Genomic DNA, 72,089 nt, shown 5'->3' with positions numbered 1-72,089 from the left:
TGCTCTACTCTGCTCTGGTTAGGCCTCAGCTGGAGTATTGTGTCCAGTTTTGGGCACCGCATTTCAAGAAAGATGTGGAGAAATTGGAAAGGGTCCAGAGAAGAGCAACAAGAATGATTAAAGGTCTTGAGAACATGACCTATGAAGGAAGACTGAAAGAATTGGGTTTGTTTAGTTTGGAAAAGAGAAGACTGAGAGGGGACATGATAGCAGTTTTCAGGTATCTAAAAGGGTGTCATAAGGAGGAGGGAGAAAACTTGTTCACCTTAGCCTCTAAGGATAGAACAAGAAGCAATGGGCTTAAACTGCAGCAAGGGAGGTCTAGGTTGGACATTACGAAAAAGTTCCTAACTGTCAGGGTGGTTAAACACTGGAATAAATTGCCTAGGGAGGTTGTGGAATCTCCATCTCTGGAGATATTTAAGAGTAGGTTAGATAAATGTCTATCAGGGATGGTCTAGACAGTATTTGGTCCTGCCATGCGGGCAGGGGACTGGACTCGATGACCTCTCGAGGTCCCTTCCAGTCCTAGAATCTATAACCAATGTCACAGGCACGGTGGAAAAACTGATTGTTCACAACTCTCTAAATTCAAACAGCTTCATGAACTGTCACTTACAATGGTATGATGATCTGCCAGGGCCTTTAACTTCACACCCCTTAGGTTCCATCATCTGCTAATTATTTCCAAAAAGTCAGCATATGTTTTGTTCCCTGTATTTTTAACAGGAAGAATAAAATGTTTTGGGAAGATTAATCCCTTACCCAGAAGGAGAGAATCTGTTCTATCAGTCAAATACTGCTGGGCATGAGACACTAATTTCAGCTGCAGATTCAGCCTCCACAAAATTCTTGGTAAGCAGTGATGGAAGGTGATGGAAACCATTTCCATAGGGGTGAAGTTTAACCAGCTTCTGAGTTTCTCTATAATAAGGAAGAACATGAACAAAACAGAACTAAGGTAACAAGAAGATGAGGGGTATATTTACTACCCCACAGCCCACTGACAACAAACCCTGTGCTTTGCATGATCCATTTCTTTTTCACACCTCTGCACTTCATCAACACTTGTCTGAATTTCAGCTATTAACAAATTCCAGTTCTACTCCCTCTAAAGTCCCAATATTTGATAAGCCAACATGGCTGCACAAGGAGCTTTTTAGGTGTATTCAAGGGATTTCACCTTTTGGGGCATGGGGAACACCTGTAACTTAAACATAAAGGGATGCTGCAGGGCTGAGCTAGGTTAAGATCACAGACATTTCTATTGTGACTTTCCTCAAACTCTCTTGTGACAAACCACCAGCTCTAGGTGGGCTTTGATTCAGGAAGCCCAGCAACGCAATAGAAGAAAATCACTGGGGTTGAGGGATTAATCCTCTTTTCAAAGGATCAGGCATGGTCCTCTGGAATTGAGTTTCCCTGTTCTAAGTTTCTCCAGTCACCTCTACTTGACTTGGGAAAAGCTCAGACATCTCTAAGGATCTGACTCAAAGCTTTTAGCCATTAACTTCAGGAGACTTTGGATCAGACCCAAAGACGTGGAAATCCTCTCTTCTTTTGAACTCCTTCCTCCTTCAAGAATCATATTTAAAACAATTCCCCATTAATAACTTTCAAACCCCAACTTCCCTCTTCTTAGCTTAACATGACTTTAGAAAAGAGGTTTTCCTCCTGGATTTCTGCCCCATCTCCTCTTGCAAAACAAATGCTTCTTGTTTGGAGTGGGAAAAACATGATTTCTTCTCTCACACACAATTCTCACCTCCCCCACTTCCCAACATTTCCATCAGGGTTGGAGCAATACTGAATTTGCCCAAGAGGAGTGGGCTGTAGGATTTTCTTCATGGCAATGTTGCTTCCAGGTTCCTCAGGAACCCTGTCTACCTGATCCACTCCCCACATAGAATCATAGAATATCAGGGTTGGAAGGGACCTCAGGAGGTCATCTAGTCCAACCCCCTGCTCAAAGCAGGACCAATCCCCAACTAAATCATCCCTTCTGGGGCTTTGTCAAGCCTGACCTTAAAAACCTCTAAGGAAGGAGATTCCACCACCTCCCTAGGTAACCCATGACAGTGTGTCACCACCCTCCTAGTGAAAAAGTTTTTCCTAATATCCAACCTAAACCTCCCCCACCGCAACTTGAGGCCATTACTTCTTGTTCTGTCATCAGGTATCATTGAGAACAGTCTAGATCCATCCTCTTTGGAACCCCCTTTCAGGTAGTTGAAAGCAGCTATCAAATTCCCCCCTTATTCTTCTCTTTTGCAGACTAAACAATCCCAGTTCCCTCAGCCTCTCCTCATAAGTCATGTGCTCCAGCCCCCTAATCATTTTTGTTGCCCTCCGCTGGACTCTTTCCATTTTTTCCACATCCTTCTTGTAGTGTGGGGCCCAAAACTGGACACAGTACTCCAGATGAGGCCTCACTAATGCCAAATAGAGGGGAATGATCACGTCCCTCGATCTGCTGCACCAACCATCCTTTCAAATGCCATAAAACCTCCCCAGCTTCAGCTGTCCTATGACTGCTCAGCTGATTCATTCACCTGATAATATAAGAGTCTTACAGTTCCAATAGAAACACACCACTGTTTTGTCTAGGAATAAACTACATTCAGCTGGAGTTAAGGTTGATACCACATCTCGGTAATTTAGGTTAAAAACTTTACAAGAATGTTGTAATTGATCCCCCAAAACAAGCATCAAATGTGATATAGCCTAAGGTTAGTAAGGCTTTTCACAGTCCCATGTGACATTTTCATAAGCAAACTAAGGAAATGTAGTCTAGACTAAATTACTATAAATTGGGTGCACAACTGGTTGAAAAAACATGCTCAAATAATAACAAGGAGTCTGGTGGCACCTTAAAGACTAACAGATTTATTTGGGCATAAGCTTTCGTGGGTAAAAACCTCACTTCTTCAGATGCATAGAGTGAAAGTTACAGATGCAGGCATTATATACTGACACATGGAGAGAAGGGAGTTACTTCGCAAGTGGAGAACCAGTGTTGACAGGGCCAATTCAATCAGGGTGGATGTAGTCCACTCCCAATAATAGATGAGGAGGTGTCAATTCCAGGAGAGGAAAAGCTGCTTCTGTAATGAGCCAGCCACTCCCAGTCCCTATTCAAGCCCAGATTAATGGTGTTAAATTTGCAAATGAATTTTAGTTCTGCTGTTTCTCTTTGAAGTCTGTTTCTGAAGTTTTTTTGTTCAATGATAGTGACTTTTAAATCTGTAATAGAATGACCAGGGAGATTGAAGTGTTCACTTACTGGCTTATGTATGTTACCATTCCTGATGTCCGATTTGTGTCCATTTATTCTTTTGTGGAGGGACTGTCCGGTTTGGCCAATGTACATGGCAGAGGGGCATTGCTGGCACATGATGGCATATATAACATTAGTGGATGTGCAGGTGAATGAGCCCTTGATGGTGTGGCTGATGTGGTTGGGTCCTCTGATGGTGTCGCCAGAGTAGATATGGGGACAGAGTAGGCAACGAGGTTTGCTACAGGGATTGGTTCCTGGGTTGGTGTTTCTGTGGTATGGTGTGTAGTTGCTGGTGAGTATTTGCTTCAGGTTGGGGGGTTGATACAGACTAACACGGCTACCCCCTGATACTTGATACTCAAATAATAATTAGCAATGGTTCACTGTCAAACTGGGAAAATGTATCTAGGAGGGTGCCACAGGGCCAGTACTTTTTAAAATTTTCATTGATGATTTGGATAATGGAGAGGAGAGTAATGCTTTTAAAGTTTGCAGATGACACCAAGCTGGATGGGATGCAAGCACTTTGGAGGACAAGATCAGAATTCAAAATACACTTGATAAATTGGAAAATTGGTTTGAAATCAACAAGATGAAATTCAATAAAGGCAAGTGCAAATTCCAAATGTGATACAGTTGCAAAAAAGGCCATGTTAACTGTGTATTAACATGAATGTCATATGTAAAACACGGGAGATAATTGCTCCACTCTATTTGGCATTGGTGAGGCCTCAGCTGGAGTATTGTGTCCAGTTTAAAAAAGATGTGGACAAATTGGAGAGAATCCAGAGGATGGCAACAAAAACTAAAATAGGTCTAAAAAACTGGGCATGTTTAGTCTTGAGAAAAGAAGACCAAGGGTGAACCTGATAAAGTCTTCAACTATGTTAAGTGCTGTTATAAAGAGGATGATGATCAATTATTTTTCACGGAAGGTATGACAGGTAACTGGCTAAATCTGTAGCAAGGGAGATTTAGGTTAGAGATTAGGAAAAACTTTCAAATGATAAGGATAGTTAAATACTAGAACAGGTTACTAAGGGAGGCTATGGAGCCCCCATCATTTGAGGGTTTTTTGAACAGGTTAGACAAACACCTGTCAGGGATGGTCTAGGTTTATTTGGTCCTGCCTCAGTGCAGGGGGATGGATTACATGACCTTTCAAGAACCCTTCCAGCCCTACATTTTTATGATTATATGACAGTGCCCCAGATTGAGTCCTAGTACTTAAATGTGGCTTGACAAATACATATAATCTTTCATTTCAATTTGTACATCTAAAGTTTACAATGCAAATAAGTCTTTTTATGTTGTACCATTTGTCTTTACATATTCCAAGTCTGTCTAGGCTGAAACCTTTTCCTCTGGGCTATCCTCTGGCTCTCTGTTTGCTCTCATAAACTTAGATATCATGGCAGTAATATAATAGGTGAAATCCCCAGGTGACGTAAATTAGCATACTCTCATTGACTTCACTGAAGCCTAGGGTTACCAGATGTCCCAATTTTATAGGGACAGTCCTGACATTCTGGGCTTTGTCTTGTATAGGCGCCTATTACCTCCCACCCCCGTCTCGATTTTTCACACTTGCTATCTGGTAACCATACTGAAGCCACACCAGTTCACACTAGCAGACGATCTGGCCTGTATCTTTTCCCAGATGAGTTATTATGTACTGCTTCATTAAGAATTGGAAGACTTCAGTGGAATCTGAGGAATTCAAGACCTTAGCAGGTAGGATATTTTTGGTATGAATGCAATGAACACTGTCAATGTTGTCTCCATACCCGCCCATAGCACTCATCATGTTATTCCTTTTGAATGACCCTTTCTGTGCATAATTAATTGCTAGTTTGTTCTGCATATACAGGTGCCACACTGCCGAGCAAGGCAGTTATAGTCCTTCTCTATAGACCTTGGTTTGACCACACGTGGAATACCGTATTCTGTTCTGGGCACCAGAAAGATATTGACAAAATGGAGGGACTTCAGAGATAAGCAAGAGATATCAGGAGGGAGCTGGAGGGATTGATATACACCTCTACCCTGATATAATGCTGTCCTCGGGAGCCAAAAAATCTTACCGTGTTATAGCAAACTTGCTTTGATCCGCCGGAGTGCACAGCCCGGCTCCCCCGGAGCACTGCTTTACCACGTTATATCCAAATTTGTGTTATATCGGGTTGCGTTATATCGGGGTAGAGGTGTATAAAGAAATATTAAATGAATGTGGGCATCTTCTGACTGGGACTATCACCCTGTAAGGGCTGCTGCTGGAATACTCTAAAGGGTGAGAAGTAAACAGAATTTTTTAATTACTAGGAAAATGGCAAAATAGGTCTTACATTAAAACCAAAATTTCAGGTAATATATTATAGAACAAGGCACAATTATCTCATTACTGTACAACCTGGCTAATTAATGGGTAGCAGAGCCATGGGAGTCTTCTACATTTATTAAAGGGCATTGGATACTTGCTATTTAGAATACAGTAATGGTATACTTGTGCCTTATTTTTAATGTGGTTAATGGCAATTTTGGGTTTACAGTGAGTACTATTTGTCACTTTCCTGTAAATTAAAAGATTAAAAAAAAACAAAAAACCTTTGCCCCTTTGAAGTGTTCCAGGAATGATGGGTATTAGCAGCCCTTGTGGAGTAATGGGCATTTCTGCCATCTGTATAGACTTGAAAGACTTTGAAATACCCTTACATCTTCTTAAGATCAGTAATGCTTCAAAGGAAGAGAACTTAATATTTTCTGTACTGTAACACATTATCAACCTTGGTAATGATCCTGGACCATTTAAGTTATTGGAAGTTTTTCCGATGACTTCAGAGGGCTTGTCTACATGGGGAGTTATTCCAGAATAGCTGTTCCTGATTAACTATTCCTGATTAACCCCATGTGTGGACATTCTTATTCTGAAATGAGTGTCATTCTATGAATTAATATAATCCATGTAGGAGTAGTTAATCCACTTTAAATGCACACTCTACTTTATTCCGGATTAATTTTCATGTGTAGACAAGTTTTTAGACAATAATGGCAAATTTAATCTTAATGAGTAGATAACCAGAGTTAATTTTTACAAAGCACTAACATTTTCTAATTATGAACAAGCACCAGCTTCTCCTACACAACCCCCAGAATTTCTTTGGAAGTGGAACATCAATTGAAGTTTTCAGTCCATGAAGAACTAAGTACTGTACTGCCAATTCTCACTGGGGTAGTTCAGAATCAGTGATTGACTGCATAGCTATAATTTAAAAAAGATTAATTCACTAGTGACCTAAATACTTACAGAGTGGCAAATTGAAAACTGTTCCTAGGCAACAAGAACCTATTGACACAATGAACATTCCTTCTTCAGAAACTGTTATCAGAAGCAAAGAGGGAAAGAATATATATCAGACTCCTGATTGGGATGAGTGAGGAACATCACTAACTTGACTAAATTCATCATGTATGGTAAGGTATTGCTATATTTCTTGCATGAGAGACCTCCAGGGAAACCCCAGGGTAAGTGCTGCTGGATGTGGTGTGAGAGAAGAGTGCTATCTACAAGTCAATACTGAACCAATACCCAGCATGGCAATAGGAGTAGTGTGCTGCTAGAGGTACTATCTTTCAGATGAGTTCTAGCAGCTAGATTTCAAACGCTTGTGATTACTAAAGATCCCGCTGCATTTTTCATAGGAGTAGGGATATGGACCTTCACTGTCCTGGTGAAATTCATTATATTTAGCGTATGTTTAAATACGCCCCTACATGCACTTCACTAGTAGGTACAACAATTGCTATACATACAATATTATGAGGGCACCACTCCTGGCTCCATAGTTAAGACTGAATTGAGTTTTGCATTTAAGGTAGGGATTCAACCTCTGATACATATAAAGAAAACACTTCCTTCTCCACAGACTTATAGCACTTACTGTTTGGGCATTCAAAACGTTTCTATGAGACATTACAAATAAACCCATTAGTTTGTGGATCCATTTTTTTTAGAAGAGTCCTTTAAGAAATTTACCAACCTGTGCCAGACTTCTTTTATTCCAAATGATCTCAGCTCAGGCATTGCCCATCGCATAACAATTGGTAGGGAGAGGTAGTTTTTTGTGTGTTTGTTTTTTTAAATATTTTTCAGGATTAATGGTAATTATTTCTGTTCTTCATAATGAAAGTTTTGTGCTTCAGTAGAGATTGAAAAACTGTGTTCTCCTTCAGAGAGACTTACAGAGAACTGGAGTACTTGTGGCACCTTAGAGACTAACAAATTTATTTGAGCATAAGCTTTCATGGGCTACAGCCCACTTCATCAGCTGCAAAGAGTGGAACATATAGTAAGAAGATATATATACATACAGAGAACATGAAAAGGTGGAAGTTGCCACACCAACTCTAAGAGGCTAATTAATTAAGATGAGCTATTATCAGCAGGAGAAAAAAAAACTTTTGTAGTGATAATCAAGATGTCCTATTCCATACAGTTGACAAGAAGGATACTTAACATGAGGAAATAGATTCAATTTGTGTAATGACCCAGCCACTCCCAGTCTCTATTCAAGCCCAAGTTAATGGTATCTAGTTTGCAAATTAATTCTAGTTCAGCAGTTTCTCGTTGGAGTGTTTTTGAAGCGTTTCTGTTGCAAAATTGCCACCTTTAAGTCTGTTACTGAGTGACCAGAGAGGTTGAAGTGTTCTCCTACTGTTTTTTGAATGTTATGATTCCTGATGTCAGATTTGTGTCCATTTATTCTTTTGCATAGAGACTGTCCGGTTTGGCCAATGTACATGGCAGAGGGGAATTGCTGGCACATGATGGCATATATCACATTTGTAGATGTGCAGGTGAACAAGCCCCTGATGGCTTGGCTGATGTGATTAGGTCCTATGATGGTGTCACTTGAATAGATATGTGGACAGAGTTGGCATCGGGCTTTGTTGCAAAGATAGGTTCCTGGGTTAGTGTTTTTGTTGTGTGGTGTGTGGTTGCTGGTGAGTATTTGCATCAGGTTGGGGGGGCTGTCTGTAAGCGAGGACTGGTCTGTCTCCCAAGATCTGTGAGAGTGAGGGATCATCTTTCAGGATAGGTTGAAGATCTTTGATGGTGCACAGAGAATTGCCCTCTTTTAAGCTGGGAGGGACCACAAACATTAAAATGCCTTAGTTATAATTGTATGGAAGTTGTTCGGTGTCATTGCAGGGCAGCCATGAATTTGCTTCAGTGCCTTCAGTTGTGCATTTCCACATCTCAGCATTACAGCTGACCAAAATGTTTCATGTGAAACTTTAAAAAAAAAAAAATCTGGTCCTTTTAAAAATAAACAAAAACCTTGAAACTGTACTTTCAAAGTTGTATGATTTTTTTAAATGAAAAGACAAGAAAATTATTTAAGAAAAATGAAAAAACCTTCTCTCTTTTCCCTCACCCTAGTTTTTCAGTTTTTTCATGGTAAAATTTTGATTTTTTTTGCCAAATATACATAAAAAAAACTCCAGCTCTAACCAACATATTTGGACTTCTTTTAGGTTTAACTTTAAGTCTGAATTTCCTGGGTTTATAATAATAGAATGATAGAAATGTTGGGCTGGAAGGGACCTCAAGAGTTCATCTAGTCCATCTCCGGTGCTGAGGCAGGACCAAGTAGAACTAGACCATCTTTGACAGCTGTTTGTCAACCTATTCTTAAAAATTTCCAATGATGAGGATTCTACAGCCTCCCTTAGTAGCCTATTCCAGTACTTAAGCACAGTATTTCCTTCCTAAATAAAGTTGTTTGCACTTGTCTTTATTGAATTTCATGTTCTTGAATTCAGTCCAATTCTCCAATTTGTCAAGGTCATGTTGAATTCTAATCCTGTCCTTCAAAGTGCTTGCAACCCTTCCCAGCTTGGTGTCATCTGCAATTTTAAAAAAACATACTCTCCACTCCATTATTGAAGTCAATAATGAATATTTAATAGTACCAGACCCAAGTGTGACCCCTGTGGGATGCCACTGAATATGCCCTCCCAGTTTGTCAGTGAACCATTGATAACAAGTACTCTTTGAGTATGGTCTTTCAAGTAGTTGTGCACCCACCTAATAATAATTTCATCTAGACCACTTTTCCCTAGTTTGCTTATGAGAATGTCAAAAGCCTTACTAGCTGTAATTTTTTTGTAATATTTGATCAAGTAATATTTGTAAATACCAATTTACAAATAAGGAATTTGCAAACCTTAAAATATAACCAAGTACTTCCACCCCTCCCTTTCCTTTATATATTTAAACTAAAATTAGGAGGTTTTTTTGTAATTGTGATTTTTATGAACAAATGTCCAATCCTAGGTGGAACTGATTCAAAAAAGAGAGAGATTATGTTGTGATAACTGGACCTACAAATTTATCCAAATTGTGAGTTCACCTGTGAAAAGCGTGCAAATATTCATAAGATATTATAATAACAAATGTTGATGGGAAAAGTTATGAAAGGGAGACAGAATAACTAAATTAGTGTAATCAAAAAGGCCAAGTTAATATGATTTTGTTGAAATTATGCTTGTTAAAAACAGGAGATGTGAAGCCAGATGTTAATTAGCCAGAATTTGTATGTTGGATGTTGGATCTAATTGGTAGACAAAATAATGAGGTAATGGGCTATTCCAGCCATTACGCCCTTTTTGGGTCCTTAAAAGAAAGAGATTTTGTGCGGGAAGTATGAGAAAACAAAAAAAAGAACCCTCGACAGAACAGATTGAGACTCCTGAAGCAAGCTTCACCATCATGACTGCCACCCCTTCTGTTTCCGGGGATCCCGGGGCCTTCATCATCCTGATCTTGAGAAATGTCCAGATCAGACCGGGACAGAAAGAGAGAGTCAGATGACATCATCGCCCTACTGGCTCCAGCTGAGACCTAAACACCACCTGTAATGAAAGGACTTTAACAGCTGCAGCAATAACAACAGCTTTGATACCATCTAAGAGACTGTCAAACAAGGGGGTTTCTCCTTTTAAAACTCTCTCCAGCTAAAGGGGAAGGGAACAAGAAATGTTAAAATGAAAGCCTTATTTACATTTCAAATGTTTGAACTGTTTGTCCTTCTTTTCTGTATCTTTAATAAAATGTTAATAGGAATTTTAATGGTGTGTGCGCCATGGTACTAAGCAAGCTGAGGTCTCTGTATACCAACCCCTGGACCTTGTTTAATGTTGGACCGTGAGTGGGTTATGTTAACACCTTTTGGCCCATTTATTCCATCTAACTAAATACAACAGTGCTATAATAGTGATTGCATTCTGACTACTTGTTACCCAGTGTTTCTTCCAGAACCCAAAGCAGTGATAACTTAACTGTTTCACTCCAGGCGGTGTCAGGAATAAATCAAGGGGAACCCAGCACTTCCGGCTGATGAAAGATTAATACTAGTAAGTGTGCTCTTATCTAAAACTACTATTTATTAGATTTAAGGACACAGGGACATAAGCAATAGGTTTAGAACATCCGAAATAGTTACCTAGAAGCTGAGATGGTTTCGAGTAATTAGCAGCAGGTCAGAGATGGCTGGTCACTTCCCCACCAGGGGGTACGGTGTCTGGAAAAAGTCTCTCAGGATAGTTTCAGAGAACTGCTCCAAATTACACTTTATTATCTAGTCTTTTTATAACTAATTTTTACAAAACGCATAGCTCATAGTGACCCCAACTAGATCATCACTTCTCCAAACTTCAATAAACTACTTATCAACAAAACATTTCTAATAATGTTAGTCATAATAAGCTTCTATATCAAAGGCGCCCAAACTCAAGGTCTCCATCCACTTATTTTCTTCCAGTCTCAAGTTGTTGACGCTTTTCTCCCCTCCTCCCATTCTGAAATTGCAAGCCTGCAGCTAGCATTTGACCTTGCCTCCAGAAGCCCCGCTTGTTCAAATTAACTCTTAACATGTGGTCTTCTGGTTTATTAATTCATGGTGGCTGAATGCACACAATATTGTTGCAATTAGCTGGATCAAATTCTGGAGTAACATTTCCCTGAATCCGGGGCAAAATACTGACATTTTATTTTTAACTTTTCCTCCAAAAGAATAATCTTTTTGTAAAGAACAGATGTCACAGAAGTTATCTCTACACTGCAATTGGGGGTAGGATTGCTGCTCATGTAGGCTTACCCACACTAGCTTTAATCTAGTTAATGTGGCTAAGACTAGCAGTGATGATGCAGCTGTGTGGCACCGGCTGTACAAAGCAGCCTGCAACCCAGGGCATGTACTTGCATTGCTAGCGTGTGCCAGGTTCTGCCTTCATTTTATTTTTAGCCATGCTAGCTAAATTAAAGCTAGCGTGGGTATGTCTTCCTGAGCTGCAATCAAACGTTCGATTGTAGTGTAAATGTATCCAGATTGATTGCTGAGTTCCATCCCAAAGGCAGCTGCATTTTAGTAGTCATTAAAAACAGTTAGCCATTTTAGCTGCTGAGCAGCAGAGATCTCTTTATAAACTATGTTTTAACTTGCATTCCTTTGGGACTATACTAAATTGATCATAAAATACATTGGAATGCTGCAGGTTCACAGTTCCTCAACACTTGTAAGTCCTGTCTGCAGACATTATGGAGGAAGATTTCCATAGCAACAGGATCACAGGAATGAAAATATGAAAAGACAATGTTATATAACAATGTGAGGAATGTGAGTGGAGGGGGAAAATATTTGATCTTGTATGTGCTTAAGTCAAAGCAACTCAACACTGCTCTGTTTTAAAAAACAAAACAAAACAAAACCAACAACAACAAAACAACCAACAACCTCCTGCTGTCTATGTAATCTGATTTATGTATAAGACCCAATTCATTATCCTACTGTGATTAGAGTTCTTAGTTTTAAACATGAAATTGGGAACAATTGTGAAGCTGTGACTTGTGTTCAAAAAATCTGTGGCAGGAAGATACTTATCATAAATTACTTAAATACAAAGCAAAACTGAAGATTATAAGCATTTATTAATAAAAATATGAATTTTCTTGACATGTTGTTTTTAGTAACTATAGACCATCTGTGTGTTTGTGCAGTGACACACAAAACTATACAATCTTTTTAATTGTCACAGATCTCAGTGGAAACAGAAATGTGCCTATTCCAACTTCCCACTTATCGAAGAAAAACACTGTGCTGGGAGATGCTCTTATTTCATTAATTTATTAAAAAGTAACGATTGCACAAAGCATTTTAAATATAGTTAGGATAATAGTGTGAGAGTTATAGTAGTGTGTGTGTGTGTGTGTGTGTGTGCGTGTGTGTGTAAACAGACGTAACCTCCATGGCCAGAAGATCTAGAGGCTGGAGCTCTTTGCTGCCTTTTTTTTTGGAAAGAAGTCAGCTCTGGACAGCTTCATTTACATCTTATTTACCCATAATTCCATCTACTGTGTTTTGTTTTAGTTGGTATTTAAGTTTTGATGTGCAAAGGTGATAATATAATTATAATTACGGTTTAAGGAAAGGGCATAAGAACTGTGCAGGATATGCCTTGCATGAAGGGTCACCATGACATTACTAGAAATGGATGTTGGTTGTGTAACAAAGCTTGGGCCTTACAACAAGAGAGGTGAGAATTTTTTCTCCTAGAGGTCAGGAGCTTTAACTCTGGAAGCAACTGTCCTATTTTATATTAGGTTCCCTCATCTAAAGATCTTGTGTCCTATATGGGAATGAGGCCTGAGTGGACTGGTGGAGAAGCATACTCAGGGCTGACTGGAATGGCAGAAACCTGCCTTCACTGCACTCTGGCCAACTGAGATGGTGGAAATGAACTGAAATCATTGAATAGCATCAAGTGACTGCCCCTTTGATTTTGACCTGGCTGAGCAGTTCTTTCAGACTGGAACAGCCCATCAGAGGAAAGCCACCCCCAGATAACTTTGGCTACCACTGAGGAGACTGAGAGTAGGATTTGTGGTGAGGCAGACTTCTCGACACCCAGCAGGTGGACACTTATGTGAGTATCTCCTCCTTATATGACTATTCATTTACATGTTTTGGTGGGGGTTTTTTCATGTTTCTTCGGACTGTGTTCTCTTCTTCCCTGATTTCTCTGTTCCCTGTTCCCAAAAGAAGGGAGTGCCTATAGATGAGTGGGAAACACACCTGCAAAGGTGATCAGGGAAATTTTATTTTATTTCCCAGAGCCAGAAATAAGAGTATGACCCTGGGTGGGAGATCAAGCCATTCTTTTATTTATTTTTTGCCCTTAGTCATTGAACCAAGCCCTTGTTGTTGCCATTGGCACTTGGCGGAAGGATTAGGAAAGATTTGGAAGGAATATAAACTCTCATACTTCAGGGCATAAACCCCATTGGTGAGAGATTGGGTTAGAAGTAAACATTCCCTGAGGGCAGGTTTTCATAAGAACATAAGAACATAAGAATGGCCATACTGGGTCAGACCAAAGGTCCATCTAGCCCAGTATCCTGTCTACCGACAGTGGCCAATGCCAGGTGCCCCAGAGGGAGTGGACCAACAGGCAATGATCAAGTGATCTCTCTCCTGCCATCCATCTCCATCCTCTGCCAAACAGAGGCTAGGGACACCATTCCTTACCCATCCTGGCTAATAGCCATTAATGGACTTCACCACCATGAATTTATCCAGTTCTCTTTTAAACGCTGTTATAGTCCTAGCCTTCACAACCTCCTCAGGGAAGGAGTTCCACAAGTTGACTGTGCGCTGCGTGAAGAAGAACTTCCTTGTATTTGTTTTAAACCTGCTGCCTATTAATTTCATTTGATGACCCCTAGTTCTTGTATTATGGGAATAAGTAAATAACTTTTCCTTATCCACTTTCTCCACATCACTCATGATTTTATATACCTCTATCATATCCCCCCTTAGTCTCCTCTTTTCCAAGCTGAAGAGTCCTAGCCTCTTTAATCTCTCCTCGTATGGGACCTGTTCCAAACCCCTAATCATTTTAGTTGCCCTTTTCTGAACCTTTTCTAGTGCCAGTATATCTTTTTTTAGATGAGGAGACCACATCTGTACGCAGAATTCGAGATGTGGGCGTACCATCGATTTATATAAGGGCAATAATATATTCTCAGTCTTATTCTCTATCCCCTTTTTAATGATCCCTAACATCCTGTTTGCTTTTTTGACCGCCTCTGCACACTGCGCGGACATCTTCAGAGAACTATCCACGATGACTCCAAGATCTTTTTCCTGACTTGTTTTAGCTAAATTAGCCCCCATCATATTGTATGTATAGTTGGGGTTATTTTTTCCAATGTGCATTACTTTACATTTATCCACATTACATTTCATTTGCCATTTTGTTGCCCAATCACTTAGTTTTGTGAGATCTTTTTGAAGTTCATCACAGTCTGCTTTGGTCTTAACTATCTTGAGCAGTTTAGTATCATCTGCAAACTTTGCCACCTCACTGTTTACCCCTTTCTCCAGATCATTTATAAATAAGTTGAATAGGATTGGTCCGAGGACTGACCCTTGGGGAACACCACTAGTTACCCCTCTCCATTCTGAGAATTTACCATTAATTCCTACCCTTTGTTCCCAGTCTTTTAACCAGTTCTCAATCCATGAAAGGACCTTCCCTTTTATCCCATGACAACTTACTTTACTTAAGAGCCTTTGGTGAGGGACCTTGTCAAAGGCTTTCTGGAAATCTAAGTACACTATGTCCACTGGATCCCCCTTGTCCACATGTTTGTTGACCCCTTCAAAGAACTCTAATAGATTAGTAAGACACAATTTCCCTTTACAGAAACCATGTTGACTATTGCTCAACAGTTTATGTTTTTCTATGTGTCTGACAATTTTATTCTTAACTATTGTTTCGACTAATTTGCCCGGTACCGACGTTAGACTTACCGGTCTATAATTGCCGGGATCACCTCTAGAGCCCTTTTTAAATATTGGCATTACATTAGCTAACTTCCAGTCATTGGAAGTGTTTCAGAGTTTATTTCACCTTCCTCTGAAGCAGCTGTTACTCCCCACTATTGGAGATTGGATACTGAACTAGATGAATCAGCAGATCTGATCCATTATAGCAACTGTATGTTCTTATATAGTAGTATGAGTGACTCAGCAAGGAGCCGCAATAGAAGAGACAGTGTAGTCTGTTGTCTTGGGCACTAGACCTGGACTCAAGAGAACACAAGGCTGTTCTCAGCTCTTCTGCTGATTTGCTTTGTGACCTATGGCAAGTTAACCTCTTTGCATCTCGGTTTTCCCATCCACAAACCGGGGATATTGTTACCTGCCACAGTGCCATATCAGATCAATTCCAAAACTTCAGGGAATATTCTAGGCATCGATGGGAAAAACTCTGTTGATTCTCATGAAAATTGGAAAACTGAAAGGGGGGAGTTGGATATTGAGATAGGGTGCTCAGAGGACCAGCTGGCCTAGTGGTTAGTGCACCTGACTTCAATCCCTTGTCTCTGTGTCCTGGGGGTGGTCGTGGGGTGAATGGGAATGGTGCCCCGTGCGGTAGCTTTGCCAGGAATTTTTTGGCCTCCCCCACTCTGTCTGGGCCTATGCCCTTAAGTAGAGTATGGTAAAAGGACCTGGACCCTCCCTCTTCAGCATGGTCCAGTCCAGGGCCCTGTGGGAAATAACACTGGCAGGTTTCCTCCCCCCCACAGAGAGACTAAGTCTGCCACACCAGGCTACTTCCTACCTATGTGCTCCTTTAGTTTGGGACATGGTCCCTGTAGTCCAAACAGTTAATAGCGTGACAAAAAAGGTCCAGATGAGCCAGTTTCCGCAGGACCTAGCAGCCAGCATGAATTTACTAAGAACAAACCATGCCAAGCCAGCTTGATTCCCTTCTTTGGTAAGGTACCTGGTTTGGTTGATGGGGGAAATAGCAGTGAACATAATATACCTGGACTTCAGCAAGGCTTTTGACAGTCCCACATTACATTCTCATAAGTAAGCTAGAGAAATGTAGACTTGGTAGAAACACCATTAAGTGGACACATAATTGGTTAAACAACCACAAACAAAGGGTAACTATTAATGGAATGATGTCAGATTGGAGGGAGGTCTCAAGTGGGGTTTGACAGAAATCTGTTCTGGGTCTGGTGTTGTTTAACATCTTTATTAATGACCTGGACGTAGCAATAGAGAGCATACTGATCAATTACAGAGGACACAAAGCTGAGGGAGGGGGTTGCCAACACTTTGAAGGATAGAACTAAAATTCAAAGGGAACTTGATCAATTGGATAACTGGGCTATAGACAACAAAGTGAAATTCAACAAAGACAAATGTAAGGTTCTACCCTTAGGGAAGAAAAAACAAATGCACAAATACAGAATGGGGGATCACTGGCTTGGCAGCAGCACTACTGAGAAGGATCTGGGAGTTGTAGTAGATCACAACCTCAATGTGAGTCAACAATGCGATAATGTTGTGAAAAAAGCAAATGCAAGTTTGGGTTGCATTAGCAGAGGCATAGCATGCAAGTCACGTGTGTCCAATTTTGGTCACCGCTATATAGAAAGGATGTAGCGAAACTGGAAAGGATGAAGAGGCAAACTACAAAGATGATCAAAGGGACGGAATGCAAGCCACGTGAGCATAGGCTGAAGGGACTGGGTATGTTTAATTTGGAAAAGAGGAGATTGAAGAACACGATCAGGTCCCCCCCTCAAATACTTGAAATGCGGTGTGACAAGGGGCTCCACTCATTGCTAGGCTGGCACCTCCTCCTGGCCACTCTGGGCAATAGCTCACAAAGTCAGCGCTCCTTCCCACAGTTGCACACTGTCTCTCGGCTTATCTCTCTGGGTCTGCAGCCCCTCTCTCACTCCACGAGCTGCTGCTGCTGCCTTTTTGTGACTCAGCCTTCCGGCCAGGTCATTTTACGCATTTTCTTCTTCCGGGGTAACAAAGTCTTTCAAAATCTCTCCCCACACTAGCTACCTCAGGCAGTCTTCCCATTCACTGCCTCATAGTGCTACTCCCTCAGTGGCTGGCAGGGGAACTCCGGCAGGTCTTCTACTTTGGGTTCCAGCTCCAGGACCCTATAGCCAACAGTCAAGGTTTGTTCCCTCCTGGATCTTACTGCCTTTCTCTGAGCCCTCTTCTTAACATCTGGTGCTTCCCCTTGTGATGTTATGAGTGTAATATAATATCTCATTGAAAGATGACAGGGCCAGAAAGAGTTAATTACCTCCCAGACTGACCTAACCCGTGAACGAACTTTGGAGACTGGTTAGGAAGATATGTAAATGAAGAGAGCTTTGAAATGCAAGTCTGCATTGTTAGAGATAGAAGGGTAGATGTTTGCTCAGGTCGTGATGTAAGCAAACAAGTCTTGTCTATTGCTATAGCTTTGATTCAAAGATCAAAAAAGGAATATTAACATTTAGAAAGATACGTGAGTGAAATAGTATTATTGTCTATATGTCTCTTTGAAGGTTGTGGTAACCTGTATCTGAACTGTTTAACGGATAAATTACCCTGTGCTAATTGCCAGGATGTTTGGAAGAAGGAGAGTTCAGCCTATTGTTTTCTCAGGCCAAAAGGCTGCTGGAAATGTGTAAGAACCCTGGGACACGATCCTGCTTCATCTCAGATCTGCTTTGGGTTTCAAGAGGGGGAAACCTTAAGCCATAAGGATTGAGATCCCCAGTCACTGACTGGAGTCACCCTGAATATGAACATTGGACTATAACCTATGGACTATTTCTAAAAGGACTTTCGGCAACTACAAGCTCACCTCTGCTATGTATCTGAACCTCAAGAATTGAATTCAAGTCTGTATGTATGTATAAAGATCCCTTTGATCTTTTAACCAACACTCTCTCTCTTTTCTTTTTTTAATAAACTTTAGCTTAGTTAATAAGAATTGACTATAAGCGTGTATTTTGGGCAAGATCTAAGTTATAATTGGACCTGGGTATGTGGCTGATCCTTTGGGATTGGAAGAACCTTTTCTTTTATATGATGAGATAAGATTTTCAGTAATCAACATCAGATCTGACGTGTGTGTCTGGATGGAGGCCTGAGGCTGGGTACTTTAAGGGAACTGCGTTGTTTGGACTTCTGAGTAACCTGTATGGTAATATAGAAGTTGTTTTCTGCTGGCTTGGTAAATCTAAGTATTGGAATATCCACCAGCTTTTGGGATTTGTCTGTCCTGTTTTGTTTGCAGTTCACCCTGATTGAGTGACCTCAGCTGGCTCCCACGGGCAGCACCATCACACCCCTCTCTGGGTTTGCCAACTTCATCACTCCCTCCTCACAGAGAGCCACTGCAGGCTACACATCTCTGCAACCTCCCTCCTCCCAGGGAGTGACTGCAGCCTTTCCCAGCAGCCCTCTTTCTGCTGACAATTTCCTGTCTTTATAAGCCTGGCCCCAGTCATTCCTCCTCAGCTGGGCTCCCTCACTCAGTCTGGGGACCTTAGTCACCTGATTCCTTTCATCTGTAGTCTGTTGGGTTAACTAGCCCCCTTCTTAGTCTTCGTTAACCTTTTCAGAGCAAGGGTGGGAGTGAACACCCCATTACTGGTTGCCGTAAAAAAGTTGGAGAAAAATTGTTCTCTCTTGCCATAGAGGGCAGGACAAGAGGCAATGGGTTCAAACTACAGCACAGCAGATTTAGATTAAATCTCGGGAAAAACTTCCTGACTGTAAGAACAGTAGGACAATGGAACAAATTGCCTAGAGATAGCCATCTGTCTTGGATGGTTTAGACCCAACAAATCCTGCATCTTGACAGGGGGTTAGACTAGATGACCCTTGTGATCCCTTCTAACCGTATGGTTCTATGACCTGCTGGGTCTCAAAGTGGCTGGTGGTTGGCGAAGACTTGGCCTTGGGCCTTATCAGTTCTGTCATCCCCCCTTAGGTGCCACTTTCTGTCTGGCTTCCTGGAGAAAGTTTCTTCTCTCCTACAGCCTGTCCACCACCCCTTGCCTGGGTTTCTGAGCTCCTTTTAACCTGCTCCTCCTCTCCTCCAGCTGGAGCATGCTCTACAGGCCTGAAGAACAGGGCTACCTGGGCCCAGTATTGCATTTTAACCCCTTCAGGCCCAATGTGGAGTTTGTATACCCCATCACAGGGACACATGGAGCCTTTTGCATCTGGTTAGCAGAGCCAGCAGCTTCAGACACCTCTGTAATTGTCTATTATAGATCAAAGAACTTAATGGTAGCAGTGAACACCTTCCATCATAACAAAATATCTCATCTGAGCTATGTCCATCGTCCCAATACAGTTTAACATGCTGACACCCTGAATGATTTATCTCCAGACTGAAAGAAAAGAAATAAGAATGCTAAGGGGAAATGGGGGGTCAGAGGGGAATGTGGCACACACAGAGCCCCTGACATGGGGGAGAGAATGGCAGACTCTGGCATAGGGTGGAGAGAGGAATGGGGGGCACACTGAGCCCCTGGGAGGGGGGAAAAGGGAGACCTTAGTATGAGGGGGCAGGGGAGAATGCACACAGAGCCCTGGGAATGGTGAGCACACAGCTCCTGGCATAGGGGGATAGGTGAATAGGGGACATGAGTGGAGGAGAGGGTTGCAGGGAGTCCCTGAAATAGAGGGGCATGAGAGCAGGGCCGGTGCAAGGAAGTTTCGTGCCCTAGGCGAAACTTCCACCTTGCACCACCCTCCCACCCAGCTAACCCCGCCCCCCCCCGCGGCAGCTAACCCAGCCCCCCCTGCAGCAGCCACCCCCCCTCCACCTAGGGAGCCCCCCCCTGCAGCAGCTATCCCCCCCCCCCCTCTGCAGCAGCAGCTAACCCTGCCCGGGGAGACCCCCCCTCCACAGCAGCTAACCCCGCCTGGGGAGACTCCCGCCCGCGCGGAAGCTAACCCCGCCTGGGGAGCCCGCCCCAGCTCACCTCCGCTCTGCCTCCTCCGCTGAGCACGCCGGCGCCGCTCTAATTCTCCTCCCATCCCAGGCTTGCGGCGCCGATTGGAGGAGACTTAGAGCGGGGGCTGAGTGCTCAGCGGAGGAGGCAGAGTGGAGGTGATCTGGGGCGGGGAGCGGTTCCCTTGTGTGCCCCCCCTCCCGTTACTGCGGGCAGCCCTCCCCGTGCCCCCCCCCGCCCCAGCTCACCTCCACTCCACCTCCTCGCCTGAGCGGGCTTTTAGGCGCCCCCAACCATTAGGTGCCCTAGGCGGCCGCCTAGTTTGCCTAAATGGTTGCACCGGCCCTGCATGAGAGTGTGGCACACAGAAAGCTTGAGGAAATGGAAGAATGTAAGGGGCCTCTGGTGTGTACAATGATCTTGGCCACACCAAAGTGTGACCCCCTCCCCCACCCTCTTGATTACAGTAGGGAATCAGCATGAAATGACCAAGGAGTCACACAATTGTGAGTTTGTTGCAAACACCAGTTCACCCCAGTTAACTACAGTGAGTTGCTGACGGCAGGAGAAGTGCCATTTTAACACATTCCTCTTGAAGACAGTGAATTACATTCAGCTTAATCTCTTCCTTGATAATTCTCCTAATTAGTTCCTTCCCAAAACAATTAGCTAGATTCTACAATTTGTGTACCAGGAGCACAAACACTTTTGCAATTTGATTTTAAAAACTGCCTCTTAGAAGAGATGTTCTGGAACCGTCATGGGTTGGAGATGTTTTAAAACACTCTTGGTGTCATGCCAGTGCATTGTCCCAGTTACTTATGCAGCCAGTCCTGACATCCCTGTTTAGGCAAATCTCCTGTTGGAGTCAAATCTTGGTGGCATCAGAAGGCTTTTTTCAGGGTATGTCTACATTGCAGCTGGGAGCAACCTGGGACAGAGACTCGTGTTAACATGGTTTGTTCAAGCACGCTCAAATATAGTGCAGATATTGCAGCACCAGCAGAGTCTTGGGCTAGCTACCTGAGCTTGGACACTGCGGGTCAAGTGAGTCTGAGCTCGGGTGGCTAGTCTGAACCTCCACACAGATATTTTTAGCATGCTAGATGAACCCTGTTTGCATGAGTCTGTCTGCCCTGACTGGGAGGCTCCCTCACAGCTGCAGTGTAGACACCACTTCATTGTGAGTCTCGCTCTAGTAGAGACAGAAGGCCTGATTTGCAAGGTGCTAAGTACCTTGTGTGAGGTGCTCTCCTCCCCTGATGGAACTCATTTCAGGATTAGGCCCATAATCTCCTAATAGTGTTATCTTTAATGACATGAGGCGTTACTATTGTCCACAGTTCACCGTAGAATGTCATGTGTTGTGCATCAGCATAAGGGAAGATGACATGTAGTGCCCCCACTGTAACCTTTGGTGAAGTCGCCAGATGGCAATATGCCAGACCATCTTGCTAGTTCTGTTTATGTGGATGTATGCACAGTTAGATATGTTACCCGGTGTTCTTGCAACCCAAAGCTCTCGGTAACTTTTACTCTGTGCGAGGTGGTGTCAGGAAATAAATCAGGGGAGACACGGCCGTCCGACCGATAGATGGCTGGCACAAACAGGACAGCACAAGAGTGCTTTCACTTAAAGCTAAACTTTACTTAGTCTCAAGCACTTACACACGTCCGCAACAGGTTAGTAAAACTCCCCCAACCCTCAATAATTACCGAAGCTGAGTGTGGCTCTCGAGTGGCACAGTGGCAGCCCGTCTGCCGGTGGGGAACACAAGATGCATCCAGAGGGAGAGACCAGTCCCCAAACAAGTCCCCCTATCTCAAGCTTTTCCCCTTTATTTATACATTAGTAATAGAATGACATGTCCCTTAAAGAAAACTTGTTAAGCAAGCAGTTCCAATGGGCAAGCAAGAGGCTCCTTCTGATTATTGATTAACCAGGTGTGACAGTGTACCCCATAAGGCTTTATGGGGAGGGGGTGCTTATAAATGTATGTATGACATAACTGGAATATGTTTTGTGCTGCCTGTGCCAGGTAACATATCTCCGTAAAGGTTATGGTCTACTATATCTATTCATCCTATTTGTACATATATATATCATTTTCTACTTGAGGTTAAGAATATGGGCTGTATGCTTGCTTGGTTTCTAAGTAAGCTTTGTGAGGCATTTGGTCAGCTTCTTTAGGAAGGAATTCGCCAGGTTAAGTACCTGATCAGGAAACACTTGGAGAACAATGCATCTTGGAATGCTCCAATCCACATAAGAAGTCTTCCTGGAGACATGGAAGATACCATGTGGACAATGGCGTCGGCCTGTAAAGACTGAGTCATGCAGGGGCATGTGACCTGCCCAGGTGACTCCAAAACTCCATCTTGGAGCTGGACTTTGCATAGGAGGGAGGAGGGGGGTCCCCACCCACAAGAGTCTATTTAAACCCGTGGGAGACCCCTCCATTTTGTCTTCAGCTGGCTAAAGAAGGAGCCTCTCCACCCCCCCAGGATACTTGAAGGAGACTGAAACAAAGGACAGTAACTACAGGGGGTGTGAGTGATTGCTGGACCCAGGCTAAAAGGAGATTAGCCTGTAAAAGGGAGTGCTCAGGAACTGGTGAGGAAATTATCTGTATTTAGTTTGATTAGACATAGATTTGCTCATTTTATTTTATTTTGCTTGGTGACTTACTTTGTTCTGTCTGTTACTACTTGGAACCACTTAAATCCTACTGTCTGTATTTAATAAAATCACTTTTTATTTAGTAATTTACTCAGAGTATGTATTAATACCTGGGGGAGCAAACAACTGTGCATATCTCTCTATCAGTGTTATAGAGGGCGAACAATTTATGAGTTTGCCCAGCATAAGCTTTATGCAGGGTAAAACAGATTTATTTGGGTTTAGACCCCATTGGGAGTTGAGCATCTGAGTGCTAAAGACAAGCACACTACTGTAAGCTGTTTTCAGGTAAACTTGCAGCTTTGGGGCAAGTGATTCAGACCCTGGGTCTGTGTTGGAGCAGACTGGAGTGTCTAATTCAGCAAGACAGGGTGCTGGAGTCCTGAGCTGCCGGGGAAAACAGAAGCGGGGGTAGTCTTGGCACATCAGGTGGCAGCTCCCAAGGGGGTTTCTGTGATCCAACCCGTCACACCAGGTGTGGGTTTTTCCAGAGTTTGCAGCCTTGAGACCCCAATAGACATTCCTGGGGCACATCCTGCTCTTCTAAAATGTATCAGCAACTTCAACACAATTCTTATCAGGAAGGACGTGGGGTCAAGCTGCCCTTTCTGTGGCAGCCAAAACTCTCTCCCCTCCTGCCTTGGTCAAGCTGAGACTGTTGAATGGCCAATTTACAGCTTGCTGACTAGGCTGTCTTTAACCATAAGCCATAGTGGTTTCAGGCACCTTACTGGTTTGGAAAAATCTCCCTGTACAGATATTGGTGAAATACTTAGGCCATCTCTACATTACAGACTGTGGTTAATGCAAGGTACGTCAGCATACAGCCAGCAAAGTCTGTATATCATTTGGGTTGCATGCATACTTGGCTGCTTACGTTGTCGCTGTGCATACTCATGAGGAATGCTTATGTTGATGTAAAGTGCAGTGCACCATGGGTAGGTATCCTAGTGTGTCATGCACCACCATCTAGCACAATGCCTTTGGGGAAATTTTCACAATGTATTGAGGGATAGAAATGACTTGCCCAGGGGGATTTCTGGGAGCTAGGGGTCAAATTCCTGGCATAGAACTTTCTCCATCCCATAATGCCATCCATATGCCATAATTTTCATGCTTTCCTTTAAAAATCACACCAACATGCATGGCACTTTTCAGTCTCTGCCATCTCTGACAGAAACATGGAGCCCACAGAGCTCTGCACTGTCTCATGAACATTGCAAATATAGGATGCAGGATTCTCCTATATTTGCAGACCTTCAGGAAGTACCACAACACCTAGGGGACATGAGGATTTCTTTGAAGACTGTTTGCTGAGGAACATAGAAAAGCGTCGTTCATAGTTGGTGGTGGTGTTCACAGAGCAGCAGCTGATGGTGGAGCACCACTTCTAGGCCTGAGAAATGAGAACTGACTGGTGAGCAGTGGCGGATTAATGATTTTGCCACCCCTAGGCCCTGAAATAATTGCTGCCCCGCCTGCCCCTGGCCCCGCCCCGACTCCACCCTTTTCTCGCCCCCATTCCAACCCCTTCCCCAATGTCCCACCCCAACTCCACCCCCTCCCTGCCCCTATTGGATCCCTTCCCCAAATCCCCACCCCGGCCCCGCCTCTTCCCCCAGCACGCCGCGTTCCCCCTCCTCACCCCTCCCTCCCTGCCCCGCGAAACAGCTGTTTCGCGGTGCAAGCACTGGGAGGGAGGGGAGAGAAACAGGACGCAGCGGCGCACTCACGGAGGAGGCAAGCTGGAGCAAGGGAGCTTCTCTGTGGGTGCTCAAATTTGCCACCCCTGCAAATTTGCTGCCCTAGGCCTAGGTCTTGTCAGCCTAGGCGATAATACGCCGCTGCTGGTGAGGGATGATGAACAGTGGCTGCAGAACATTCAGATGTGAAAGGCCACATTCCTGAATCTGTGTGCCAAGCTCCTCCCAGCCCAGCCCTTCAGTGCATAGATACCAGAATGAGAGTGTCATTGACAGCAGAGAAGGAAGTGGTGATTGCACTGCAGAAGCTTGCAACACCAGATTGCTACTGGTCAGTGAGAAATCATTCTGGAGTTGGAAAATCCACAGTGGGGACTGTTATCATGAAAATATGTAGGGCCATTAATCATCTCCTGCTACACAGGCCTGTGACTCTAGGCAATGAGCAGGAAATAGCAAATGGATTTGCAGCCAGGAGATTCCTGAACTGTGGCAGGCTGATATATACCATGTATAGTTTTATTTTGGTACCTATTTCAGTGTAGATCAACAGAAAGGGCAACTTTTCAATTGTTATGCAAACATTGGTGGATCACTGAGGATGCTTCACTGATATCAGTTTGGACTGGTCAGGGAAGGTGCATGATGCTTTCATCCTTAAGAACACAGGACTGTTCAGAAAGTTGCAAACAGGGACATTCTTTCCTGACCAGCAATTACCATTGGCGAGAGCCTACCTTTTGCTCTCTTGGCTCATGAAACAGTAAACCAGCCACCTTGACAGCACCAATGAAAGATTCAGCTGTCAGCTCAGCAGGTGCTGAGTGACAGCTGAATGTGCTTTGGTAGACTGAAGGGATGCTGAAGGTGTTTACTCACTAGACTGGATCTCAGTGAGAAAAATATCGCCATGGTGACAGCTGCTTCTTATGTCCTGCATAATGTTTGTGAGGGAAAATCTGCTGCCAGGGCAGAGGGTGAGTGGCTGTTTGCTGATGTTGAATAGTCACACACAAGGACTGTTGCAAGAGCTCAGCATGGTGCTATGTAGTTGAGGGAGGTTTTGAAAGAGAACTTTTACCTGTCTGTCACAGAATGTTCTGCGTAGGAGTGTTCTCTGGGCCTGGAGCTTTGGGCGCTGCTAAGAATTGTGTAGTACTTGCAGTACATTTATAAACATGACTGGGTGTTTACCTGGAGCTATGAATTATGTGGTGCTTGGTGTAGCTTTACAAGTAGCGTTTGGTTTGACTACCGCTTTGCATTTTGCAATATTTGTTGTAAACTAATACAGATAATGTGATTCTCCAAAAAGAGAATTTTACTGAGTGGGGGGGAGGGAGTGGAGAATATCAATATGTAAATAAAACCCCACAGACAATATTATACAATTTTTAACATAAATTAATGGGGTGAAAATTTAAAATGAGAAAGGGAGTAAACATTTCTGTCCATTTGAGAGCACAAATGTAGTTCATTGTGGGTACAGGTACACCAGCCCTGGTTCTTACAGGTCAGTGTATATGAAGCTACAGTTTTCCTTGCTATTCACCAGGACGGAGTGGTAGAGGTTAAGATGCAGTCTGTGACACCATGTGGTATGTTGGGGGTGCAGGGAGCAGCAACCATTGAGTTCTACAAGGATAGAAAAGGGTAGAGAATCTGGAATTTTTGGACCAACCAAATCTGGTAGCTCAACCAGAGTCTGCAGCAATTGTGTTTGCTGCCTGAAAAGATCCATTATATCCTAGTGCATTTCTCTCTCCTTGTTCTGCTGAGACTCCTGAGCCGCCTTCTGTCCTCTGTCTTTCTCCATACTGTTGGTCATATTAGCCTTCTCCCTTTGTTCAAGCTCCAATGCAGCACTGTTTGAAGAATCTTGCAGAACATGTCCTCCCTAGTCCTATTTCTTTTCCTCCTCATCAGGGCCAGGCATTCTGTGGGCATGGATGGGAGCAGTCCTCCAGGCTGCCACATCAGAAGCTACTGATAAAAACAGACAGATATACCATTGATTTACAGTGACAATGGAATGGGAAAGATAAGTTTCAAAACTCCCTTCCTGTATTCTTTTAATAAGAAATATTTATTGACGCTTCAGCTTTGTACACCTCAGCACAGCAGCGCTCTCCAGCCCTAGCCACGGTGAATATGTGCTCCGACGGGGGGGAGAAGAGGGTGGGGGATGAGGATTTTCTGTTGTAGGAAGCTATAAGTTTTCAGTCCTTATTCTATAGGTACAAGTATAGGGCAGTGGCACTGAATATTGGTACTATTTTCCAATAGGTAGTGGTGATTTTAGCTGATATCTCACTCCTGAGAGTCACAAAGACACAGAGAACACAGCTGCTACTTGTGTCACAAAATCGCCTGGGACTGTATGCCACTGCCCTGTTTACTGCAACAGAGCCAGCCAAACTCATCCTGAAGTGGCACAAGAAAATATCCTGCCTGCCGAGGAGGAAGAAATAAGGCTGCCATCCCCAGAAACTTTTGGGAGAAGATTTCAGAGTAACTCCATGAAAATTTCATCAAAATCTCTCAGGAGGATAAAAGGGACATCCCTATGTACATATACAAAATGGTCCGCATGGCCCCCTCCCCCACCTTACCCAATGGGGGATGAAAAGCACATAACAACTCCTCTACTTTTGTTTGTTGTACCTCTACCTCTTGTCATACAATGAAAAGTTGAAACCTTTGTCTTGTTAACTTGGGGATTGGCTGGGAACCATCTTCAGATGTAAACTTTGTAAGGAAAAACGTGTGCACACACTTATCTGGGTTCCTTTTTCTTCAACAGGCTCATCTGCACACATCTCGTGGGACTGGCTAGACTGTAGCAGAGTCTCTAACAGATTCTGGCTTGTGGCATGGCTTGAGTCCCTCATTTCATCTCCTCCCCACCACCTTTCCTCCTCTTCCTCCTTGCTGTTCATGACAGCGATCTCTGTCTCAGGCTCCTCCAAGGTATCCATGGTGATTTTCAGGGTGCTGGTGGAGTCTCTGCCAAGTATGGCATGCAGTTCATTGTAAAAGAGGCAGGTCTGCAGGGCAGCACCAGTTCTATTGTTGCCCTTCCTGAAACCTATGATGTTCCTGGTGAAGTTCCTTCGCTTTCATGCAGCACTGCTGATCCCTGTTATACCCCATTGCCTGCGTCCCCAGGTATTCTTCTCATAGATGTCCACATTTCTGTGGAAGGTCCATAGCTGTGCTTGCACAGAGTCTTCTCCCCACAGCCCCAATATATCCAATACTTCCTGTCTCCTCCAAGCAGGAGCACATCTAGTGCATGGAGCTGGCATGGTCAGTTGGGCACTTGCAAACAACAAGGGTGAGCTGCTAAGTGTGCTCACTGTAGCCTATGATTAATTTAGGGTGCAAAATGCACAAGTCTCTAATAACAGATTCTTTTATCAGGTGGCTGTTTGAGATTTGTTACAGGAAATTAGATCGGTGAGTCATGTGCATAGAAACACAAAGACTTTATTTAGTACCCAAATTCATACAGGTATAATAGCAACCATAGAAAGAAAGATAAGTATAGCAAAATGGCCTCCTGCATTGCATATACCCACAACCTTATGGAGACGAGACAATCAGAAGTGAAGATGGAATGAACAGGAAGTGGAGAAGCACCATAAGAGGGAAGGACAATAAGGTTTCCATTGTCCTGTCATCCCGATAGCCCAATGAGGGGATGGCCTCACAATCTTTTATAACCCTTTTTTCCTTACATCCTCACACATCCAGGATCATATTTGATTAAGTCTCAGCCTCTTGCCCATCTTTGTTTGATCATAATGGTCCCTTCTGGCCTTGGAATCTATGAATCTTATAGCACCTCTGTAGCCACTGTCACTTATGGCAGGTCTTTCTTCTCTTACGCCCCTCCCCCTGAGCCAGCTCCCAAGGATCACAGTGGGAGAATCAGGCATTTACTTTCCCGCTTCTGCCACTTTGCCACCTCCTCCCATTCAGTTCCTGCTCCTTTTGAGCATCACCCTGATTCTTCTCCTCTCTCCCCCTCCATACCGCTGCCATCTACCCAGTGATTCATCTCTGACATCTGGCTCTCCCTCTTCCTCTCATCTCAGTCACCCAACCACATCCTTAGTGACTTCAGCTTCCACTTTCAAGTCCCATCTGATCCATTAGCCACCTTTGTCCTCAGTTGATCTTCAGCCCTGAATTAACTTTTCCACTCACCAATGTAACTGCTCACCTCACATTGTCTTTCACAATATTGCTTTTCTAATCTCTCCATCAGAGTTCCCTTTCTCTGGCCACACACCTCCCCTCCTTCAACACTGCATATTCACCCATGCTCCCTCCCCTCCACCAGGCCCTTCCAAGATCTCCAAGTCATCATTGTCCATGACTATTCAACCCCTTCCTTCCTGCTCTCTCCTCTCCTCCACTGACTCACTTGTTGAGTCATCCAAAACACACTTTTTTTCCAGCCACAAAACTTTTTCCCCCTTCTCCCACTGCAAAGTCAATCTCGTCAGCCCACAACTCTGGCGCACCCCTACATTAATTTCCTTTATTCCTTCTCCTGTGCATCCAGAGACTTCAAGCACTTACTGCTACGGGTAGGGCTAGAGACTCCATGAGAATAACCTTAACAGTATGTTCGTAGTTTTGCTTACAACCCCAAATGGAGGTAAGACATGCACAGGTGTGCAAGAATGAAAAAATAATGGGGGAGAGTTGATACTTTTTGTGAACCTGAATAACACCATCTAGTTCTAGATGAAAGTGTGATGCTGGCAGACCAGGTGCCAGCTCATGCCAAGGGCTCAGCTGAACATTGACAAATGCATAACTGGAAACCAGTCTGGCTCACTTTGTGTTACTATTGTTCAAGTAGGTATTAGATTTATGAAAATGTATTTAGTGTTTAGACTTTATGAAATGCTTGTAAATTGCTGCATGCATTAATCTCACGATGTCTGTATCCCATGTTATGAGGTAATATTTAAGTGCTTGCTCTGTGATTGTAAAAGTGTTTGTGATGAAACTGAAACCCCCACAGTCAGGAGAGAAGCATTCCCAGTGTGAAATACTAGTTTACCACAGGAGGTGTTAGGACCTGCCCAGAAGAAGGCCCATTGAAACCAAACGAGCCATTGTGGAATATCAGAGGACAAAAGACTTTGTTGATTGCTTCCCCCTCACCCATGAAGAGGAAATGTGCAGGTGGACTTGTTCCATAAGCTTGAACTCTGGGAGAAGGGAATAAAAATCCTTGACAAGAAGAAACTATCTCTATGCTGCTTGGACTGTAAGAAAACAAGATTTCTAAGCATAAGCAAGAGATCCCCAGCTGCTTAGTCTGGGTTAGCCCTAACAGATATATAGAGCTTGCTTATTATACCAGTTTCTATCATCTTCTGGAACCTAAGACTGTAAATCATTGGTACATGTATGTTTATCTGCTTAACATTGTAAACAACTCTCATTTCTTTTTATTATTTTAGTTAATAAATCCTTAGGTAGTTTATTACAGGGTGGGCTACAAACATTGTCTTTGGTGTGAGATCTAATGTGTAATTGACCTCGGGTAAGTGACTTATCCTTTGGGACTGGGAATAACCTGAATATTGCTGTGATTTTTGGAGTATGGGACCAAAGGCAAGCTTGCCAAGGTAAAATGGAGTATCCCAGGGTACTGTCTGTGACTCCATGGTTAGGCTGTTATAATGCCTGAGGAGTTTACACTTGATACATGTTAGGTGAAATCCAAGTATAGAACTCACAACCAGTTTGGTCTTTGTGCCCTGCTTAACAGTCTACCCTGAGGTTGTCACTCACACTCGTGAGCCACTCCAGACAGCATGACAGGAAATTTAGTGGGGTTCTAATTTTATTTAAATCCATTTCACTCTGCCATGCCATTAAAACAGCATACATAATAACCTACAGTCTATTTTTCTGTGCTTTATAAAGAAGTACCACAGACTCCCATTTTCTTACAGCTATGGCAAAGATATATTTATAAAGTGGCTGATGTATATCAAGTGTCAGTTGTATGCTAATGACAAAATTTATTTATTGAGGGTAATAAATACTGATGAAGTCCATGGAAAATGACAGATTTTAATACCCATGAGCCCAATTTATAATAATAACAAACTTGTAACTTTCACCCAACGACTAGGATCAAGTTGGCTGGCAACAGAAATGAATGCATTTAATTAATATCGAAAAGTTAAACTGTGATAAGAAGTAATTAGACATAATATCTTGCTGTAAGTCTTTTATAAAACAGTGAAACCTGTTTTAAGCAAGCACTCACCCAAGGGAACTGCTAAAATCAGTTGCCTGCAGAGATGTGCTTTTAACAGGTCAAACAAAATTATACTGGCATCCTTGGAGTTATTTTAATATGGTGGTTTAAGACAATGGGGTCCCTTCTGGAGCTTGTCAACCATAGTCTGGGGATGATAGTTTTTGTTTTGATATTAATTTGTTACAGTGATTGCATGGATGTTGATAAACTAGTTTTAGAAAAGCTAATGGCACAACGTGGCTATTTACATGCCCTATAGCATCCTATCAAAAGCAACTTTGTGCTCTCCTGACTGTGACTCACTCTCCGGAGCGTGTACGCAGAGTTCAGACACCAGCATTGGCTGGAAAAGCACTCTGGGGTTGGTATGAAAACAAGCACACCAAATTATATAATTATCCCCCCTCCAAGCCAAATAACCCAGCTAGCTCTTCCAGCTCGATCTCACAGAAGTGCTGGTGTCAGACGTCTAGGAACAACCTCAGAATTACAGGGCATGATTGTATAAAATGAATGTGTTTTCAACTAAAAAACTGTGGCAGGCTTTCCTGATTCTCACCTTCTAGAGCAGTGGTGGGCAACCTGCAGCCCACGGGCCACATGCGGCCCATCAGGGTAATCTGATTGTGGGCTGCGAGACATTTTGCTGATGTTGACCGTCCGCAGGCACGGCCCCCCGCAGCTCCCAGTGGCCACAGTTCGCCGTTCCCAGCCAATGGGAGCTGCAGGAAGCGGCGGGCTGCAGGTTGCCCACCACTGCTCCAGAGCCTCATTGAGTGGGATGACTAATGTAGAAGGCAGGAAGCACTTTCGATTCTCTTCTCACTAGCACTACGGTAAATCAGGATTAACTCCACTGAAGCCAGTGGAATTACACTTGTTTAAAACCAGCATAAGAAAAAGGAGAATCAGGCCTTTTAAATTTTACAGTCAGCTGACATTTAACAGTATATTAACCTTGGCATCTTTGACTATTAATGTGGTTTATAGCAGTACATCTACAGAAATCGGATATATTTCACTACAGTACAGTAAGATTTGTTTTGAAATACAGTTGAAATGAATCTATTCTACCTAATTTCTTATACCACATGCATCACTTTGGGATCTGTGCACACCACTGTAACACTTAAATGGGTTAAATTGTGGATATCAGGGATTGGCCACAGCGTAGACAAGATTCCACACAGGGTGGGCTCATGCTCTTTGGTGGGACAGAGAATTCTTTTTCTCAGAGCCTTGCTGTTGTGTCTTGTTCATATATTGAGGGTCAAGCTGATCACCAGTTCTGGGGTTGTGAAAGAATTTTTCCATGAGTCATATTAGCAGGGACCTTGTTTTTTTTTTTTTTCCCCCTTCTCTGTAGGTTGGCTGTGGATCATCTGAACATATCTCACCTAATCAATTCCCTGCCATTGCAGAAGCTTCAAGTATTGATGGCACCTTCATCTCTCCTACTGTCTGCCTGAGGCATACAACAGTTTAGTCTTCTGAGAACTGAAATGATTCAGTCTAACCCAAGTTATTGCGTTCCATATAGAGGTAACTGGATGAAATTTAATGGCCTGTGTTATACTGGAGGTCAGACTAAATGATCAAATGATCCCTTCTGGCCTTAAGCTCTATGGCCGGGGATGGGGGAGATATGGAGGGTGAAACAAACAAACAAACAAACAAAAAACACTTGATGAATGTTTCTTTTTTATTCAGAAAGGAATATCAAATTTGAAATGGGGAGAGGGGAAATTGCCAACCTATGTTAACTACACCTTTTAAAAGTATTCATGCAAATTACAAAATTACATTTAAAGCCTTTTTAGTGGAAAAAAATCCAGAGGAAATGATCTTTTCAAATTTCTTTAATTAGGAATTGTTTAAAAGTGCAACTCTGTAAAGAGCATCTTCTGTCACTAGGGACATTCAAGAGTGAAGTTGAACTTTTAACATTCAGTGAATGTTTCTATTAGTGCAGTCATGTTTGTTAATTAGCTTGCATGTAACTTTGGCTTCTCTTGGGCCAAATTCTTAAATCTTTTGTTCAGTTCTCACTGCTCACATACTTAGTCAAAAGGCTGAGTAAGGACTTCCTGGCTTGGCTTTGGATCAGACTCTAAATCTACTATTTCATCTGGATATCTCTGTAAATAAAACACTGTTGCCAAGATTTTCCCTTCGCTGGCTAGATATTACCATTGTGCTCTGTTTCTTCCCTACTTATTGCTATTGTGTAGCAATCCTCTAAACTTCTCTAAAGGCTTCCAGTTTACCACCATCTAGACTTCTAGAGTACTGAGTCATTGGTCTTGGTGTGGAACAAGGTTAATAACCCCCTTGTGACAGAGTTACGTGTCACACGTGGGGAGAAAAAAACAACACCCAAGCAGCTGATTCCCCAGTCCTCTGAGAGGCTGCTGGGAGTGGGAGGGTGTCTGTAAAAGCCAGACCCAGCTCATTCCAAGGAGGAGGGAAGGATGAGGTTACACTCAAGAAGACGGGGGTGGAAGGAAAAGGAAAAGCAGACAGCTCCAGAAAGAGGCAGGGGAAGAAACAAACATCTTGGGGAAAAGGTATTCAGTTTGGGGAGCATGGGCTATCAATAGGACTTGCCTCACTAGGAAAATTGTGATTTGCCATAAATGTAAAAGAACTATGGGGAAATGGGACTAAAGACTATAGATGATGATAAACTACATACTGATACACCCTTTTATAATTATTACTATTTTCTCTCTGGCTCCTTTATTTTTTCCTACCCTCCCCCCCCCCCTCCTTTTCTTTTTTCCTGTGCTGCTCAGGTCATCCTAGCCCACCAGGCAATCACTTCGTGACACTCCCTCTTTGGTACTCTATCCTGACAACCAGGAGGCAATATCCTAAGAGAGACAGAATGTCACAGAAGCATGCAATTAGAGCTGTTCCAGTTTCTTTAATGTCCGACTCATTCCTCTGGGGCATGCTGACTGGTAATGCCTCTTCTGGTTACACTAGGTACGAGATGCCCAATTAAGAAGAGTCAAGAGGCATTGTCCCTTGGCCCTTAACTCTTCAGTCACTTTCTGTCTCATCCAGTTTGTTCACTGCCTTGTAGAAGTCTCCTCCCTTGTTAGGTGCTGATCTATACAATTTTTATATTGCTTTTGGGTAGAGGAAGCCATGAGAATATGGAGCAGGGGAAGAGGAAAGGACATAGATGCATCATCTAGAGAGTCCTACTGCAAGTTCAATTGTAGACTCACTCTGAAATTAGGGTTAGATGCTTTGATAACTTGTACCCAGCCCTCTGCTCACGTATTGATGAGCTTTTGGTGGCTCTTGGTCCATTCCAAGGTCTAATACTCTGATCCCCATTTCATGTGAATTGCCTTCAGCAGCTCCTTCTCAAGGCAGGGTGGTCAATGTCAGTTTGGAAATGAACATCCTCCCAGCCGCTAAATAGGTGGCAGGACAGGGGAAATGCACTAAAGGAAATTTCCCCTCCAGGACCCAGTAGAATCTCATTCTTGGTTGTAACCCTTTTCAACATGGTGGCTGTTGTGGGGTTGACAATGGTGGAACAGACTATAGCAATCCATGTGGAACTCAGAGGGAGGAGCACAGCTTGCAGGAGGGAAAAGTTTGAAGGGAACACCAGGAAGTCAGTCTGTAAGCATATGGCTGGTAGCAGTACCTCTGTCCTAATTAAGAGCCAGTTTGAGTTTTACAAGACAGCATCCTCTCATGTGATTACCTAGCATTGTGCTACATGAAACACAGACACAGGCTCCTATAAAAATATTCTCCCTTTGCCTGTAACAACACAGTACTATTGTGGGGTTGCAAAGAGAAGGAGTGAGGGACCAGGGGATTTGTTCACATTTAAGCAAAACCACCTTCACTGCTGTATCCAAAGTGGGATGCAATGCCTCTGGGGAAACCAAACTGTATATGGAGATGTGCTTCGGTGAAAATGTGCATGTTTTGCCCTTTACAATATATTGAGTGTATTCATAGTGTAGCGCAGTGTCATTTGAAACTGGTGTGAAGATATTGTGGAGGGGTGTGACAGGGCGTCCATCTCACCCAAAGGCCTGAGCAGGTTAAAGGGGGTCAATTAACCTTATAGGCTGCATCTGGAGGAGAGCCAGGATGAATACAGCCTAATTGAAGAAGAAGCTCAGCTGGGCAGGGACAGGCTGGGCTTGTATGAAGCTAGGAAGCTGAGCGCAAGATGGAACTGCAGGGAGGAAGTCTGCAGTCATTCCCTAGGGAGAAAGGGGGGAGGGATAACTCAGTGGTTTGAGCATTGGCCTGCTAAACCCAGGGTTGTGAGTTCAATCCTTGAGGGGGCCACTTAGGGATCTGGGGCAAAAATCAGTACTTGGTCCTGCTAGTGAAGACAGGGGGCTGGACTTGATGACCTTTCAGGCTCCCTTCTAGCTCTATGAGATAGGTATATCTTCTCCCTCACCCCCCAAAAAAGGGGGGACTTGGCTAGGGACAAGGAGGAGTTTTGGGGGCAAGTAAACCCTGGGATCCTGTCTGGAACTACAAAGTTTGTCAAGCAGCCGAAAGCAGTGGAGTAGCCACTGGGAGCAGAGGAAGCTTGGGCTGGTAAACCCAGAGGTGGGTCAAGAGATAAAGAAGTGAGATAGGAAGGAGCCCAGGGAAACAGCAACAGGGTCTCAGATTGAGTAGACCCTGGTTGTTAGGCATAGGGTCCCTGGGCTGGAACTCTGAGTAGAGGGTGGGTCCAGGTTCTCCTACCAGTTGCTGGGAAGGTGGCACTGGACCTGGACTTGGGCTAGAAGACTGTCTGACACAGCATATGGCTAGCTTGTCAGTGGGACTTTGATGTCCCGGAAGTAGTTGACAAAATAATGACCAGGCTGGAGGTCTAAGTCATGAAGAGGGAGCACCCCTAGTCCCAGAGAGAAGCTGCAGTGTGGTCAGCTGACAGAAAGGGGTGCCAGACTGGGTGAGAACTAATCCCCAGACCCGTCTACAAGGGAGTAGAGGGAAGGGTTGGGGTCAGTGGATATCTGTCCTTAAATACTTGTCAGCTGATACAATCTGGTCCCTTCCAAAGACAAATAATTCTGGAAAGTAAATTGTTTGCATCAGTCTCTCAAGTAACTAATCTCTGCCAGGGCTGATTCGACTGTTTCAGTCTTGCCAACTTTCACAATTATATTGTGAGTCTTGCAGCAATTGTTTTTTGTTTTTCTTAGACTTACAGCTGTTGGAATCTGTTACTGTTTTATGATAGTTTATAACCCTAATGGCTGCAGAAAAAAGCTTGGAATGTTCAGGGCTCACACTTTCAACCCCCAAAGGCAAATAAAAAGAACTTGATGCTTTTTAAAAATCGCATGATTTTAAGCCAATTTCATGTGTTTTGGAGCCTGACTCATGATTTTTGAACACTTGGGGTTGACAATACTGCAGAGAAGGGCTGAGCTCCATCAAAGGCAGGGGAATACTTCCAATCCTCCCTTCAACCAAGGGCCAGGATTTTAACAGGGAACTCCATCTACAGACTATGTCTTAATGCAAAATACCAGTAGGCTGTTTTCTTGCAACATATGTACTGATATGATCTATCTCACACTCACGTGGAGAGCTGAAGGTGTCTGGCAAAATAGCTGGAAGAAAGGAGGCCTCCCCCTAATAAAGCATGCATAAACAGGGCCAGCCTTAGGGCCAGGCAAATGAGGTCCACGCCCAGGGCTCCATAGCAAGGGGGGTGCAACAAGCGGCTCGGGCTTCCCCTAGCTGGCTGTGGCCAAATCCTCTCTTCTCCGGCCCCTCCCCCGCACTGGGCTGGTGGGCTTCTCCCTGACCCCCTGGTCCCTCCCTCACTCGCTCCTCAGCTGGCCTACGAAGGGCTCTGTCTCTGCCCCAACACCGGGGAGCCCAGAGCTGCAGTCTCTCCCTGACTAGGGCCCTGCACCGCTCGGTCTCTGGCGGGGGCCAGACGGGCGGGGCCAGGAGGAGCGAAACTTCCACTTGAGGGCGGGGGGGAGGGGGAAGCTGGGCTGAGCAGGGGGGAAGGAGGCAGGGAGGGGGCACTTAAAGTGACAGTGTGCTCACTGTCTCTCAAACTTACACACACACACAAAGGCTCTCACACCCACATACACTGTCTCTCACACAATCCCCCAACACACAGTCACACACACACACTGTCCCTCTCTCTGTCTCGCTCTCACACACTGTCTCTCTCTCTCACACACACCCACACACACTTGTATTATTATTGTTGTTATTACTCTTGGTACTTCCTGTCAAAATGCTCGTGGTGAGCCAGGAGTGGCTAGGGGCTGCAGGAGGGCCATGGGCTCTGGCAAGATGCAGCCCCCATGTGACAGCGCGAAGCCTGCCTTGAGCCGCAGACCAAGCGCTAGGCACCATAAGTCACTGCAGCAGCACAGAAGCAAGTGTGGTAATACACCATATACCATGCCACCCTTTCTTCTGCGCTTCTGCTGACAGTGGCCTAGGAATTTGCTAGTTGTATCAGTTACTCATTGTGATGTTATCTGATTAAAACATGAACATGTAGATCATTGTTGCAACCACTGTTATATATTTGCAACAAATCTTGTACAAAATGTGGCATGTAAGATGTCTAGGAAAAGGTTATGATTTGCTGAATATGTTTATGCTATTTGTACGCATGTATCATTTTTGTATTTGAAGTTATGAGTTTTGGCTTTATGCCTATATTTCAAATGTTTGCTCCTGGGGTAACGGCCACAAAGTAGTTAGCCAGCACAACTTGAAGAGACTAGTCAAAGTAAGTGGCTCATCAAGGGACACTTAACTCACAATGGGCCATGGGAGATGCCCATTTACATTGAATGGATTTTCCTGTGGATATTCCATATGAAGTATAGGTAATGGCCCGGAGGTGATGGGGTGGGGCGGGGAGGGAGCCCGTAGGAGCCAGGGGTGATGAGGGAGGAGGGGTACCAAAATACAAGTTCGCCCAGGGCTCCATTTTCAGTAAGGCAGGCCCTGTGCATAAAATATCACGAGGAATGAAATGAGAGAGGGCAAAGAATAGCAATGAAACCTTCCTCTGTAACCCAGCACCTTGGGGGGTGGGGGCGGAGGGGAAGACTCCTGCTATTTTAAATAGGGGGTTGAAAACAAGTCCTGAGCAGATGCATTAATGGCATATGCAGTAGAAGCAAGGGCAGATTCTGCAGCAACCATGGAAACAAGCATTAGTCATAGTGGATGCTGAAATAGCAGCACCACCAGCTATAGGAAGGATGCATATCCTCCTTCTCCTCCCACTAACCACAACCAGCATTATTATTTTCCCTTCTCATTCTCTAGGTTCTCACACTCTGGTGTCAGTCCAACAGCATGAGTTCTGTTTTTCTGTTTGTGATGGGGTGTACAAACCCCCCACTGGGCCTGAAGCCCTGCCCCTTTGCTATCTTATATTGAACTTGGAGACTTTGGGGGAGGCGGATAGTAAGAAGTGACCCTTCTTACTATCCTTAAGAAGGGAGGCAGCTATGGGATGTTGTTTTCTCTCATAGGGTTCTGGGTCAGAGCCTGGTGGAGAGGGAGGGCCTGGACTTCCCTACCGACTGTCCTTGTTGCAGGTGGGAAATAATCCTCATTTCCACCCTTCTTCCTCCTCTGGTAAGGGCACTGAAAACCCTGATGTGAGGATAAGCCACATACAAGTGTTAGGAACTGGTAGGGTTACCATATTTCAACAATCAAAAAAGAGGACGGTGGGAGCCCCGCCCCGCCCCTCCCACTTCCCGCCCCCTGACTGCCCCCTCAGAACCGCCAACCCCCTCCCGCTCCTTGTCCCCTGACTGACCCCTACTGGGAACCCTGCCCCTAACTGCCCCCCAGGACCCCACCTCCTACCTAAGCCTCTCTGCTCCTTGTCCCCTGACTGCCCCCTCCTGAGACCCCCCCATCCTAACTGCCCCCCTAGGACCCTACCCCCTACCTGTCCCCTGACTGCCCAAAACATTATCCACACCCCCACCCCCTGACAGACCTCCGGGACTCCCACATCCCATCCAACTACTCCCCACCTCCTGACAGACCCCCTCCCCAGAACTCCCGACCCATCTGAAGCCCCCTGCTCCCTGACCCCTGACTGCTCCAATCCCTCTCCCCACCCCTTCCCCCTGACAGCCCCCCCCAGAACTCCCAACCCCCCTGCTCCTTGTCCCCTGACTGCCCCCTCCTGAGACCCCCCCATCCTAACTGCCCCCCTAGGATCCTACCCCCTACCTGTTCCCTGACTGCCCAAAACCTTATCCACACCCCCACCCTCTGACAGCCCCCCCCCAGAACTCCTGACCCATCCAACCCTCCCCCTGCTCCCTGTCTCTTGACTGTCCCCTCCAGAACCCCCCTGCCCCTTCTCCGACCCCCTGGCCCCCTTACCGTGCCGCTCAGAACCGTGTGTCGGGCTCCACACAGAGCCCGACATGCTGCCGCGCTCCCCCATGGAGCGCATAGCCCGGTTCCCGCCTTCGCAGAGTGCTGCTGAGCGGCACGCTGGGCAGCAGGGGAGGGGGAGCAGGGGGAGGAGCTCCAGACTGCTGGAGGCCCGATGCGAATGGCCGGCGATCTGCGAATGCAGGGAGCGGGAGGGGGGAAGAGAGAGGAGGGGAGTGATCTGAAGCTGCAGGGGAGAGGAGGGGGGAAGCGGAGGAGGGCTCTGGCTGCCGGAGCCCCATGCGAGTGGCTCGATCCGGCTGGCTGCCGTGTCAGCCGTGCCGTGCTCTGCATGGGGGGGAGGGGAAATCCGGACATTTACAAATTCCCCTCGGACGCTATTTTTAAACTCAAAAAGCCGGACATGTCCGGGAGAATCCGGACGAATGGTAACCCTAGGAACTGGACAGAAGGCCCTTCCTGCTGGGAGGCGAGAGACTGGAAACCAAATGCATTAACCACTAGGCCACCTGGCCCTCTCAGGACTCTACTACACTGTTCTATTCAGGTTCTTATACCCAGCACCTAGAGCTGTGTGAAGGGTCACACCCTCACTCTGGTGGAGAAGAGACTAGCAAGCTCTTCTGGGCCTGCTCAGCACTAATGGGGCACACCTGCACCTGTTCTGCCTGGAGAGGGAGGAGCTTAAAAAAGGAAACCTGCCACAGGAAGGGGGGTGGTGATCAGAAGGAGGGCTGCTCCACCTCAGAGACAGCTGACAGCAGACACGTCAGCCGAGAAGGAGACAGTCGGAGGTTCCAGCACTCCCAGAACTGCACAAACCGGCTGTAAAGCAGTACGCCCCAGGAGGAGGGGCTCAGGGTAGGCCCCACTAAGGGACAATAGACTCTGATATACCAACCTCATATTATTGAATCCAGAAAGACTGCCTGAGAGACAGACCACCTTTGCCTTTCTTTGTTTTCACCCTTCTCTCATAAGGGAAAAAGGGGAGAGGACGCTTTTTTTGCCTGTTGTCCGACTCAAAGAACCCCTTGTGTGCTACAAACTGGTAGTGTGCAGGGCGAAAGGCAGTACGAATGATGGACAGCAGGGTCTGAGGGTTGAGGGAGCCCCTGCCCCCTACAAACTGGCTGAAAGTTTTCCTGTGGAATAGTGTACTATCAGAAAATGCTGATTTGACAACACTGAAATATTTCATGGGAAGTATGGATTCTGACAAAATTATCAAAACAAAAGGTTTCGATAAAATCAAAATGAAGCTCTTTGACCTTATATTTTCAACTGTTACATAATACATTAAACCAGTGGTTCTCAAACTTTTTTTTCGCGGACCACTTGAAAATTGCTGAGGGTCTCGGCAGACCACTTAATGATCTTTCCAAATGTTGTTTGTATTATTAGCTAACTACTGTAAAGCACTTTGGATAAAAGCGCTATATTAAAAAAAAAACTTAATAATAAACTTTTTTTGTTCTACAAATAAAAGCACACAACTCATATTTTAATATCAGTAGTCTTACCTTTCTAATGCGATGGATATGCCCTCTCTCCCCCACCGCAGCAGCCCCCAAGTTGGGGCTGTGAAGGAGGGCTGTCTCTCCCTGGCAGCCACAGCCCTGGAGCTGGGGAAAGTCACCTCTTTCTCTGGCCGCCACAGCGCTGCACATCCCAAATTCCCCCCACCCCCTCTTCTCACCCCATTCTTCTCCAGAGTCCAGGCACCTAATTAGTGAAGCCACACCTGCGCGGCTCCACTAATTCGGTGGGTGGCCCTTCATTCTCTTGTGTGCGGCCGCCGAGGCGCGCACCTTAGAGGGAACTATCCGTGGACCACCTGAATGGAGCTCATGGACCACTGGTGGTTCACGGACCACAGTTTGAGAACCTCTGCATTAAACTATAAAATAAATTATAGTTTAAAGTCACAATGAGGTGCTTCAGCTAGATATTTCTGTGTGACAGTCTGTAACCTACGTTCACCCCTTTTGCATGATGATATAATAGATTTTGTACAAACTATGCTTTGTGAGGTATCATTTGAAAAATCATGACATGCTGATAATTATCGTCCTGGTAAAATACATGTGGCAACATTGTATGTAAAGTTGTAAGATTCTAATATATGATATTACGGAGAGCAGCCACAAACCATTTCCTCGGAGACAAAAGGCAAACTGATGCCTCAGCCTGGTGTGAACAAAATCAAATAGACTATTGCCTGACTAAGTGGCCATTCTTTAGCAGGGAAAAGGGTGTGAGCGAGAAATTTACATGTTGGCAAAGAAACATCTGGAGGTTCCCATCCCTACAGACTTTGTCTCCTGAACCCCAATCTGAAGAATTGAGGGGACATGACTGTTAAATGCTACAGATTGTGCCCTGGGTAATGTCACATTCGGACACAATATTTTTTAGAGTTTTGTTTCACAGGAAGTTTAAACCCTCTTCTAATTTGGGATGAAAGAAAACTTCTAAGTGTTAGAATTTCCCACAGAATGGAACCTTGAATTTTTGACCAGCTCTGACTGTAGCTCTTTACCCTCCTCCTTGCAATCAGTATGGCTGTTTTACATGAAGTGCACAGGTCAGCCTGGAAGGTCATCTACACTGGAAGTTGCAGCTCAATTAGAGGATTTGGCATAAACTGATTTTTGTGACTGAGTCAAACTCAGTCCCTGCGCTCCTCCTTTCAGACACATAGACAGTGCCACAGGCTCAAACTGTTCCACAATGTTGGATGAACATGATGTATGTCTAGGTATAACTAATTCTGACCGAGCGCAGGGGAATGGACTTCCTGAGCTCCCTTCCATCCCTTCATTTCTATGATTCCATGTTTCTGACCCAGAAATGCTACTTTGTTGAAATTCAAATTTCTTTCTGGAAATGCTGACATTCAGAAGCAAAACTTGAAAGAGTTCAGGGAGGGGCAGATAAGAGAAGATGAATCATGTAAGAAGGCAGGGAGTGAGTATTTTATTACCCAAGCGTCTCTGATTATCGAAGCATATTTAAAGACTACTTTCTTAAAGTGATTAGTGACAATACCGGTGCCAACTGCTTCTGTGAACTGTCCTTTTTCAAATTAAGTGGGAATGTATTGTGCATTTTAACAAAGCAGAAAAGTGGGGAAGACTCCTATGGAATTATTTGGCATGGGAAGGATTTAGAAAAAACTACTTATTTGTATTAGTTCTTAAGATTTTAGGACCTTTTATGAGGTCCATACTTGATAATTTTTTATTTTAAGAGGTGTCTGAGGTAGTTGCAATGTTTTTTACATCTTGGTCTCCTATTATTCATATTTTTCCACCACAGCTTTAGAGAAACATTTAAACCATCACTCAGCATGTGTATTGCTTTTGTGAGAAAATGCTAAAACCTTTCCATGCATCCACCTAAATAAAATAGTAGACATGTTATATAACAAGATCTTTGCCATGGGTGACCAATTAGAGATGTAATTAAATTAAATTATGGGAATGTGAATTTAGCAGGAATGGTCATGTTCTGCCATTGATTTTATACAAAACTCCCGTTAACTTTTGTAGTTGTGCAAGTAGAACAAGAGCAAAGATATGTGGCAAAATTAGTAACATTAAAACAGCAGGTGGGATCCAGTTTTTGTCACTGCTGCTAGAAGGGAGAATGATAAAATAGAAAGATGCTTCAAGACTTGCTTTATCTGGCAGTCACCTAATACCATTTTCATAGCAAATCTTGGAACAACTGAATAACTTGGTAATGTGGCAGTTGCTAGGAGATTTGATGATCTATTAAATATAGAAGGTGGGGTCGAAATTATTCTTGGTAGCTGAAGGGGGTTGAGAAGGAATAATTAATACCACTTTTGCTACATATTGCCTCTGGTAATGGCCTGAAACTAGAGAAGGAAGGATATAAGTTTAAAATAAAAAATGTGTGAATTATGGTGTTAAATGGGCAATGTAATGATTTACACAGAAGTTTTCAAGCACCTTTACTAGAACTGTTCAGCTTAGAACAACTAATTTGTCTTTGATTGCAAGCTGTTTGGAGCTGGAACCTTTAGCTTTATTTTGTGTTCGTGTAGCTGAGCTTTGTTGGTGCTAAAACAATATAATTAATAATAGGGAAATATAGTGGCGAAAATCTTGTTCTCTAAGTGGGTTCAAGGAGTTCAAGAGGTCCTTAAAACTCTTGTTTTAAACTGACATACAATATGCTAATCTATGTGAGGCCAAGTACTGTTGCAAATTGATTTTACAAACATTAATTCTTATGAACGACCAGTTATACCAACCATTGTTTACCAATGGCCGGTGGGGGAGGGCGGGGCGAGGGAATAGGGACAAAAACGATGTTGATGAAGAACAAGTCGACAGCCCTTCACATTCCGATGCCTTCAGTGTTCTGGAAATTGCTTTGCAGTGGTTTGAAGGACAAGAAGAAAGTGATACAGTGCACCATACTGCCTCTTATGTGCCAGACCTACTACATTTTGAGATTTTTTGATTTTTATGAACTCCTCAATCATCATAAAAAGGGGTTTACTGTAAAATCATTTTTTCTTTTTTCTACATTTAAAAGATCTTCAGATTTTGGTTGACTGACTGACAGTGACTAGTTTGATTGTAGGTTGGGCCAAAAAATTATCCATGTCTTTGCAACCAGGAGATTAGACTATTGTAACACACTGAGCATATTAGATTCCTAGGTAAGAAGAGGCCACTGGCACCTTCTAATCTGACCTCCAACACAGTCCAGTGAACAAAATAATCCCCAAACACATTGTTTTAGAAAAAAAAATCCAATCTTTATTTTAAATTGCTAGTGAGGGAGAATCCATCACAACTGTTGGTAAACTGTTCCAATGGTTACTCTCACTTAATGTACTCATTATTTCCAATCTGAATTTGTCTAGCTTCAGCTTCCAGCCAGTGGATCAGAATCCATTATTAAATATTTGTTCCCACGTAAGTACTCAGACTGCAATTAAGTCACCTAAGAACATAAGAATGGCCATACTGGGTCAGACCAAAGGTCCATCTAGCCCAGTATCCTGTCTGCCAACAGTGGCCAATGCCAGGTGCCCCAGAGGAAGTGAATCTAACAGGTAATGATCAAGTGATCTCTCTCCTGCCATCCATCGCCACCCTCGGACAAACAGAGTCTAGGGACACCATTCTTTACCCATCCTGGCTAATAGCCATTAATGGACTTAACTTCCATGAATTTATCTAGTTCTCTTTTAAACCCTGTTAGAGTCCTAGCCTTCACAACCTCCTCAGGCAAGGAGTTCCACAGGTTGACTGTGCGCTGTGTGAAGAAGAACTTCCTTTTATTTGTTTTAAACCTGCTGCCCATTAATTTCATTTGATGGCCCCTAGTTCTTATATTATGGGAACAAGTAAATAACTTTTCCTTATTCACTTTCTCCACACCACTCATGATTTTATATACCTCTGTCATATCCCCCCTTAATCTCCTCTTTTCCAAGCTGAAAAGTCCTAGTCTCCTTAACCTCTCCTCATATGGGACCCGTTCCAAACCCCTAATCATTTTAGTTGCCCTTCTCTGAACCTTTTCTAATGCCAGGATATCTTTTTTGAGATGAGGAGACCACATCTGTATGCAGTATTCAAGATATGGGCGTACCATGGATTTATATAAGGGCAATAAGATATTCTCCGTCTTATTCTCTATCCCTTTTTTAAATGATTCTTAACATCTTCAGAGAACTACCCACGATGACGACAAGATCTCTTTCCTGATTAGTTGTAGCTAAATTAGCCCCCATCTTATTGTATGATTGTATCACCTCTTAACCTTCTCTTTGTTAAGCTAAATAGATAGATCCAAACAGCTCAATCACTATAAAGCATATTTTCTAATCCTTTAATCCCTCTTGTGGCTCTTCTCTGAACTCTCTCCAGTGTAGCAACATCCTTCTTGAATTGCAGACACCAGAAATGGGCACAGTATTCCAACAGTGGTCACACCAATGCCATATACAGAGATAAAATAACTCTCTTCTCCTACTCAAGGTTCCCCTGTTTATGCATCCAAGGATTACATTAGCCGTTTTGCCCACAGCATCAAACTGGGATGATTATCCACCCACATCCTCAAATCCTGGCTTCCCCCCCCCCAGGATTGGAGGTGCTTTCGCTCCCTGTCACAGCCTCAGGGCTGGGGGGAGGTCTCACTACCCTCAGCGGCCCTGGGTTGTAGCGTGGGGAACAGAGCTTTTCCGGTCTTGGGTGTGGGGGCAGAAAGGAGCAAATGGGTTGCTGGCTGCAGTTGGGGGGGGGGGGAGTGGAAGGGGGTGGGACCATGGGTGGAATAGGGGCCACAGGTGGAAGGGATGGAACGGGGGTGGGAATGCAGGTGGAAAGAGTGGGGAGGGCCCCCCTCACTTGCTTTGGCCCTGGGCCCCAGGAAACCTTAATTCTCCTCTGGTCTTCTGGAACACCTGCAGTGTTCCAAAACTTAATGAAAATCAATGCATAACAGTCCAGCAAGCTCCTCAGCCAGCTCTTTTAAAAACTCTTGCGTGCAATCTGGACCTGCTGATTTTAAAAATATGTAACTTTAGTAGCTTCTGTTTAACATTTCCTGACATGCTAGTGGAATGCAAAGAGTTTTATGATATGACTACATGATCTGTTTTTCCCCCCAAACACAGAACAGAAATATTTATTGAACACTTCTGCCTTTTCTCTATTATTGATAATTCTACCATTTCTATCTATTAAGGGACCAATAGCATTCTTTTGATGCTAAGATAATTTTAAAAAACCTTATTGTCCTTAGCTTTGCTGGCCATAGATTTCTCTGTGTCCCTTTGCTTCCCTTATCAACTTTCTACAGTTCCTGGCCTCTGATCTCTATTAATTACTTTAATTTTCCCCTTTCTTCCATTTGTTATATATTATTATTATTTTATTTACAGCTGCCTTCTAAACCAGGCCAGGTTTTTTATAACCAATATGGCCTTCTTCCTTGATTGTGGCTTTTGGGGAATCTAAAGTGTTCTTAAACAATTCCCATTTATCATTCACATTTTTCTGATTAAATTCTTCCTCCCAGCTAATTTGTCTCATAATTGTTTTCAGCTTTGTGAAATTGGCCCTTTGTGAAAGGCTGAAACTTTTCCCCACTGCCTCCCCCACTGCAGAGCCTTTCCCTTCTGCCAGAGTCTTTCCCTGGGGTGGAGAAGGGCTCCAGCAGTAGAGAGCTAGCAGACTTTCCTGATCCCCCCCGCCCTTATTCTCCCAACCACCACGACCACCACCACCACTGCTGAAGGAGAAATACTCCAGCAATTGGAGGCAATGGGATACTACACTACTAAAAAGTAGTGTAGCTGGGAGGCACAGGTTGGGCCAGGAGAGAACATGTAGGATATATACCCTTTAGGTGTATCTTTACTGGCTTAATCTATGCCTCACTGTCTACACTGTGCGAGGGGACTATGCGTGTATGACATTGGTGGGCAACCTGTGGCCCGCGGGCCGCATATGGCCCATCAGGGTAATCTGATTGTAGGCCGCGAGACGTTTTGCTGACATTGGCCATCCGCAGGCACTGCTCCCCGCAGCTCCCAGTGGCCGTGGTTCTCTGTTGCCAGCCAAAGGGAGCTGCGGGAAGCGGTGGCCAGCACATCCCTGCGACCCGCTGCTTCCTGCAGCTCCCATTGACTGGGAATGGCAAACCATGGCCACTGGGAGCTGCAGGGGCCATGCCTGCAGACGGTCAATGTCAGCAAAATGTCTCGCGGCCCACAATCAGATTACCCTGATAGGCCGCATGCAGCCCGTGGGACGCAGGTTGCCCACCACTGGTGTATGTACATTACACACTGCCCAAAGAATCCTGCAGTGTACACTTCACCTAGTGTGTGTTGCTCTCCCTCCCCTTTTGCCCATTCAGTCCTTCCTAAATAGGCTAGAACCATTGATTCCAATCATGTGAATCATCTCACCAAGTTTCAGTAATACCAGCAAGATTGAGTTTATGCTCATAAATGAGAAATTCCAATTCCTCTGTTACCCAGGCTCCTAGCGTTAGTATGTATGCAATTGAAGAATTTCTTCTCTTGGCGTCTTTTGGTTCCCTCATTCATTTTGTTTTTATCTTCTTGATTTGTTCTAATGGAGTGCTCTATCTTCCCTTTTTACCCTCTCCTTTTGTTATTAGTTTTATGCCTTCCTGACTATTCTAGCCATCCTGAGCCCAAGGAGATTGGTCCTTCTTCTACTGAGAGCCAACGTGCCATGGCCATAACATGGCACATGGTGGTTGCCAGTTGGCTTCTTAGTAGAGTTCCCAAGTCCTGCACGGTTTGGGACCAGCTGACACCCCACATACACACTTCACTCCATGGGATGCTGCCACAGTTGTGATCAGTAGCAGCTGTCCAATTGCAGTTCTCTCTTGAAATGTGAGGGGACTGTTAGCAGAGTGCTCACCTATGAAGGTTCCCTTACCTACATCCTCGGCTCAAGCGAACTATCCTTCATAACTGAGAAGATATAACACAGTCAGTATTACCAACCCCAAGAGTTCAGAACTCATGAATCACACCCTAAAGTCTCATAAGACTGGCTCCAAAATCACAAGACTTTTAAAAAACAATTTAAAAGCTTTTGAACTCCCCTGCCCACTCCCAAGGTGTTGCCAGTTCTCTCAAATTTAGTGATTACAGTAGATTTGGTCCCCTCTCTCTGGAGACTAGACTATTATGTGCCACAGGCAGGGAATAACAGGGACTGAGGTGAACCAGTGCCTGAGGCCCCTGCAATGGTAAGGAAATGAGTAAGGCCTGGGCTACACTAGCGGGGGGGGGGGGGGTTCAAATTAAGATACGCAACTTCAGCTATGCTATTCGTGTAGCTGAAGTCGAAGTATCTTAGTTCGACTTACCTGGCCGTCCTCACGGCGGCGAGTCAACTGCCGCAGCTCCCCCGTCGACTCTGCTTACTCCTCCTGCCGAGGTGGAGTACGGGTGTTGATTAGCGGATCGATTTATGGCGTCCAGATGAGACGCCATAAATCGATCCCTGATACATCGAACACTACCCGCCGATCAGGCGGGTAGTATAGACATACCCTAAGTGAGATATACCCAGATAATCCTGGCAATTTACCTGGACCCACACACAGCAGAGGAAGTTGAACTACCCCCACTCCAACCCAAGGTCTGACCTGGGGGAAAATTCCTTCCTGACCCCACATGTGGTGATGAGTTAGATTCTGAGCATTTGAGCAGGAACCAGCCAGCCATGCACCTGAGAGAGAGAATGCTCAGTGTCATGTCAGAGCCCTGGCCCTCCCCATCCAATGTCTCATCTCAGGCCGCAGCCATCCCTTACACTTCAGAGGAAGGAGATAAATAAATAATCAGAAAACATGGGGGAATACATGGGGGTGGGGAGCAGGGGGAATCCCTGCCTGACTCCTACACGTGGCCAGCTGAAAACCTGAAGCATGAGCATTTAGGAACATAAGCCATAAACCGAAGTGAGCCCCAGGGCTGCTGAGCCTTGTCCCCTACCATCACAAGCAACCCCATCACACAATCGCACTCATACATTTGTACAGCAAAATTTGTCAGTGTAAAAAGTTTTACTTTATCTCTTGGTGGGTAATTTTTCTTTAAGACGTAAGGACAGTTTATTTTACCATACTGGTTGATTTACATTTTGACATAGCTTCAATTACATGGGTTGCAGAAGGGAGCAATTTGGAGGAGGCACTCGGAATTCAGTCCATGTGCACACGCCTGCAGTTGGAGCAGCTCTTTAAATGGTTGCTTTATTAAATGGCCAGTTTAGTTTAAAGAAGAATGAAGTCCTTTCGTGTTATTACCCAGCATGTAGTACATGAAACACTCTCTGGGACAGCCTCGGGCCTCTCCATTGTTCTCCAGTGTCTCATTGCTTTCATTTCCGTCTCTAGCTCTTATGGTTGCGAAGAAGATCTTCAAAATGTGAAGTTAATACAACTGATACAGAGGTGTCTGCCTGAGTTTGCAGAAACAATAGCTCTGAGGTGTGGACTTCACCAGGGTCTAAGTGCATACCGCCTCCATTCTACCGGCATGTCTCTCTATATAACCACATATCATCCCAGGGTCCAGAGTCTAAAGCATGTTTGTTCATGACCGACATGTCTTCATACTGTATCACACCTACAGCATGTGAATGAAGCAAACATCAGGGAGAGAAAAGTTTACCTTTTCCCCTGTCTTTTCTCTTCTGCTCTTGTGGAGCATTGTTGTGACAGCAGGTACCATTGTAAGAACTATAACTGAGCCAAAAGGATTTGTAGAGGATTGTGACTCTTCTCCATGAAAATATTTTGGCACCAATTTCCCCTGCAATATAAAGCAACTTCCCCACAATGAAAAATCATTAGCCCTTTGAATTCTATGTGTTTTTGCTCTGGGTGTTTTGCTAACTGTTCAGAAAATATTTTATGATCTGGTTGCTATGGTAAAAGCAGGCCAGAGTTTCTTTGCACAAATTCTGTGAACCACAATTAACAGTTCAATGTGCAATAGAAAATAAGTTGGGATCTTTACATCTTTGAGCCCCATGTCACAACCAACTGGACCCAAGGTTCTTATATGACAACAGTCCCATTGGTTTCAAGGTAATTTTTAGAGGTTGTCAACATCAACATATTTCAAATGATATTTTTTTAATCCAAAAACTGCTGTTTTCCAAAAACTGAATTTTTGGTAAAGAAATGTCATTTTCATTTTTTCAAAAAGCTTTATTTAATAAAATTAAATGGTTATCGAAAACTAAATGTCAGCATCGTTTATTTTAAACTGTGATTTTGCTAAGTAAAATAAGAGCTAACCATCTTGAAAACATTTTCAAAGTATTCAATTTAACAAAAAAACAAAAATGGGCCTCTTGATCCCTTTCAAATGAAAACATTTGAAATTTTTCACGAAACTAGTTTTTCAATTTTTAGCCAGCTCTCTTGATTACGGGCAAGACCGTGCTAGTTAGACATAGCCCACAGTCATGAGCAGTGTGGAGTTGCGGGGTTCAGGAACAGCATCAGGCATGTAACACAATGTCTTCCTGAGCTCACTGGACTGCAGGGTGAACGCACCAGCTACAACATCTCTACAGGGAGGTTGGCACACACCCCTAGCACTGATCCCACTCTATAGGCCAGTGCAGAGGGGAAGTGGAGATACAGCAATCCCTGTACTCCCTTGGCCCTCCCCATGCATCTGTCTAAGGGCAGGTCTTCACTACAGGGGGGGTCGATTTAAGATATGCAAATTCAGCTACGCGAATAGCGTAGCTGAATTCGACGTATCAGAGCCGACTTACCCCGCTGTGAGGACGGTGGCAAAATCGACCTCCGCGGCTCCCCGTCGACGGCGCTTACTCCCACCTCCGCTGGTGGAGTAAGAGCGTCGATTCGGGGATCGATTGTCGCGTCCCGACGAGACGCGATAATTTGATCCCCGAGAGATCGATTTCTACCCGCCGATTCAGGCGGGTAGTGTAGACCTAGCCTAAGGGCCAGGCAGACTATCCTTTTTATCAAGTGGAAGTTTTTCCTGATTACAGGATTGGGCTTTAGCTTCTTTAATTGATTGTCTCTCGACCTAACTCTTACTCGCTACTAAACCATTGTTTCCACATTTCATTTCTAATTCCACCCCGACATGCTTCAACAAATTGAAGCTTGTTTGGACAAGCATAATTTAGCCTCCACTTTTACTTATTGGCAAATGCCTTTGGGAAATAGTAAATACGTAATCCAGCTTGGGGGAAAAAAAACAAAAAACAAAACATGTGTCAGAATTTATGAAAATCATTTTTTTTTTGCATTTTTTCTTATAAACTAAAAGCATGTTTAATAATCTTCACTGGAATCTTATCTTCTTATTCCATATTGTTTATGCTTCAGGGTTGTTGTTGTTTTAAATTCCAGGGTGGGTGAGATTTGTTTCATAAGAACCATCTCCCATAAAATAGAAGATTTTACATATGGAAAATTAACCTAGGAGGAGGAGGAGAAATGCTCTTTATTTAACACCACTGGGCATCTTTAAAAAAAAAATAAGTGGGAAAAGCTGGTCATGAGTCATTGTGTAGGCTGTTCAATTTCTTTAAAAGGATTTTACAAAACATATCAGGAAAATAAAGCACAATTTGAAGTGACATTTCAGCCTTTTTGGACCATTGGGGAGAAGACTATAGGTTTGGTTCTGAGAAAACGTCTCTCTTAAAATCCAAGTCTAATATAAATGTGTATACATTATTGTACAGTGCTCTTGTGGCAAACTGCAGATATTCATTATTATCGCGGTTAATGAAAGCAGGGGTGGTGTTGTGGTGAACGGCTGCTTAGTAAATGAGATGTTATGCATTAATTTATCAATTATCATAAGCATCTCATATGGCAAGAATCTTTTGGTTTAAATATGCTTTACTTGCAAGTATGCAGAGCAAGATGACTGGGTGAAGTCCTGGCCCTGTTGAAGTCCAAGGGAATCTTGTCATTGATTTCAGTGGGTTTAGGATTTCACCCACAATGTCTAGAACTGGGAGTCAGAGCATAGCAAGGCATTTATTACACATAAATAACCAAGAGCTAATGCATAGTTTACCCAGGGAAAATTCTCTTTGAAGTCAAGTACAGGATTGGGAGCCAGGAAATGCTGGCAGTGACTTTAGCTTTCTATGACCTTGGGCTTAAGCTCTGATCTTCTACACCTTTAAGCATGCGAGAAATCCCATTGACTTCAGTGGGACTACTTGTGTGCTTTGATGTGTTTGGCAGAGTTGGAGGCCTTAATCGCATAGCTTGTCTCCCCATTTATAAAAAGATGATGATTAGAGGGGAACGAACACGAAGACTCTTACCTCAGATAATTTTCAATTTAAAATTGTGAAATTTAATTTGATAGTTTCTCGTCTAATTTTTGATATATTCAAGCTCTTCTTTAAAGGACTTGCTTGTACAAATTATGCAGCTAGATGAGCCTTATTTTTTCATAACTCAATCTTTAAAATGTTTGTTACAAGGAGGAGGGAGAAAAATTGTTCTCCTTAACCTTTGAGGACGGGACAAGAAGCAATGGGCTTAAATTGCAGCAAGGGCGGTTTAGGTTGAACATTAGGAAAAACTTCCTAACTGTCAGGGTGGTTAAGCAATGGAATAAATTGCCTAGGGATGTTTTGGAACCATCAGAGATTTTTAAGAACAGGTTAGAAAACACCTGTCAGGAATGGTCTAGATAATACTTAGTCCTGTCATGAGTGCAGGGAACTGGACTAGATGACCTCTTGAGGTACCCTCCAGTCCTACGATTCTATGAAATTAGTAGGCTTTAATATGAATACTGATTATTAGCTGGACTTTTGCTCAGTGAACTAAACTGACTGTACCTACTTTGCAGGGGACTAATGATTATGTTTAGCTTAGTAACAGCTGTAAAATGCGCTGAAGATGAAAAGTGTGAGGGGTGGTTACATCAAATGGATTATTATCTATCTTGAACCTTATAATTCAGGGGCAAACATAAATTGGGAAGCAAATGGTTTTGTTTCAGTATCGGCAGAAGAATTAATGTCATCCAGAAACACCACAACGGTGTTTCTCAGTAAACTTCCAGTTATTAGGCTATATTGTATGACTCTTTTTGTCCCTTCTGGTTTTACGTGAGTGTCACTCAACTGATTTCATTGGGAGTTATTCCTGATTTACATCAATGTAAGTGAAATCTGAAGCAGGCCCACTGTGTGCAAGAACCACAAAACTGAATGGTAAATTCATAGCATGGAAATAGCCTTATCTGATATACTCTAGCGATGCATGTTAATTACTATAAGCTATTGGATTTAAGTTGTTCATAAGTCATGTGACTGGACTATTAAATTGGTTTATTTGAAGAGCATTAATGAATTACCTTAATGAAAGTATAAAAGAACTGGCTAAGGTTTTTTATGGTTTTCTTTTTTAACACTTTGTTTTAATGATTTAATGAAGAATGGTCTTGTAGACCTGTGAAGTGGTGTGCTAATGTGACAGCGCCCCCTTTCTTCAGACAGAGCTTTGCACAGAGTCTGCTTGGGCTGGTGCAGCAGCCATAGAATCATAGAATATCAGGGTTGGAAGGGACCTCAGGCGGTCATTTAGTCCAACCCCCTGCTCAAAGCAGGACCAATCCCCAACTAAATCATTCCAGCCAGGGCTTTGTCAAGCCTGACCTTAAAAACCTCCCTAGGTAACCCATTCCAGTGCTTCACCACCTTCCTAGTGAAAAAGTTTTTCCTAATATCCAACCTATAAACCTCCCCCACTGCAACTTGAGACCATTACTCCTTGTTCTGTCATCTGCTACCACTGAGAACAGTCTAGCTCCATCCTCTTTGGAACCCCCTTTCCAGTAGTTGAAAGCAGCTATCAAATCCCCCTCATTCTTCTTTTCTGCAGACTAAATAATCCCAGTCCCCTCAGCCTCTCCTCATAAGTCATGTGCTCCAGCCCCCTAATCATTTTTGTTGCCCTCTGCTGGACTCTTTCCAATTTTTCCACATCCTTCTTGTAGTTTGGTGCCCAAAACTGGACACAGTACTCCAGATGAGGCCTCACCAATGCTGAATAGAGGGGAATGATCACGTCCCTCAATCTGCTGGCAATGCCCCTGCTTATACAGCCCAAAATGCCGTTAGCCTTCCTGGGCACACTGTTGACTCATATCCAGCTTCTCATCCACTGTAACCCCTAGGTCCTTTTCTGCAGAACTGCTGCCTAGCCACTCGGTCCCTAGTCTGTAGCAGTGCATGGGATTCTTCTGTCCTAAGTGCAGGACTCTGCATTTGTCCTTGTTGAACCTCATTAGATTTCTTTCGGCCCAATCCTCTAATTTGTCTAGGTCCCTCTGTATCCTATTCCTACCCTCCAGCGTATCTACCACTCCTCCCAGTTTAGTCAGTCAGCCTCTCTTGCCTAGGTCTCTATGGTAGTCCTGTTCGGGGCTATGAATGGTGTTATTTTCAGTCCAACTGGGATGTAGAGGTTTCCCCTTTTACTTTGTGGGGATAGCTGGTCCTGATCCTCAGGGGGTGGTTCTTAAGTCTCTGTTGATGGATCAGTAGGGGAACCCCAGCCCACCTACTCCACTGGATTCCAGCTCAGGACCCTTAGTCCAGGCAGGCAGGCAGATTGAAGCCTCAACACCTCCTCCTGCTGTGGCCTGAGCTCCTTCCTACCTCCCGTGGTTCTGTAAATTTCTCCAGCCTGTAGATCTGGTTGCCCCTTCTCTGCGGTGTTGTTTCTGAGCAGCTTCTCGCCAGCTGGCTGGCAGGACTTCCCTTCTCTGCTTGCTCCTCTGGCAGCTACCCCACTTCTCGGCTTCTCAGCTCTTTCATTCTCCTAGCTGCTATGAGGCTGTCAATCAGCCACTGGCTGGTAGGTGCTCCATTAACTCTTTGGTTGCCAGGCCAGAATGGGGTCTATACACCCCATGACAAAACCCTGCAACTTCCAGTAGAATTTTCAATTCTAATTTCAGTTTGCAATATCAGACACAAAGCATTATTTCTTGCAGAGCTTAAGTGCTACTTTGAAAGTATAATGCTGTGGATAGCTGCTGTGATTTACTTGAATCTCAGCTCATATGCTCAGGCCACTAGAGATCTGAGAGATGCCCATTTTGATGCTACTTTGAATTAACATGTTAGTTATCAGCAAATCACGATGGTCTTGCCTGCTAGTGACAAGAGGGCTGGGGAAAAGGATATTTCTGCTATTACTGTTGACAGCTATTTGGAGAGTCTTATAGTGCAAGCACTAGAGCTGCTGCTTTGGGACCTGAGTACTTCCTGGTGAAAATCCCCACAGGCATCAAAAAGGCTTTCATTACATTAAAAGGGGTGATTTGATTCTGCTACGCAGTATACCACTAATTTGCCACAAGGGGACTCAGAGAACTATAAAAGCTGTCCAGGGATTGTTGTCTGCATGACCACATTGATACTTACCCTGGCAGAAGGTAATAATCAAAGAGAAAAATATCTTAAGGGAAGAATAGGGATTCTTCTATTGTGAGTTTGATCACTGATAGAATTAAAGCCTTGTGAGCAGCACAAAATGCTAAGATATCCATCACATGGCCAGAGTCCCGTATAGTGCAGGTCTATAACTTTATCTCCTGAATTGAGTCTGAAAATAGCCTTATGGGCTGGAGTTGAACTATTAATGCAGTCAGACTACTTGCTAATGGGCTGCTCTCTCTCTTCTCCCCCCCTCCCCCTCTTGAGATCAACTGTTGAACATGCACTGAGATGCACAGGGGAAGATGTCAAGGAAGACTCAGCAGCTGGTACTAGTGGGAAGGAAGGTTTAAAAAAAATCCATTGGCTTGTTGCATATAAATATATGCTCACAAATCTACACACCCCAATCTCTAACTAGAGATTAAGTTTTGTTCAGAGTGCAAGGACAGAGTCCTTCTATTTCCATCCAACTTCACATGAATGAGAGATCCCTTCATGCGGGGTTGGGGTGAAGGTAGGGAATCTCTTTTAGAGTATCTTTCCTAATAGGCTTCCAAAGAATGCAGGTTTCCGAGTGCTGTTGGTTGTCTTGGCAGAGTCGCCAAGACTTATGATCCTGGGACACTTGAACATTCTCACCAAGGCCCAGAGGAGAAGAGAAGATAGCACACACTCTTGGAATGCAGCCCAGCCCATCTGCAGCTAGTGCCCCTCCAAAGAAGCATGTAGTGGGTCAGAAAAGTGGTCTGTCCACACTGAGAACTTCTGCTCTTAGCTGAGATTTTTTGACTTGAGAGCCCTGAGCCCTTTCCTCAGGTTCCTTCTTGCTGCTCTCCAAGCGTCTCTGCTCTGGAGGACACCCTCTTTGGCCTTGCCTAGACTCAGATGTAAAGGTATGATATTAGCACATGTTGCCTAACATGTTTGAAAAGTCTAGTCTATCTAGACAAGGTATGTTGCCTTCAGCACATATTAAATTGCTTGAGTTAAAGCCAAGGCTCTCTGTTTGAGTTTAACTTACCACTTTAACATGGAAGTGTGGCCCTGTTTAAACTAGACTTTTAAAACATGTTAGCCCACATGTGCTAACATCACACCTGTGGAGTTGAACATAAACTCAGCTGCTCCACTTCCTGCCTCTTGCCAGGCCTACATTAACCACTTCTCTGTTCTCCATAAGCATAGGTTTATACATATTAGGGCTGCAAAGGTGTATCAGTGCAGTGCTGCTCTGATATCACAGTGATTTGTGTAGTGTAGATGGCTAGGTAGTTCACCAATATTTTTATAATTTCCATTCTGTTATATAAAATGAACACATTTTTCCTCTCAGTATGTGAATCCAGCTGTATGACTTCTATGCAAATGACACCAAAATCTATATTGTATCTCCTGAGAGTCTCCCTCTTTTCTGCCCATCCCAGGTTCCTCTGGCCAAATTCAGATCTGAGGTAAGTGGATGCAACTCCACTGAGATCAATGGAGTCAATTTTCATGAGGTCAATGGATTTGTACATGATTACCTCAGGACTGACATTGTCCCTTTAATTCTTATGCTCAACTGCAATTTTTTTGAAATCAGCATATTCAGATGATATCATACTGGGTGGTAACGAAAGCTGTCTTGGCTAAATTTCCCTCACCTTGCCTCAGGCCCCAGAGCCATCTCTACTATAAGGAACCAGGAGTTGCACTGTGCTTACATCTGCCAGCTAACATTTTTGAAATGTTTGCCACATCACACACTATTTTGGCTATCCCTCTGACCAAACCTCTGGTTCATGTATTCATCTCTCTTCCTTTTTACTCCTTTAGTTTCCTTCTGTAGTTCCTGACCATAAAGGCGTGTTCTGTGACACAACCTCAGATACAAAGTACAATAGCTTACACCTGACAAACCTCCAGTGTGAATGGTTGTTTAACTTCTTTGGAAAAGATTCTGCCTGACCTTTCCAAGGTGTACAGCAGACAGGAGACAGGATGTACTAAGCCTTAGCCCAGGGGTCGGCAACCTTTCAGAAGTGGTGTGCTGAGTCTTCATTTATTCACTCTAATTTAAGTTTCGCGTGCCGGTGATACATTTTAATGTTTTTAGAAGGTCTCTTTCTATAAGTCTATAATATTGTTGTATGTAAAGTAAATAAGGTTTTTAAAATGTTTAAGAAGCTTCATTTAAAATTAAATTAAAATGCAGAGCCCCCTGGACTGGTGGCCAGGACCTGGGCAGTGTGAGTGCCCCTGAAAATCAGCTCGCGTGCCGCCTTCGGCACGCGTGCCATAGGTTGCCTACCTCTGCCTTAGCCCCTTCCTCGTCCCCATCCCTCAGTTTGCACAGCACCCATTAAGAGCCACGAAAGAATTGCAGTCCCTGTTCAGCGAGAGCAGACTGCCTTGTCCCAATTCTCTTGGGCAGACACAACCCTGAAGGTGATGGAGGGAAAAGGCAGGGGGCCTGGCAGATGGAGCAGGTTCAGTTTGCAGGGAAGAGCAGGCTGTCATACCAGTAAGGAGTGTAGAAGTGACTCTATACACTGGGGAGCTCAGGGAGGCTCCTCTCCGGGCCTTTGTAGCTGTGCCCTAATGTTGGACTGGGCATGCCATAACAGGCATACTCTATCAGCCTTTAGTTTGTCTATGCACATGTATCATTGAGCCTTTTGACTGCACTGGAATGGCTAATGCACCACTCACGGACTGCAATCATGTGGAAACCATGTTGCAATATGTCAAGACAGCAGTAGAGGGCAATCTGTGATTCTTAATCCTTTGCCTTTCACCATACATAGGCACTGTGTAATTAAAGTAGAGTCACTCTCTGGGTAAAGGATTTCTAAAAACATAATGCCTAGCTATTACTGCACATGTTGAGATATTTTTTTTTTCAGTGGGGTGCTCAGAGATTTAATGAAGCAATTTTCATTATTGGCAATTGAGGGGGAAGATGCGAGGGGTGGGGGTGGGGAGGGCAGGGAAGTGAATGCATGGGTGAATTCCTTGGGACTGTGTTAAAATTCAACCCTTTCTGTCTATAACCACCATTCCTTTCCTTCTGTTTGTCTTTCTTTTGTTGTTCTGCACAAAATCTACTGCAACTCAAATCTGGCAATACTCTCTTTGTGTTTAGCAGCAGGTTCTCCTGGCTTGTTCCCTGCAGTACTTGATTCTTTACGTTAATCTATTGTGTAGTTAGAAAAGATGTGAAATTTATTCAAGAATGAAATTGTATTCCACATCGTTACACAGTTCTCATTAAATCTATTATTTCCACATCATCGCCCAAGAAAATACCCAATTCAAGAATCCTACCAGTGTTCACTTCCCTAATTCACAGGACAATTACCAAATTGTTTTTGCCACAGTGGGAAATCTTGACTGCTGGGTCACTTAAATTTTTGCAATGCCTGGTAACAAAAAAGAGCAAGTATTGCGTTTTATAAATCTAGAATACAGCAACACAGCCGGAAGGACTGAGTGTATTTTTTTTTTTTTTTTTAATTCTTGGAAGAAAACAGGTTTCCTGAGAAGAAAATAAATGAGAATCATGCTGTTATTTTTCAAGGTCCCAATATCAGCCTTATATAAAGTATCAACTATGTCTAAATAGACAGCATTATGAGATAAAAACACCGTGTACAAGCATTACTCTATTGAGGTGCTCTCTTGACAGGAATCAAGTCCCATATTAGAATCTCTTCTGAAAATACAATAAGAAAAATAAAAGCTATAATAATAACCTGCTTGGGAGTCTAGTCATGTTGTGTCCTTAATTTTTCTTTATCCATTTGCTAATTACAAGAGCATTCCAGAGACATTTAATGTTCTAAATATGCCTCTTGCAAAGGTTTGAGTATTTTTGTTTGAACTGTATACAGATGAGTAGACCCCCACCACGATGATAAAGAAACTGAACTCTGCGTAACTGTTTAACCTACAGTATTCTGATCTGGAGTGGGATTTTTTCAAAGCAATACATGTTTACTCAGCAGCTCCCGTAAGAGTCAACGACAAAACTCCAACTGACTTCAGTGAAAGCAGAGTTAAGACAGTGTTGAGAGCTTTTGAAAATCCCACCCTAGTTGGTAAACTTCACTTTGTGCAAAATAGATCTTTTGCCTTTGGTTCTGCATTAAAGCTCTCACTGCTTTAGATTTTTATGTAGCATTCATCACCCTGGGATCTATGCTACCCCTATTGTCTGCCCAATCTCTGCACCCTTTGTAGTTGCAGTCTCTTATGGTCACCTTTGTTGGTTATTCTGAACTCGTCCATGTTCTTGGAGGTCCTTTCCATCTGTTTCTTGTCACAGTTTATTGTCTCACCTTCCACTGCTACTCTGACTGTTTTTGGAAGATGGTTTCCGGAATGAGGCATCTTTATGTGTGGAAGGACCCCAACCACTTATGCCCTACCAACAAGGATGGTACAGTGCTTAGGGGCACACGCCTGGCACTTAGGAGACCCAGATTCAATTCCTTGCTGCACCAGATTTTTCTGTGTGAAGTTGGGCAAATCACTTAGTGACTCAGTTCCCTCTCTGTAATCTAGGACTCAAAGCACTTCCCTACCTCCTAAAGGTGTGCGGATAAATACATTAAAGACTGTGAGGTTCTCAGGCACTACCTTAATGGGGGCTGTATAGGTACCATAGATGGATAGTTAGTCTTGGTTTACTAAGCAGCTAGTTTTCCTTACTCAAATCCCTCCAAAAGACTAATTTCCCTCCTATGGATTTTCTTGTGCATCCTGTTTTAGGTCCTGATACTGCTGGTTATTCCTCACAGAATGACATCTGCATGGAGCTCCATTAATTCTGCTCAGGTCCAGCAGTCCACCCATTTGGGTTATTTCAAGGGATCAGGGCTTTGTTCTACATCTATCGGTTGTAAGCTCTCCAAACTAGAAACTGTATTTCCTTTAATTCTTGTACATTGCCAGCCACATCCTCAGTATGTAAATAGTTCTACTGCTATGATTCATAATAAAACACTAGGGGAACCACCTACCAGCCTCTACCAAACACCATTTTCATTTCTGATCAACTAGTGTCCAATACATACAGGGGTTAAGATTAGGTGACACAGATGTCTTCAGGATACACAAATTTACAACTGAATCAACCATTGTGTATCCTGGTTTAAACCTATCTGCAATCTGTAGCTGTTTGGGACCTATGCATTAACTGAAAGAGATTAACGCGGCACAGCTGGGTAACTTGTTGATAATATTTCTTCTTAAGAATTATTTTCATTAAGGTAAGTGCAGGTACAAGACAGAAAAATGGTGCATTCCATAACTTACTGAAGGATCCCATCTATAAAGAGTAATATATGGAAAAGAGACACAGTATTAGAGGTATTGGCCTGTGTTCATATTAATAGGGAGAAAAAATAAGATTCAGTGGTTTAAATGCAAATATTGTGTAGGCTGAGCTCACTGCACACTCCAGGAACTCCTTGCATCCTTCCATCCCCCCTCTCAAATTTCCTGTGTGCTGCCTTCCCATCTCCCTCTTTTTTTCAGGGACTCCCAGCAACTCTGCCCAATCCCCCCCATGCCTGGGGCTTTGTATGCCCCATACCAAGTTCCTGCATTCTTCCCGCCATGCAGGACTCTGTGTGTACCCGCATATCTCTTTGCCCTCATTGCCCCTTCCTACTATTCCAGGATTCCCCATCTCCCCCATGGCAGGGGCTCTGTGTGCGCCCAATTTCCCCTACCTTCATAGCAGAGGCTCTCTATGAACATTCATTACCCCCATACTCCTCCCCCTGTGCCAAAGGCTCTGTCTTCCCTTTATGTACCCATTCCAACTTCCCCCCACTGCCAGGAGTGATGTGTGCCTCATTCCTCCCTCCCCATCTTCCCTGTTGTACCCTCCAGGCCAGGGGCTACTTGCACATCTCAATTCCCCTTTGTGCTCTACCATAATTCTCCTTTCTGTCTCGGAGATAAGTCATTCAGGGTGTCAACAGGTTAAACTCTGTTGAGAGCACAGGCAGAGTTGAAATAGTAGTATATCCTGGATGGCGTTAAAGGGTGCCATCAACTGGTTGTTTGATCAATAGACAATGGCAGAGGTTCTTGAAGTTATGGCTGTGCTAAACCGCTGGCAGGGGCTCCTTGTATCTCTCATCTTCCACTTTTGGTTTTCTGATTTCCTCCAAAATCATACAGTTCTGATGCCTTGAATTTACCCTGAACTTTTGGAATTGATCAGATGTGGTGTTCAAAAGTTATCGTGTCATATACTTACAGATAAATAGACAAACACAGCAATGCTGTTGGGTTGAGTGTAAGGCCTTCACAAACTTGCCCAATCAGATGTTAATTTCTTTTTGTATCTAATATGATACTATTATTATACTAGGGTCACACTCTGATAAACACAACTACAAAAGTGAACTTGTAATTGATTCTAGGGGAGCTAATAAAGGAGAAATGATATAAAAAGCTATGCAGACAGTTCAGGATGACTCAATTAGCTGCATCAACTGATTATTTTTAAAGAGAATGTCATGAGAATTTGGGGAATCTATATTGTCCAGCCCTCAAAAGTTTAATTCATCCCTTCTTGGTTTCAGTTCTAATACTATATATACTGCCAGCAGTGCTAGGCACTTTTATGCACAGTAAACAGTGGGTAAACCACTTCCAGTGCCTTGGTTTATTAGAGAATTGCTGCAAATCTGTCCCTATCCTCCCTGAAATTAACTGCCCTGTTACTCATAAATGCCTCATTTCTTTTCACACTGCTGTGGTATGCTATTATATGCGTGCATTTAGCAGTGGTGGCAGTTCCTACAGAATTCCTGCAGTTGTGTGGGTTTTGCTGGTGTTTATCTTGCTATGTCTTTTCAGAAATGGGTTTTATCTGCCTCCCACAGTTTCCAAAAGAGGTGTCCTGGGTTAAGAAAGTGATCAGACTTCTTTTTGCAGAGATAGGATATTTTCCCTCCATTGAAAAGATTGAAAAGACAATCTCTGTTGTGTATCTCTGTTTTAAAAAATCCTTTAGATGTTCAGAAAAATATTGGCATTTGTGAGACTTGGGAACTGTATATTATGGGAAGTTTTTACTTCTGAGGACAGGATTAGGATGTGCATTACAGCATTTTTTTTTTTTTTTACAAGAGAACAGCCATTTGTCTTATGAGGGTGGTAACTAAGTCTGAAGGACATATAAACTATGCCTGTTTGTACAAGATAGGATAAGGAGGGTGCACAGATGGTGCAAAAAAAAGTAAACACTTTAAAATAGCTCTTTTCTCAGTTCTATGGGTGCAAACACAATATGCATCTTCTGACGTGAACAAGGTATGACAAACTTTAAGGAGCTCCATTCCAATTAGCCTTGTGTGGGATCCCCCAGAAGTCAAGTTCCATGATTCCCCGAAGGCCCCTAGAAGATGAGCAACTCACAAAAAAAGCATATACGACACCTCAGGAACACACTCCCTTGAAATGAGCTGTTCATGGTTTTGAACTTGGCTGGCCATCAAGATTTCAGCGACAGTTATCACCAAAATTGTTGGAAAGAGAGTGCTCATAACTGCGGCACATTCATGCCGAACTCTGGAGACTCCCCAGAACTGCCTGTTGGATGTGGCTTTATTCATTTCAGGGTCAAATCCTGGAGTCTTTCCTTGGGATTGGAAGATTTTGCCCAGTGCCTCCAAGAACCCACGCAGCATCCTCTTCCACAAAGACTTTACATCCTTAACGATATTGAGCAGTCTGCAGGATATACAGATCGTATGGTTGGAAATGGGGCAGCTTCAAATTCGCCACCTTTTCATTGGCAATGTTGCCACATGGCTCTAGATATCCTCCCTCTGCAATGGCCTGCTGAAAAGAAGTGAGCATTGTGTGTCATACTAAGCTAAAATAACATTTTGGGATTTTAATGTACAACATAAGTTGGTGGCACTTGAAAAAGTTCCCACCCTCCTGATCCAAAAGTTGCTGTAAAATTGCTAAGTTACATAGTTTACAGGACGGACTGACTAAACCCACATACTGATTGACTGGGATACTCTTATGAGGCTTGGAGGTTTTGCTATGCAAGCTCCCCAGAGTCTGGAAGTTTAATATTGGTCTGGTTGAATATGACTGATATTGGTTGTATTCAGCAATTGATTCAGTATTGATTCACCCATTGCTGACAAATTGTTAGAAACAATTTTTATGGAGCCTGTTGTAAAACTAGGCAAATATCTAGATGAGATGATGCACTCCTTGGAAGCCCTCTGTGTACCCCAGGGGTACACATACCCCTAGTTGAGAACCACTGTCTTAAATCATGTCTCCCATTCCCAGTATTGTACCACCAAAGACCTAAACCTGTGTTCTTTTCTTCATCCTTATTGAGGCAAAAATTCTAATTACGTCAAATTCCGATGTTCTTACTCAATGTTTTATTTAATCACATAAACAGGCAACTCCTCTTGCCAAACGTAAATCTCTACTTCTTTCATACCGAGCAAGGATCTCAAGACTTGGCCTATGCACTTCATTAGGCATTCTATCTGAGAAAACACCTGTAGTAAGAACCCTATGGCTTGTCCTAGAAATCTGCCTCACAGTTCAGAATGCTACATTTGGGGGGGGGGGGGAGAAACCTGCTGCACCTTTTATTGAATGGAAGGATTAATATTTCCTGCCTTTCCATGATGCAAACAGAACAAAATAAACTAATTTTCAGTACTTCCAGTAAGTGATATTTATTAAGAGATCGATTGCTTTGTGAGATGAAATGAATCTCTCTCTTGCTTGCACGGATGCCCCTTAGCTATGCTCCTTTGGCCTTTCAAGTTAAGGATCTAAGGAATAATATGGTTGATATACAGATAATCCACTTGTCATCCTTAGATGAGCAGAGTGCCCCTGGAACAGACTGTGTGGGAGCTTTTAGATATATATCTCTTAGTAATGACCTTTTCAATTTTTTTCCACACACAGTAAGACAGTTAAATAGCAATTAGCTCTCACCTAAGCTTTGACTTGTTTTCTTTCTTTCTTTCTTTCTTTCTTTCTTTCTTTCTTTCTTTCTTTCTTTCTTTCTAATTTCACTAGCAGTATGCACTGATGATTAGGGAAGTTGCTTTGAACCTCTACATTGCTGAAATTTTATTAAAATTTCAAATGAGGGAAGCTGGTAAATATTTTTGTACTGTAGGTTTCTGCAAACAGTGGTGTTTCTAACACCCCAAGCAAATCTCAGCTCCTACATATTGCATTCTCTAAAGTAACATGTAAGATGTTGCTGCTAGATTTCACAGGTCTTAAAAATATGAAAGACTCAGTGTTATTATTAAACTAATTTTTTAGTAAAACTGTTTAGAAGTTAGAAACCGGAAATATGTTTTCATGTAGATTCCATATAAACATTCTCATCTTCATAGTGGAAGTTTGTATCGATTTACCACCCACCAATTAAAGTTCTACTGAGTCGACTCGGAAACCTAGTCTTAGACATCAACCAAGGTCAAATTAACTGAAAATGCTCGGAAAATTTAAAAATCCCATTGATGTCAATGGGAATTGTGTCTATATAATCGTGCCTTGCATCTCAGGATAAATGTAAAGCTTTATAATTATTTACAGAGTTAATGTGAAGCAAAGCACACTGGCTTGCAAGAGCTTCTGGGTAACTATACAGTGATGTAACTATAAAACAATGGTGTTATTCTTTATATTACAGTATTCCCAGTAGCCCAAGTAAGAATTGTGGTAGATGCCGTATGATAAGATGGCCCATTGCTGGAAACTTACAGTAACACATGATCTGATGATTTAATTAATTAATGTGTTGTGTTCATCACTGTAAATAAATAAATTATGAAGTGTATTATGACTATTTAAGGTCATAGAGGGCTTTACAAATTGTATTATTAGCAAGACTTGGAAATCAATGTCACCAGTAATCTGAATCCACTGGAGGATATTTAAAACTGGTGTTCTATGGCAGGAATTCAGGGTCTAAATTAGCTCTCAATGCAAACCATGCTATTTCGCAATTTTCTGAATTTGAAGGCATATGTAGTCTCCTGTCCTCTTACAAATGTTTATTAACCTATAGGTGAACAGACTTCCCCTTCTTTATTTATCATTCAAATTATATCAGGTCTGAGAGAGAGCTATAATGCACATGAAGCACAAAAATAACCATTTCCTGCTAAATCAAGGACCTTCCCAAAACCAGGAGATTATTAATATTTATTTGTATTTCCAGAGTGCCTTCAACACACTTTGCACATGGATAGGAAGTGGTAGCCTTGTCCTGGAAAAGCTCCCTGTTTCCCCATTATTTCAAGAGGCAAATTGTCTTTTCATAATTTGGATAAATCTCTTTACCATCCAAGTAGCTGATAAAAATAAATTCAAATAAGAACATCTTATAATGGACTAGCGGTAGAAGCAGGTTCTCTTTTGATGGGTGGAGGGAAACATTTCTTCTACAGTATTTTTTTGTGTGTGAAGGTTCTCACAGGTGTGGAATGGATCAGTAGTATGGATGGAGGCAGATAAGTGGTTCAGAATAAAGGTGAGGATATCAAACATATTTAATAAATGTTTATGACATAGGTGTACAACTTATCACATGGCTATCACTACTATATGGTGTGGGAAACTCTAGCTAAAATGTACATTTTCTTGTTATATATGTATTTAGTCTGCAGAGATTATCTCATGTATATTTGGACATTGTGCAAAACAAAATGTATGAAAACAAAACCTTACTTTAAAACAAAGTCAATCAACATTAACTTAAATATAGGGCTAGATTCTTAGCTGTTGTAAATCAGCATAGCCTCATTGATTTCCTGGAAGCTTCCCTGATTTATGCCAGCTGAGGATCTAGCCTGTAGTACTACTTTGTTTTTATAAAATATACAGAAAGCAACAACTGAAATTCAAATGAGTTGATGCATGGTGAGACATGGCAGACACAGAAAGGAGGTGCAATCTCAAAATAAGACACCTTACTCTTGAATAATAATGTCACATCCAATTAAGATTACACGTTCAATGCAAGTGAGTTATTATTACCTGGTATATTATATCTCAATGACAGCTCTGATGTGGGCTACTCTAATCTCTTCAATCTGTTTCCTTTATAAGAATTAGTGTAGAAACATTTCATATCACTATTGATTCCTTTGTTCCTGAATGCTCTCAAGAATGCTCTGCTGCACTTCTAAGAGATGTTTCATATTCAAGGTGATCCAATACAGGCTCAGCCCTTTCATCATACTTACTGCATGTAGCAAAGCATGCATGGTATAGAGAAGCAAGCAGAGAAACATGGAATCAATGTCGCACAAATCAGTTTTGAAACCTTGACCATTTTAGCAGTAGCTGTAGTCCCAATTTCCCTTTGATTTTTAAGGTGCAATCTTTTGTCCCACGTCCAGTACTGGTCAATAGTACAGCTGGCTGAAAATTTTTCCACAGTAGTTTTCTTTCAGAAAATGCAGTTTTGTCGAAATTGACGTCTTGCTGGAATGTGTTGTTGGGAAAAGTCAAAATGAATTGTTTTCATTGTCTCATATCATTTTGATAATAGCAAAACATTGTTTTGATAAGGTAACCAAGTTTTTTTCCTTTATCATTTTGTTTCCTTTTGACTTTTATATTATATTAAATTAATATATTTTAAATTATATTTTATATTATATGTTATATGTTTTAATATAATGTCAAAGTTGAAAGTAACTGAATATAAATGAGTAAGTTGAAACAACATGATTCTATAGTCCTGAATCGAAAATTTTTTGAATTTTCATCCTATGGAAAATTTCAGCTATTTGTTCCAATTCCATTTCAAAATGTCAGTATGTCTAGTTCTAATCAGTAGACACAGCATTATATAGGGACCAGTTACAGAAAATGCTGCATCTGAATGAATTTTGTTTGAATCAGAATCGTAATCGGATGTCACTTGATATATTCTGCTCTGCTTCTGTTTATATTTGTAAACTTGGTGGTGAAATACATAGAATGCCTTATTGTAATGCACATTTAACATTGCTGCTGTAACATTAAAAATGTGAATAGCAATGTATGCAAAAAGAAGGAGTGGACTGCTGAGTGATTTAAAAGTGTGAATAATTGGCAAATAAATTTAGGTGGTGTGTTGTTTTATTTTTTCATTGACAAAGAGCAATCATGTAATTTTTATCTGGAGGATTTTTAATCTGAAAGGAAGGAAAGGAGGACTGATTCCTGGTACTCAATCCTGCAAACCCTAACTCATTTGGGTCCAGAACTACTCACATGAGTAGAGACTACAGCGGACCCTTGCTAGAACGCGCGTCTATATAGCGCGAATTCGCTGATAGCGCGGGACCGCGCATGGATCCCAAATTTAATTACCTTCATTGGAATCCATGGTAACGCGGTCCCCGCTATAACGTGGTCACCTGTTCTAACGAGGGTCCGGTGTACTTGTATGTTTAAGGGTTTGCCAAATCAGGCCCCGGATTATTTTTACCCTAGGAGTCTTGGCATCCTTTCTATTTATTGGATACAGATAAATTCAAGCAATCTCCTCTTATCATAAACAGCATCATGGTCCATGAATCCAAGATATGTTTTTCCACAAGACTTCTGATCAATTTGTGAAAATTTAAAAGAAGTGTCTTCCAGATGCTAAAATTTCATGATGTACCAGATGCAGTTTGCAACAGTATATGACATGAACAATTGCAAAGTGACTTTTCTGCTGAGACTGTCAGCAAATGCACCAAATAGTGTGTTTTATAGTGGAGACATCTGGCTATTAGGACCACTGTCCAGAGGAGCCATTTCATTTCCCATTGGCCACTGAACAGCTCTCAGATTGTAACAAGCTATGATTCACTGCTGAACAGGGCAGAATTTGAACTGGTGACCTAGAGGTGAAAGGCTTTGTCCTTTTCATTTGACAACTTGTTAAACACATTTTCCTTAACCTCTTAACATTCGTTTTTATAAAAAACTGTAAATCATACCTTGTCTTGGCTGATGGAAGTCACGCTCATCTGGGATATAAATCTGTAACCATAAGTGATTACAGAGCCATTATGATTCCAAAATTTGCAAATTTTAAGTGGAAATGTTTGCAGGGATAACTGAACCTTGACTTGTGGGCCCATCTTTAGTGTAAAGGCTTACTGATATAAAATAGAATATTTCTGATGCTGTATTTTCCATCTATTCTGTATGCACACTTACACTTGCACAGATACTGTATATATCTGTTAAACAGATAAACCAATTGTTGAGCTTGAACTCCTATATATTATTATTTATTGAGTACCACAACAGTGTGCTTAGTGCTGTGAAAATGTAATGCCTTGTCATCTGTCATCATGGTCACAGGGGATTGAACAAAGACCTCCAGAGCTATGAGCAGGGGCCTACATTTTCAAAAGTGTTGAGTGATTTTGGTGCCCAAATTTTTAGGTGCTCTCTTGAGATGCCTGAGGGGGCCCTGATTTTCAAAAGATGATGCTCAGCGCTTTCTGAAAATCAGGCTTCTTTCAGTGTGTCATTTTGGGTATCCAAAAATAGAGGTATTCAAAAGAAATAGTAATCTTTGAAAAGTTGGTTCATGAATCTCTACAGTTTTAGCCAATGGTTGGATGAACAGAAGAAATTAAGTGACTAGAAAATCACAGAAATACACTGCCCGCATTAGGCACATAGGCTCCCTATAAGATGAATGGGGAGAGATAGGCACCTGAGAATGAGATTCACAAAACCCAGCATGCTAGGCAGGGAGCTGCATAAGCTATCCAATGAGAGATGCCAACCAGCGGTATGTGTGCTAAGCCCCGCCCCCCTCTTAAATACAGGTGCCTACGTCTAGGCTGCAAGGAGGCACCTATCTCTGCCACAGATTCACAGCCGGGAACCCTCTTTGTAGTAAGGTGCCTATGTTTTTTGCAAGAAGCTGGGGCGGAGAAGGACCTTCCTCATAACTTTTAGTCTGGGGTTGTAAGATATGAGAAGCCCTCCAGTTCAAGCCCCGTTGTGTCTGAGGGGGGAGAAGGAATTTGAACAGGGAATCTGCCACCTCTCAGAGGAGAGCCCAAACCATTGTGCTATGGGATGGTCACACGTAGAGCACCCTCAATCTCTCCTGTTGAAGTTGTTGCACTCTGGATTAACTAATGAAAGAGTCATTAGATCAGGGAGACTGTACCTTGAGTCTCTCATATCGTCTCATATTATATCTAACCACTTGGCTATCGAGTCATTCTTACACTTGTGCTCTCTTTCTCAAATGACTCTTCTGCTGCCTCCACCTGGAAAATCTGTTCAGCATCTATTGCTGTAGAAAAAAAAAACAGAATAGATTTTGGGAGGGAAATAGGAAATTTCTATGAGAAAGTTGCTGCTATTCCTTTCAGGGTCACCAAGATTCTACTCAATTTTAACAAGAGGCCAAAGCTGACTGCTGTCTGGTTGAGGGGTAAAATAAAGATGTTACCTATATCCTTAGGGAATAAAGTGATAACGAAGTCTGAAGCCCCCAGCCTCTAACTGGAGCGTTGGTCGGAGGCTGACAAAATTATGGAGTACTTTGCCACAAAGTGTAAGGAATTCTAGCTAAACCTCTGAGGTCACTGCACCAATGTATAAGCAAGTAATGGTAATTCTCTAAACTGCCCATTACAGTGGTTCCAAGTAGTAACAGACAGAACAAAGTAAGTCACCAAGCAAAATAAAATAAAATGCGCAAATCTATGTCTAATCAAACTAAATACAGATAAGTTCCTCACCAGTTCCAGAATGCTCCCTTTTACAGGCTAATCTCCTTTTAGCCTGGGTCCAGCAATCACTCACACCCCCTGTAGTTACTGTCCTTTATTCCAGTTTCCTTCAAGTATCCTGGGGGGGTGGAGAGGCTCCTTCTTTAGCCAGCTGAAGACAAAATGGAGGGGTCTCCCACGGGTTTAAATAGACTTTCTCTTGTGGATGGAAATTCCCCCCTCCTTCACTCCTATGCAAAGTCCAGCTCCAAGATGGAGTTCTGGAGTCACCTGGGCAAGTCACATGTCCCTGCATGACTCAGACTTTACAGGTCGACGCCATTGTCCACATGGTATCTTGTATGTCTCCAGGAAGACTTCTTATGTGGATTGGAGCATTCCATGATGCATTGTTCCCCAAGTGCTTCCTGATCAGGTACTTAACCTTGCGAATTCCTTCCTAAAGAAACTGACCAAATGCCTCACAAAGCTTACTTAGAAACCAAGCAAGCATACAGCGCATATTCTTAACCTCAAGTAGAAAATAATATATATGTACAAATAGGATGAATAGATATAGTAGACCATAACCTTTATGGAGATATGTTACATGGCACAGGCAGCACAAAACATATTCCAGTTATGTCATACATAAATTTATAAGCACACACACACACCCATAAAGCCTTATGGGGTACACTGTCACACCTGGTTAATCAATAATCAGAAGGAGCCTCTTGCTTGCCCATTGGAACTGCTTGCTTAACAAGTTTGAGTTTCGGATTACTATGTAGGGTAAATGATCAGTTTTCTTTGGGATGCTACTTGTTTGGTGGAATTGAATGTAGCGCCCCCTGTCCACCTGGTTACCTCCTTTAATGCCAATCTCCTTATTGGTTTTGATGGACAGGCTTGGGTTCTTCTGGATTCCGCCTCCCGCTTAGCAGGGTGTAACATCTTTATTTTTTTCCCTTATGAATGTACACTCATTCCTTCCTGGCAGGGTCACCCACGCAGCTTGGGAGGAAAATTCTAATCACAGAGTAACCCCCACTTATTTGCCAGATAGTTGGAGACTCCTAAGAAATAACACAAGCACATTCAATATATTCAACACAGTAATTATATTAAACAGGAGGTAAATATAACATAACAGGGTACAACACTATTCTCAGGTCTTAGATTTGTTTAGAAATAGTGACAGGTTTCAGAGTAGCAGCCGTGTTAGTCTGTATCCGCAAAAATAACAGGAGTACTTGTGGCACCTTAGAGACTTTGTTAGTCTCTAAGGTGCCACAAGTACTCCTGTTATTTTTTAGAAATAGTGAACTTTTGGAAACTTGTTTTCCTGGGGCTCCAGGACTGTGTTTACCTCAATGGATGATATTGTAGTTGAGTCTTTGTTGTCATTTTATTTCCGCATCTTTCTTTATGAAGGATGCCAGTTTTGACCACTTAAGCTGAAATTTGTTTGAAGCCACTTATGAAAGTGTACAGACTTGTTCCCAGAAAGAATTCTGCTAGAGAATTTCTACATGTGACAAAATCAGATACTGCTCTCTTGGCAGTTTTAGAAGGGTTTCAAAATTCTCATTGCTTTGTCCATTTTCTTGTTACCCTGAGGAATGATGGTCATGTGTTTTAGATGAAAGTCTTTAGAAAATCAGCAAAAGTTGCATCCAATACGCAGTGATGATACTTTAGACACTTGCTTATACATTTGTGACCTTTGTAAATTTTCAGCACCACCTCGGACACTCACAATGATTCAAAACTCTCAGTGATGTGATAGTATTGTTACTTGTTTGATTTTGGAATATTCTCTGTAATGCAGCAAATATGCACATGGCCACATTTCTCAATCTCCTGTTCCTCTGTTGACAAAGACTTCAGAAGTACAGGACTAGAGATAGATATTGCAATTGTCAGTGTCTCTCTTGGCATGTGTTAGAATATAGATATTTCAGGCCTGCCTGTAAAGGCCTCTATTTTAAGAACTTAGGTGTATTTTTATCACTTAGCTAGTTCTAGAGGTATAAAACAAAGAATCAAAATCACAGTCTGCCTGTGTATGGGCCGTCTCTCACTAGGATAGTCTGGG

The sequence above is a fragment of the Emys orbicularis genome, chromosome 1 (genome assembly GCF_028017835.1).
Source record: "Emys orbicularis isolate rEmyOrb1 chromosome 1, rEmyOrb1.hap1, whole genome shotgun sequence".
Taxonomy (NCBI): domain Eukaryota; kingdom Metazoa; phylum Chordata; order Testudines; family Emydidae; genus Emys; species Emys orbicularis.
Note: the sequence above shows the minus strand (reverse complement) of the source record.